The following is a 72,089-nucleotide window of genomic DNA, read 5'->3' as shown; positions in this document are numbered from 1 at the left end:
AAACTTCAAAAATAAATATGTGTCTTATTGTCTCAAATGTTTCACATACCAAAAAGCCATTCTGTCTAAACCTTGTTTTTCTTTTCATTGAACAATATTTTTTGGAGAGGTTTCCAAAGCAGCACATATAGAAATTCATTTTTTTGTAGCCCTATAGTATTTTATTTTTGCACAATTTATGTCAAAGCCTCTATTGAGGGACACGTAGACTGTTTACAATGCTTTACTATTATTAAAAAAAAAAAAAGAATGTTGCAGTGAATTACCTTACACATGTATCTTTTGCCTTGTATCTATAGAATAAATTCCTAGAAGTAGAATTGGGAGGGATATACATTTGTAATAAATATCACCAAATTGTCCTCTGTAGGCTTTGGCTTATCACTTTGTAACATAAAAAATTTCTATAATACATAACCTTACCTCATACCATATGAAAAATTAACTCAAAATGAAACAAAGGCATAAATGTAAGAGAATACAGAGGGATACATCCTTATGATCTTAGGTTTGGCAGTAGGTTCTTTGTTCTGAGAATGCCGACTCCCTCACGGTGTCAGAAGCTCAAGCAACAAGAGAAAAACGTAGATGAAATGAATTTCAACAAAATTTTAAACTTTTGTGCACTGAAGAACTCTATCAAAAAAGAGAAACGACAACCCACAGAATCAGGGAATATGTTTGCCAACCGTATGTATCTGTTCAGGGTCTGTCTAATGTCCTGTGGTTTCATGGATTCTTTTTTTATTTTTTATGTTTTTTTTGAGATGGAGTCTCGCTCTGTTGCCCAGGCTGGAGTGCAGTGGCGCGATCTCAGCTCACTGAAACCTCCGCCTCCCATATTCAAGTGATTCTCCTGCCTCAGCCTCCCAGTTAGCTGGGATTACAGGCACACGCCACCACACCTGGCCAATTTCTGTATTTTTAGTAGAGGTGGGGTTTCGCCATTTTGACCAGGCTAGTCTCAAACTCCTGACCTCGAGTGATCTGCCTGCCTTGGCCTCCCAAAGTGCTGGGATTACAGGTGTGAGCCACCACACCTGACCTGAGATTCTTTACGTCCATTTGGCATCTAGTAACTGCAAGGCCAGCAGACAAGTGTTTACCTCTCTCCTTCAAGAAGGGGCACTCCTCTCCAAGGATGGGGCATTCCCACGGCGAGGCAAGCCTGGGTGCGGGAGGCAAGTGAGGGAGAGTTATTCCCATCCACATTTGATTCACTGTTTCCAAAAACATGGAAATTCATTATGAAACAACTGGACAAATATACGTCAACTTGACTAGAATTCTCCTGTCATGTGCAGACAGGTTGATCCAAGTCTGTGCCTCCACCTGCCTTCTGTATAACTCTCACACACCAAACCAATATTTCCCTTATCCTAAATCATCCCAAGGCCAGGTTCCAGGCAACTAGAGACCACCCCTATAGCCCAGGCTCACCCGTGTTATTCAAAGTAGCCAGTCCTAAACTGATGGCCCGGCCCAGCCTCGCCTTTCCTGCAGAAACTCCAGCAAAGGCTCTGGCCCATGCCTTCTCACTGTCTTTTGCCTCTTAACCATCCTAATGCTTCCGCTGTGACCCTGTGTGTTGTGGCATGTCCCCTCCTCTCAGGAACTGTAAGTAAGAAAACTCTTCTTTCAGTAGCATTGGCCTCTCTGCGTCATCATTCAGTCACCTCCATAAACTAAAATCCTGCTGTTACAATTGAGACAAGTATCCAGAATATATAAAGAATAGTCACAACTCAACAATAAAAACACAACCCAAATCAAACAGGAGCAAAGATCTCAAACAGACAGTTCTCCAAGGAGGATACACAAATGGCCAGCAAGCCCAGGAAAAAGATGCCCAACATCATTAATCACCAGGGAAATGCAAACCAAAACCACTGTGATGTGAACAATGTGAATGTAATGAAGGCTGCTGAGCTGTACAATTAAAAATGCCTCAAACAGGCCAGGTGCAGTGGTTCACACCTATAATCACAGCTCTTTTGGAGGCCAAAGTGAAAGAAGCCCTTGAGCCCAGGAGTTCAAGACCAGCCTGGGCAACACAGGGAGAATCCAGCTCTACAAAAAATAAAAAATTAGCTGGGTGTAGTGGTGCATGCCAGTAGTCCCAGCTATTCAGAAGGCTGAGGTGGGAGGATCACTTGAGCCTGGGAGGTTGAGGCTGCAGTGAGCTGTAACTGCACCACTGCACTCCAGCCTGGGCAAGAGTGAGACTTTGTCTCACAACAACAACAGGCTAAAATTATAACTTTTATGTACTACATATTTTACCACAGTAAGTAAAAACAATTAAAGCATTGTATTAGTCAAGGTTCTCCAGAGAAATAGAACCAATAGAATTTGTTTGCTTGTTTATTTATAAGATATCGATTGGCTTATCTAGGACCAGAAATATCATTTGACCCAGCAATCCCATTACTGTGTATATACCCCAAAGGATTATAAATCATTCTACTATAAAGACATATGCACAGGTATGTTTACTGCGGCACTATTTACAATAATAAAGAGTTGGAACCAACCCAAACGCCCATCAATGACAGACTGGATAAAGGAAATGCGGAACATATACACCATGGAATACTATGCCACTATGAAAAAGAATGAGTCCTTTGCATGGGTCCTTTATCCATGTCCTTTGCAGGGTCATGGATAAAGCTGGAAACCATCATTCTTAGTAAACTAACACAGGAACAGAAAACCAAACACCACATGTCTCACTCATGAGTGGGAGTTGAACAATAAGAACATATGGACACAGGGAGGGGAACAACACACACCAGAGCCTGTTGGGCAGTTGCGGGGAAAGGGTAGGGAGAGCATTAGGACAAATGCCTAATGCACGTGGGGCTTAAAACCTAGATGACGGGTTGATAGGTGCAGCAAACCACCATGGCACATGTGTACCTATGTAGCAAACCTGCATGTTCCGTGCATGTATCCCAGAACTTAAAGTAAAATAAAATAAAATAAATATTGATTGGATCACATGATTCTGGAGGCTAAGTCCCTCTGTGAACCACCTGTGAACTGAACACCTAGGAAAGCCTGTGGCGTCCGAAAGTCCCAGAGGTGGCGAATGAATGGTGTAGATTCTAATCCTGGTTCTCTTAAGGCCTGAGAACCAGGAGTGGTGAGGGCTGGAGAAGACTGATATCCCACCTCAGCAGTCAAGCAGAGTTAATTCAACCTTCCTCTGCCTTCTTGTTTTATTCAGGCCCTTGGTAGATCTGATAATGCCCACCCATGTTGACCATCTTCTTTACTCAGTCCAACCATTCCAATGCTAATCTCTTCTGGGAACACCTTCACAAACACACCAGAAATAAGGTTTAACCAACCAGCTTGGTATCCCATCACCCAGTCAAGTTGACACATGAGTAACCATCTCAAGCATAGACCAGAAAAACAAAACCAAAAAAATCATAGTGATATACCACTTCGACTTATGAGTATGGCTGTATGAAAACCAGAAAGGCCCTAGAAAACAGAACATAGCAAATGTCGGTGAGGATGTGGAGAAACTGAAATACTCATACATTACTGGTGGAAAGGGATAATGGCACAGCCACTGTAGAACAGTTGACCATTTCTTCAAAACATTAAATACTGAGTTACCATTCGATCCAGCAATTCTACTCCCAGATATATATCCAGGAGAAATAAAAACGTGTCCACACAAAAACTTGAACACAAACATTCACAGCAGCACTATTCATAATAGCTAAAAGGTGGAAACAATCCAGATACCTAATAACTAGTGAACAGGTCAACAAAATGTAGTTTGTCCACACAGTGGAATATTATTTGGTCATAAAAATAGGCTGGGCATGGTGGCTCATGCCTGTAATCCAGCACTTTGGGAGGCCAAGGCGGGTGGCTCACTTGAGTTCGGGAGTTCAAGACCAGTCTGGCCAACGTGGTGAAACTTCGTCTCTACCAAAAATACAAAAATTAGTCGGGCATGGTAGCGGGCACCTGTAATCCCAGCTACTCAGGAGGCTGAAGCAGTAGAATCGCTTGAACCCAGGAGGTGGAGGTTGCAGTGAGCTGAGATGGCACCACTGCACTCCAACCTGGGCAAGAGAGTGAGATTCTGTCTCAACAACAACAACAAAGTGAATGAAGTACAGAAACACTACAACATGGATAAACCATGAAAACATTATGCTAAGTGGAAGAAGCCAGTCACAAAAGATTACTTACTGTGTGATTCCATTATGAGAAATCTCCTGAATAGGCAAAATGTATAGAGACAGAAAGTAGATTTGTGATTGGCTTAGGACTGGGGACAAGGAGGGGATTGGGGAGCAATTTTAAAGAGGTACAAGATTTCTTTAGGAATAATGGAAAAGTTCTAAAATTGACTGCAGTCATGGTTGCATGGCTCCATGAAAACACTAAGAACTATTTAAGTGCACACTTTAAATGGGTGAACTATGTAGGCTGTGAATCTATCTAAAGGAAGCTGTTACAAAACAAATGTAATCTCACTACTAAGGAACGCGTGTCTGGGAGGGGTGGGAAATCAATGGCAGGGCTTTCGTGATTATCCTCACTCAAGAGCCTATTGAATCTTGATCCATATCATAGTCGAGCATGCCCAGTCCTCCTCTGAAAATGCCCAATTTTAAGCACTGGGAATGGGAGCCCACCACTTTGCCATTTGGTGATTTTAAACCAGTAAAAATATTCCAACCACTACATACACCTGATTCATCATCATTTAACTTCTGGCTTTTCTCCATAATGAAATAAAGGATAAAATCAAAGAAAACTGGCATTCTTGAGGCAAATGATTCTACACAGTAGACTACCCAAAGGTGATCTGAAACAGGAGTCTTAGACCCATGTCCACAAGATAGGTGATTCATGCATCGAATATGCAGGTATAGTAGACAACACCTGACAGCCATTCATCATTTAAACATCTACTGAAGAGCATAATTTATTTATCCTATTGTTCACTGAATCTTTGGATTGACCTCATTTAAAAGAAAAAAAAGATCCTACAAATCAATAAGTAAAAGACCCACTGGCAAAGAACATGCACATACCATTCACAGAGAGGAAAAAATGTGAAAATAGGATGTAAGTATGAAAAAGTGTCTACCTTCTTCGGCACCTTAAGAGATTCAAGTTAAAACCACCCCCAAAATCCATAATTCCTTGTCAGAGTGGCAAATATTAAAACGTTTTCAAAGGTGTTAAAAAAATAAGACTCATGCATTATTGGTGTAAAAGTAAATCGGCACAATGTCTCTGAAAAGCAACTGGACAGCATCTAACAAAACCTAAGATGCGGCTGGGCGCGGTGGCTCACGCCTGTAATCTCAGTACTTTAGGAGGCCAAGGCGGGCGGATCACTTGAGGTCAGGAGTTCAAGACCAGCCTGGCCAACATGGAGAAACCCCATCTCCACTAAAACACAAAAATTAACCGAGCGTAGTGGCGCGTACCTGTAATCTCGGCTACTCGGGAGGCTGAGGCAGAAGAATCGCTTGAACCTGGGAGGTGGAGGTTGCAGTGAGCTGAGATCACACCACCGCACTCCAGCCTGGGCGACAGAGCCAGACTCTTATTGTCTCAAAAAAAAAAACATGTAAGATTCTAACCCCTTGGGCTCAGCAGTTACACTTCCAGAAGTCATGCCTCAAATCCACTTTTCTCTCTTCTAGATCTTTTCTCCTCTCTGTCCTAATCTCCACTCCATGCCTCAAGTGAAGCCAATAAATGGGTAATAATTCCCTTAAACTCTGTGGAATTAATTTCTTCTTGACTATAGGATAGGCAGTTCAAAAAAAAAACCCTGGATTCCTTAATAATTAAATAGAAACCTAAAGTTCCTTCTAAAAAGGTTCACGGCTATAAAAGTAATAAATGAATTACCCAAAATATTGCACTGTGGGTCGGGTTAATAATCCTGTTGGACAGAAGCTGGCTATACTCAGTTTGGGCGGCCGAGCCCAGACATCAGCATATGTGCTACTGTAGCTCCCTCTTTTGGCCGAATGCAAAATCAAATTTATGCGGTCGCTTTTGGTCAACACTGTTTTCCATAGCTGCTTACAAGCATTGAGTTTCCTGCGACTTCCTGTTCACTGCCTCTGCTCTCCTCAAGTTCTCAGTTTTTTCTTGCATCAACTAGGCTTGCCTCCTCCTTCTCAGGGAAGATCAAGATCCCCTGATATTCCTAATCTTAGCTCCTAAGATTTGCCCCTTCCACTACCCTATTTCCTGGCTGTTTGCACCATAGCCTCCCTCCTTGAGTAATTCTAGTTCAATCTGTTCTCTCTGTATCTATCTGCCTCCGTACTGGCCATTTACCATGTGCCCACATTGCACCTGGGCCTTTGCACTCACTCACTGCCCCGTCTCACCTGCACTTGCCTGAGTGCTCTCCATTCATTCCTTGATCCAGGGTTTTTAAAAATGAGGTCTGTGGACAACCTACATGCTCTCCACCTGGCTGCTTGCTACAGGGCAGATTCCTGAGCTCCCTGAATCAGACTTTCTGGAACCCTGGAACCTGCATTTGTAATAAATACCCTAAATCATTTTTATGTACATGGACACACATACACACAAACACACACACACAATATAAAAACCACCCTGATGTTTTTGTTTGTCTGTTTGTTTTACTAAGCCATATGATCTTGTTCAGAAACTTGCCATGGCTCCAAACCATCTAAAGATTTAAATGCAAAAGACTCACACTGGCTTTCAAAGCTTTTGGTAAATTGTTTTATATATTAACTGTTGTTCTTTCCTGTAAGAGGATTATATTTCCCGTTTCCCAGGGATGGCAGGCATGGCCAAGTGACTTGCTTTGGCCAATGAAATGTAAACAGCAGTAACATAAGCCACAGTCAAGCGGACACTATGAAAACCATTGAACAGTTCTGCCATATTTCCTTTCCCTTGGCCAGAATTGATGATAACCAAGATCGAAGCTGCCTCTTTAGCCTGACCCCAGAACAAAGGAGCCACGGAGCAGAGCTACAGATACCCACAAGGGAAATGTAATGTAAGAGAGAACTAAGCTTGTAGTATTGCTGTGATTTGGAGAGTCCTTTGTTACTGCAGTTTAACTGCCTAAGCCGACTGATACACAGCATTTCACAATTTGCTTTTCTAACTCTATTTCCCATTATTCCCTAACACTTATTCCAACTCTTGCCAGACTGAACTACTTGCTTCTCCCCAAAGACCAACAAATTTCTCCAACTCTATGCAGTTATTTGCTTCCTATCTCTTGCCTGCCAACAACACCTCTTGAAGTTTAATCTCAACCTTCAAGTCCATCTTAAGTGCTACTTTCTCTGTGCAGTGGTGTCTGATCTTTTGGCTTCTCTGGGCCACACTGGAAGAAGAACTGTCTTGGGCCACATGTAAGATATACTAACACGAATGATAGCTGGTGAGCTAAACAACAACAAAAAAATCTCATAATGTTTAAAGAGAGTTTACGAATGTGTGTTGGGCCACATGCAGCCCGCGGTCCACAAGCTTGATTAAAAGCCTTTCCCCATTCCTTTGATGGCCTAGGAACATCCCCGACCCACCCTCCATAATGGCAACTACTGTAACCTATGTCTATTGTTTTTACATATTTTCTTATCACCTCCCCCAAGAAAAAAATCTTAAACTCCTTGCGATTAAAGACTATCTTACTGGCCAAGCGCAGTGTCTGACGCCTATAAGCCGAGCAAATTGTGACGGGCGGATCACTTGAACTCAGGAGTTTGAGACCAGCCTGGCCAACATGGTGAAACCCCATCACTACTAAAAATGCAAAAATTAGCCAAGCATGGTAATGTGCTTCTGTAATCTAAGCTACTTGCGAGGCTGAAGCAGGAGAACCGCTTGAAACCCAGGAAGCGGAGATGGCAATGAGCTGAGATCGCGCCACTGCACTCCAGCCTGGGAGACGGAGCAAGACTCTGTCTCAAAAAAAAAAAAAAAAGACTATCTTATTCATCAATGTATTCCCTGAAGCTTTGCAAATAGTAGGTATCCACTCAAATATTTATCAAATTAGCACATTCAATTAGAGAATTAATATGTTTATGATTTTTTATAGGAAGATTTTAAAGAACATATACTCATTGGGGAAGCAAAATTAAGATGCAAGAAGAATTACAAATAATAGCAAATAGCAAAGATTCCTACTGAATAAAATATAGGTCAGGCACAGTGGCTCACATCTGTAATCCTAACACTTTGGGAAGCCAAGGCAGGCAGAGTGTTGAGGTCAGGAGTTCGAAACCAGACTGGGCAACAGAGCAAGGCCTCATCTCTACTAAAAATAAAAAACTTAGCCAGGCTTGGTGGTGTGCACTTGTAGTTCCAGCAGCTTGAGAGGCTGAGGTGGGAGAATCACTTGAGCCCTAGTGGTGGAGGTTGCAATGAGCCAAGATCATGCCACTGCACTCTAGCCTGGGTGACAGAGCAAGACCTCATTTCAAAAAAAATAAATAAAAATAAAGTATAAATCAAAGTTTAATGAATCTCTTTCTCTCTCTTTCTCTCTCTCTCTCTCTCATCTGTAAAAATAAGCATGTCTTGACCTTCATCTCTTTCTCTCCCTGGATATACCCAACAGATCTTAAAGTAAAACTTCACCAAAGGGAAACAATGTGTCACACGGCTCATGAGTTATGACCGCTATTGTTACGGTCCATATGCTAAAGGAAATGATTTTTCTAATTGTGGAGCAAATTAGCTTCTGTATATTCTTAGGCATAGGAAAAATATATTTCCCTGCTTATGACTAAAAGCCAAGAAAATATAATCCCAATTTTAAAACAAATCCCCTTGCCAAACCCCAAGAGCAAAGTGCTGCCCCTACAAACCTCACAGCAAATAGAGTCCTCAGTGACTAGCAGCTGCCTCTTTTCCCACTCCTCTCCAGCTTCGATTAACCTAACGCCCTCTGAGACATTTTGGCAGTAATTGCAAAGCTTCTTCCAGTTTGGGAATCAAATTTAAAAAGGATAGGAGACATTATTTTTGAACTGCTTATCAATCTTCTGCTGTGTGATGTTTTACTACAAGCTGAAGGTAAAAGTACTACGCACATATTAGGGACACAAAGTTGCTTGCCAAAGCACTTCAAATCTGCCATCTGTGCCTAGGAAAACATATTATCTATTCACCCTCTTCATTATCTCAGAAACGGAAACATTTCTTCCCCCAAAAATGCAAAATGACACAAAAACACATAAAGATTCCCGACCTTTTGTGAGTCCTTTTGCCAGCATTTTCTGAACTGTATTCTGTGGAATGTGAGTGTCTCTGCATAGAGAATAGATGGTTAGCAACAAAGCAAGGACTTATGGGGTGGGGGAGTGTGAAGAATCAGTGATCAAATGAGCATGAGGAAAACTGAAAATTAGGCCACATCCTCTCTTAAACCCTCTCATCCTCTTTAACATCCCCTTTGTTTATATACATATCGAATCTTTCACACAATGCTGCAGTAAAGAGTCCTGTTTCACTGCTACTGTGACGTCTCTGAACATGTTTCCCAAGTTTTCCATCCTAGAATTAGCTTTTGTTTTTATGTTTTGTTTTGGAACACCCATTATCTTCTGGGCCACTAGTATTGGTTTTAATTGAGAAATAGTTTCACGTAGGTAAGCTTGTATCATCCATCTAAAATGAATGTCAAAACAAAAATTATCTGACTTAAAAATTCAGGTTATAGGACATACACGGATGTCCTATAGAAGACTGAGTGGTTGATTCGCAAACAGTATTCAAGAACACAGGGTTAACAGGTCTCCCAGATTAAATGTACCTGACAGAAAAAAAAGGTCCCATTAATATTCTCTCATTTTGATTATTGAAGGGCTCCAATGCACTCTTAAACTTCTGGATTCTTTCAGATCGAGAATAGTGCAGCCCAGACTGATGCTGTTGGTCAAGTCTTTTTCTTTCTATCATATGTACAGAACTTTATTAATTAATGGTTTGTAAAGCCCTGGCCACACTCTCCACAGCATACATTCTTGTAAGGCTCTTTGCCAGTGTTCATGTATCATTCCCTCCTTAGGCCTAACTATTTGCGTGTTTTTGGAGTATGCACCAGAGTTTCCAGGGCACTTTAGCAGCTAGCAATAACTGCTCCCTCATTCAAGCAAATCTAAAATGCACTCATCAGAGGCACTATATATTTTTTTTTAGGACTCATCTTAATTCAGAATGATTTAGAGATGATGTAGTAGTCACTTGTTTTAACAAAAGCATAATAACCTGCTATTTTCTTTGTGTGAAGGTACAGCAACTTACCTGTTAAGGCTTTTCCATCATCTTTATGAAAACAGCACCCATTGTATATTTCAGATCCCCTTAGCTTTGGGGGTGATTTGGGTTTATGTGGCAAGATTTAATTCTAGATGCTTCTCCTTAATACCAATTTAAAACTAAATGCTTGCTTGTTCGCTTTTGTTTCCTGGTAATAACTGGCTTATGGCCCTGAGAAGAAAAATTGGGGCCAATAAAACAAGCTGGATTAGCCTGGTTCTTCACTGGCTCCACAAATCACCCTACCATTTGTGCAAAGACCACTCCAGGAGGAAAATGCTTTGAAGGTAGGACTCTAACATCCTAATCCAAAGACCCAAGATTAATTGTTGGCCAATATTGCTTCCTTTGTGGACCATATCAGTCTAGTATAAAGAACACTAGACTGACAGTCAGAAAATGTGAGTTTTGTCAGCAGCCTAGGTGTTAAGAAACATGGGGCATATAAGGGTGGTCAGGTAATTTATTGTCTAAACTATGACACTTTTGAAACTGAAAGGGGCACTATTCATGATTGTACCAGGACAGCAGGTAGAAACTGGGACTGTCCTTGGCAAACCGGGGCACCTGGTCACCCTAGAGACACTTGAAAAATGATGCTGTGGGCCAGGTGCAGTGGCTCATGCCTGTAATCCCAGCACTTTGGGAGGCAAAGGAGGGCGGATCACGAGGTCAAGAGATCGAGACCATCCTGGCCAACATGGTGAAACCCTGTGTCTACTAAAAACACCAAAATTACCTGGGCGTGGTGGTGTGCACCTGTAGTCCCAGTTACGCAGGAGGCTGAGGCAGGAGAATCACTTGAGCCCAGGAGGCAGAGGTTGCAGAAACCCAAGATGTTGCCACTGCACTCCAGTCTGGCAACAGAGCAAGGCTCCATCTCAGAAAAAAAAAAAAAAAGATGCTGTGATTAGTGAACTGATTTTAAATGTTTCTCTCTAAAGGTTACAACTGACAAATGACTAAGTGAGTTTTCAAAATAATTAGTGGATGAAGAAAGACGTTATAAGTAGTCAGAGCAAGGCTTTAAGAACACTGTCCCCTTAAGATTCTATTTTCAGTCTTCCAAGAAAAAAATTTAAGAAATTATTTTCTTTCCTCTTTCCCAAAGCGTCTATGAATACACTATCCTGAATGCTTCCATTCTTATCTTTTGTCACTGAAAAATATTTTTCATGTTTTATATGTGTTTGGTTTTAAAGAGACAATAATGTTTTTCACATTTCCCTTTAGCCCAGCTTGAGAGAAGAAAAAGGGAAAAGGGAGTAAGTAGAGGAACAGGAGGGATGGGATTCGAAATACTAGTCCAGGGCAGGCACTTTCCCCTAATTCCACTTTCCGGAGTGAACTTGAGATGGATCAAAGTGATCTTAGTTCAAGAATATTTCTTGTACTGTGACATCTTCACAGCTGTGATTCTATTGTTGAAAGTAAGTGTTGTCCATACAATATGGTCCCCAGTGCAAGCCAGTTACTTAGCATCTGTGCCAATTCTGAGCCTGCTTGACCTGAGATCTGCTGCTCTGCTCTAAGTCAGGGGATACACCAGAGGGATACGTCTCCCAAGATCCCATGCCAGCTGGCTTCCAGCCAGGTCCTGCCAATGTGAGTCAATGGCAAAAAAAAAAAAAAAAAAAGAAAAGCAAGATTATTTCTTTCCCTCCTTCTTTGCCTCCAGCTGCAGCACCCTGAAGGCCCCCATGCTCTGCTGCGGGGGTTCTGCTTCCTCTGTGTGACCCTGGCCTTGAGCTTTATGATGGCTTCCTCCCTCCACCCCACCATCCTAGGGATAGCATTGGCTTTCTGCTGTTGCTAATTTCTATTCCAATTTTGGAGGAAAAGTTCAATGACCTACATTCCATCTCATGATGGATGTAGGTCTCTTATTCAGGACCTTCCCAAGGGCAATTTGATTATTCAAAAATTTCACCTTTTCTGTTGACTTTAGACCTTAACATGCATAAGATGCAACTCAGTGTGTTTAATGTTTGGTCTCCAAAGCTGAGTGATGTGCTCCACAAGAAGACCTACCTTATCAAATACCCAAGACACATCTTAGAGATTAAGGTATGAAAGAATGAATGAGTGAAAATGTTTTAATAAAAGGAAACTAGAAATCAAATATTTGTATAAGGATAGATTTGAAGTTTTTATGTACTTTTAATGAGCTAGAAAATGCATACTATAAATAGAATATACAAATGATTTTATACAAATAAAGCATTAAAAAAATCACAAACTCTATATTTGGTTATCCACAGTCTATAAAATAATGTTCCCAAATTATATAGTTTAAAATACACAATGTTTCAAATTGCAGACAAACCCAGGATAGTTTTGGCCCTAAATTACAGCTACTAACATAAGTAGGAATTATAATTAATTTTATAATTGTGTTTAAATTTTAAATACTCTAGAATCTGAAAATATTAAATATTAAATAGATGGAGGGATAAAACTATCACGTTTTCTAACAAAATTGAGGTAAAAATCTGCATTAAATTACACCAAGAAAAACATTTCTAAAACATTGTTTCCATAACTCATTATAAATATTTCATCTTCCTAAAGTACTCTTTGATTAGCTCTGGCCTTCTGGGTCTGGTAATTAAGTTGACTTAATATTTGCACATAGGTACTGATTACTCGGTACAGACCTATCATATAAAATTAAAATGCTGCAACTTGATCAGAATGATACAATCTTGTCTTATATAAGTATACAAATCACAATATGCTGACACTAGATAACTTCACCTTTATTTGCCAAAGGGGATTTAGAATATACTACAAAATTGTATATAAAACAACCCTTTACAAGGATTTACTAGGATGACTACAAAGAAAGGCAAATTAAATATACCTGGTCCCACATAAGAATGGTTGTCTAACCTCATATACTAATTTGAATATGAAGACTCACCTTTTTTTTTTTGAAAGAGGGTCTCGCTCTGTCACCCAGGCTGGAGTGCAGTGGTGCTATCTCAGCTCACTGCAACCTCTGCTTCCTGGGTTCAAGTGATTCTCCTGCCTCAGCTTCCCAAGTAGCTGGGACTACAGGCACGCACCACCATGCCTGGCTAATTTTTTGCATTTTTAGTAGAGATGAGGTTTCTCCATGTTGGCCAGACTGGTTTTGAACTCCTGATCTCAGGTGATCCACCCGCCTGGGACTCCCAAAGTGCTGGGATTAAAGGGCATGAGCCACCGTGCCTGGCCTGAATATAAAGACTCATTTTAAATTATACTAGTTGAACATTTACACTACAATGAATCCTGGCACTTATTTTTTTAAAACCATTATCAGATATTTCATGTTCTACTAGTAAAGGGAATTAGCATTTTGAATGTCCTGTCTGCATTCCTCCTAGCCTCCCTCTGCTCAGGTTTTGGAAAATAGATCTTTCAAATGCAATTGCAGTACCCAAGGAAATTCCTCCCACCCACGCCACCAGTGCTCATCCTGTGGGCACCCCCCAGTCAGTAGTTTAAGACCATCCTGGATGAATGCAAATGCTTGATTCAATTTTTCCAAATCCCAATCAACTAGTTACACTTTTCATTGTATGCAATCTTACCGACATTACAGTAAAGCAGTCTGGATGGCTGGGGAAGGGCAAAAGAACCCTGGTTGTGATTATTTGTTTCTAACAAAATGGAATTAAAAGAGGAGAAAACCTAATAGTATTTTAGCATCTATTAGGTACTTTTAGCATCCCCAACTTTTAAGATTATAAATTCACAATAGTGAACACCCTAGTGACAACTTTTAAATAAAATACTAGATAGCTGGGCACAGTGGCTCACACCTGTAATCCTGGCACTTTGGGAGACCAAGGCAGGTAGATCACTTGAGGTCAAGAGTTCAAGACCAACCTGGCCAACATGGTAAAACCCCTTTTCTATATAAATACAAAAAATTAGCTGGGCGTGGTGGTGCATGCCTGTAATCCCAGCTATTCGGGAGGCTGAGGCAGGAGAATCACTTGAACCCAGGAGGCAGAGGTTACAGTGAGCTGAGATCGTGCTACTGTACTTCAGCCTGGGCAAGGAAGTGAGACTCCATCTCAAAAACTAAATAAATAAAATACTACATAATTACATGCTACATTAAATTAATCATATGCTCACAATTTTAGCTTGGATTTGTTTTGCAGCTGATTTGATGCTGTCTGAAAATCAAGATCAAGCAGGTGATGAAAACTATACATTTTGAATATGCATTAGGTAACCAGGGGGCAACATGGTAGGGACTAATAAGGTCAGCAACTCAGGGAAATTAGCCTATTCATCTGATATACTCGGCCTCCATAAAACTGCCATGGATTCAAACTGTACTCAAATATAATACAACTTCTTCAATGCTGCTTTATAAATCTGACTGAAAACTTTTAAGGAATCAAGATGCTAAACACCTTAACGAAAGTAAAAACAAAACTATGGCCTATGTGATATCACTGTTATTACCACTCTTTATAAAACACTAAGTACACATAGGTGTTTGGCATTGTCTCTGGAACTACAAAACTTTTAGAATCACAGCATTTTATACCTAAGAGGAATCTTAGAAGATACTGAATTTCGCTCCTCACTTTATAGCTGAGAAGAGTGAGGGGAGGACGGACCATGGGAGTCAGCATTTTTCAAGCACCCAGGCATGCTGGGCCGGGTATTTCAAATAGAGTTTCTCATTCTCACAGTCCCAGGCAGGTTGCATTAACCCTCACTTCACAGCTAAGTAAATGCGGATCTACCAGATTGAATAATCTCCCCCAAATAAATTCACTAATGAGGAACAGAAGGAATCCAATGTCAAAGTTAGTGCTCTTCTCTCAGAGTAATAATTTGAAAAGTGTGGTCCTGGGACCAGCAGCTGGGGCATTCCCTGGATTGTTAGAAAGGCAAATTGTCAGGCCCACCACCCCCACCTCCAGGCCTACTGAATCAGAAACTCTAGGGTGGCACCCAGCAATCAAGTTTTTGCTTTTGTTTTCTTAATAGACAAGGTCTCACTTTGTCGCCCAGGCTGGACTGCACTGGTCCAATAACAACTCACTGCACCCTCGAACTCGTGGGTTCCAGTGATCCTCCTGCCTCAGATTCCCAAGCAGCTCAGACTACAGGCATACACTACTATGCCTGTTTTTTTGTTTTGGTAGAGACAGGGGTCTTGCTCTATTGCCCAGCCTGATCTTGAACTTCTGGGCTCAAGTGATCCTCCTGCCTCAGTCTCCCAAAGCACTGGAATTACAGGCATGAGTCACTGTGTTCTCCCCTCTCTGCCAATAATGTGTATTTAATAAGGCCTTCAGGTAATACTGATGCTGTCTGAGAGCCACTGCTCTCCAGCATGTTGTCTCCGAAATTTTACTTGGGAGTATGCATATATATATATAACTTAACACTATGCTACTACAAAGGTCAAAATAATTTAGTGTATTGTACTTTATTTTAGCACAATTAAGACAAGGATAGCCTTCAATGAAATTTTGCTTTGATGTTACACAATCTGATTGACACTGGAGTTCTTCATAGGAAAAATAAATATGAAAGCTATTCCAAGTAAGCAAATGGTGGCAAAAACAATCTAAAGAACTGGTTTGAGTCAGGCATGGTGGCTCATACCTGTAATCCCAGCACTTTGGGAGGCCAGGGCGGGTGGATTACTTGAGCTCAGGAGTTCAAGAGCAGCCTGGCCAACATGGTGAAACCCCATCTCTACTGAAAACACAAAAATTAGACAATATAGCAAGACCCCATCTCTACCAAAAATACAAAACCTAGCCAGGAATGGTGGCACATGCCAGCAGCCCTAGCTACTCAGGAGACTCAGGTGGGAGGATGGCTTGAGCTTGGGAGGTTGCAGAAAGATCCTGCCACTGCACTCCAGCCTGAGTGACAGAGTGAGAACCCATCAAAAAAAAAAAAAAAAACAGAACAAAAAAAAAAAAAGAAAAGATTTTTCATGTCAAAAATAAGACTCTTGGAAAGAAATCTTCTGCCTGCCTTGCAAGGACCCACTGAAATTAATGGATACTCTCACATGACTGACTTTATTATTAAATACTTGCTGTAATCAAAACTAGGTACAGGAAAATCAAGTAGAGAAATACTGAATGCCTAGCACACAAGGATCTAAGTGAAAGTTAATAAAAGTAGCTCTTCCGAAAGACATCTCATGTAAAATTAAATTTAAAACTAAAAATTTCATGAAGTGACCTGATAAGAGTTTCAAATTAGAAGTTTTACTTTTCTAATTTTAAAATATCATGAATGAAATGGTGTCTTCATCTAGGTGCTTCTCGATCAAAATCCCTAGCTCAAAAATAAAAATCATGTTTGTGTCACCCCAGACTCAAAATTCTCTTATTGGAGATGCTGGCATTTCACATGAACATTCCAGTAAATATGCATATAGAAGGTACTCATGACTTTTGGTTGGTAATTTTTCCTTAAATATATTTCAATGATTTCACTGTTTGACATTCTCATAGTTAACGTATACTGAATACAGAAATTTTTGTAGGAAAACACTATTTTTTAAATGTAGTAACATTAAAATACTTAAATATCCCCAGTTTATTAAAGGCTCTTAAGATTTAAAGAAAAAATTCCTGTGCACATACAATGTACCTATGAAATACTGTATTATTACTTATTGTACAGGCAAATGAGGCTCTTACTATAAAAAAGGAAATGTGGTGTCTAAAAATTGCAAGTCTATGTGAAAAATGAACCTCAGTTTATCTAAATGGGATTTTGGGGACACAGCAGACTATTAAAATAGAACTCAAACTTCAAATTCTGTAAACTGAACATCTCATTAATGCCACTTCACCATTAAAAAAAATCAGCACACAATGTTAGCTATGTAAGTTTATCTGCAGATGTTACAGGTAATTATTTCTGTTAATTCCTCCTAAAATATTACTTAGTAATAAAGAATATTTCAAAGGGAGAGGAGGGAGAAATGAAGTAAGATCATAACTATAGTTAATATGAAAATAACATTTAATTTATTTGCTAATATGTGGGAAAAAACATTTTCTAATTAATTTCTCCTTTATCCTTCTTTAAAGACATTTTATTTCTTCAACCAGCACACTGAGGATTAGTGCTATGGGTATTACCACAGTGCTTTATGAAAAAACTTGGCTTCCAGAGGAGTCATACCTTGCAACCCCAAATTGGCTCTGCATGATTGATTTTAAAGTGGGCATTAAAATTCTTCTGAAACAGGGCTGTGTACCTTTGAGAACATTCACATTTAACCTTGTGAGCTCACTTCTACAAGAACAATGAACTTATTTGTCAGCTGCCAGGGGGAAAATCAGTTTAATGTAAAGAATTAATTAAATCAGGCTGACAGAAGCCAATATCTCAATGTTTTTAAATTAAAATTTATTTAAAGGAATAAGTATGGGTGCATTACATAAACCTAATGGCTCTTCTAAGCTCCAAAAAGCATTCATTTCAAAAGCATTCACTTTTAAGGCTGCCTCATTTTTCAGCTTTGTTGTAGTTGAGATTCTGATGTTCACCTGACAAAGTCTGACAAAACAGACTTCCTTCAATCCAGGTCATAATTTGAAACATTATACAATAATGAGATTTAAGTGATGAATAGAAAGAAAAAAGTAGGAGACTTAAAAGATACCAGAAATTTCTATTTGTTTTTAGATTCAGAAAAATATAATTACAGGCCAACATGGTTCTGATAGAGAGGAAGGATGTCAGCAGTTACTTGAATGTAACCCCTTCCCAGCATTTCCAAAGACCTGCAATGTGGTCGTTGTGATCTAAGGGCCTTGTTACCTAGTTTCTAGGCAATCCACAGAATTGAAGCAACCCGGCACAACTTTATTTCGTGAGAAGATGAACTCTTAACTATGAAGGTGCACAAAGGAAGTCTTCAACTGCTCACTCACCATGGCTACAGTATTCAAATGCAACAATCATTCCGAGAAAGAAAACCTGTGAGAAAAAGAGAACAGGTGGGCAAGTGAAGCAGCAGTGATTCATACTTTCAGTTAACCAACTGAATGCTGGTGCTTCCTTCTAAAGAAGTTGTTCTTTGACTTTTTTTTTTTAAGAAACAGAAAAGCAGCAGTATACTGGAAGAAGATTGCCTGAAGATCTATCCAGCCTGTTAACTACGGCTTAGTACTTCCAGAATCCTGAGTGACAACACATGACCTGTGTGATGAGAGGAGCACAGAGCACATGAACAACCAAAAGATTCTAAGCTCAGCTTCTTTCCCTATCACATTTACAGAACAATTTTAAATTTCAGTTTCACCTCCACTACTACAACTATTTTACCCTGTAAATTGCTGAAGGTCTTTGTGAACTATCGAACAGCATAAACAAAAAGTAGAGGTATCTAGATAATAAACTTCAACCAAAAGTAGTCCTTTAGTAATTAAAATGTTACTTCATTAAGTTCTTTTTAAAAGAAAATTCCTCAGAAGTCCACATTCTTTACATGCCTTCACCCTGTTGAGCTAAAGAGGTCAAAAGTATAATAAACTCAACATTATTTTTAACTTGCGTTATTGGTGGTGCCACATGAGAAAAGAGCTGTTTTTGCCATTTTGGGCTGGATGATTAAAAAAAGAGAGAGAGAGAGCTGTTTGTATTTTAAATTTAATATCATAAACAATTTTTAAAGGTAATAAAGAAGTTCTCAGAATGAAGCAGAAGGAAGGCTAACCTTCATTTTCGACTTATGGTAACACCAAAGCAATTTTAAGAATGTGAATAGGAAGCTAAACACTGCAAAGTGAATTCTTAAAAATCAGATTAGTTAAGAAATTTTGAAGAGAACTAAACTATTCACAGAAAACTTGAAAAGAATATTGATTAATCAAAAGCCTGTGAATCCCGGGACACATGTTTACTGATATCTATGGTGAATAGAGTCCAGGAGCAGTTGCACAGTGAGTACATGTGCCTAAGTTTAAGAATTGCAATTAGGAGTATTTTACATTTAATTTAATCTTAGTAGAGGAACAGTTCAGATGTGATTTTAAAAAACAGAATCCCTTCTCGCCTTCCTTCCTTGGTACTTTAACCATTACAAATTTATTCAGGAAAACTAAAATTATTTAAAGAAGAGGCATCTAGTTCTAGAGTAATCTGGCATATTCATATGAGAAAAAATTAGAAATCACTTGATACATCTATAATACACAAATACACATATAAACATTGTGTTTTAATAATACTCTTTGTCACTTCAACTTAAATCGTTCCATTATGAAAATTTCTTAATTGAAGGGAGACTATTTCTTCAAAACTCTAAATTAAACAGAGCTTTATCAATTAAGTTTACAGCAATATAGCCTTTAGAAATACATATTTCTTCATTTTATAATAATACTTCCCCTTTAAAAATTTGCCATGGTTTCTCACAGATTTAAAATACAAGGCACCTAATGCTATAAAAGAATAATACAGTAAATGTAGTGTAAGTGAACCAGATACTTTCTCAAATATTTATTCTTTTTAAAGTCCCACAAAATTTGCACAAACATGCTTGTTGCATAAATTAAACATTTTTTGTGTGGTTAATTTGCAATATTCAACAAAACCCAAAAATATCATCCATACTTACTACAGGTAGCTTATTTTAGCATTTTACCTGTCAGAAACACTGGTCTATGAACACTTAAGTGATTTCTTGAAAACATTTTCATAATATATTCCAGCATTTAACAAGTATGTGAAAATAAAGTCCCGGAACATTAGGATTTATTCCTTGATTAGTTCAAATGATTTCAACAGCTGAATTCCTTGAGATGTGTAAGGCAGGTTGGTCCTTTGGATGGACTGTAGACTGGAACTTCCTAGAACTGTAGTGATATGTACACAGCTACATAGCAAAGTGCTTCATTATGAAAATGAAGAAAACAGGTATGAGAAAAATATATTTTAGAGTTTCAAAGAACTGAAACTGTTAATTTTCAGACTAGGCACTGAAACATTTTTTTCTACAAAAACTTGCCAGAGATTGTCTCTTCGCTGTATAGTTCCATTATCGTGCTAAAAACAAAAACCACAGAAATGTGATTAGATTATAATTTCATAGTTTTAGTTTTCTACAGTTTACATTTTAAAAAGCAAATTATCTTAAAATGAAATACCTATTTTCACGGTATACATACTTAATAACTGGATACTCAAATTTGGAGTACTAAGAACTTATGAATGTGACTTCTATAGCAATGTCAAAAGCTGACATCGACACTAGAGATTATGTATTAGCAGTTAGTTTTACTCCTGGTATATTCCACCATTACTCCTGCAAAGACAAAGACACTTGCCCAGTCTATTCTACTCTGTTGCAATCCATCTTCTTGAGTCTTCACTCTTTCTTCTTTACCCAGCTCTCACTTCTAAAAATACTGAAACCTTGCTGGATATGGGTGGGTTTAAGTGTGAGTATGAGAACAATGCACAGCATACCCAAGAAACATAATGCATAAATTACAGCATTAAAAAGCTTTCAAGAATACAAAGTCCTCACTTAATGTCACAGGTTCTAAGAAACTGACTTTAGGTTCCCGAATAACATTGTTTTGTTCAGTATTGTTACATTATAATGTTGATGCAAAAAAAAAAAAAAAAAAAATTGGTTTTGCTGTAATTTTGCTGAAAGTCACAGTTTATAAGAACCTATTGATGATGTTAAGTGAGGACTTACTATAATTGTGTTTATGGTTTTTTTTTAATTTAAAGATGGCACATAAACACATATTTAGTTCCACTTGTTCTCCAAAACCTCACTAAAAAGAAAATAAAGGGTTAAAAAATATATTTTTCAATAGAAGTAAGGTCTCACTATGTTGCCCAGGCTAGTCTCAAACTCCTGAGCTCAAGTGATCCTCCCTCCTCAGCCTTCCAAAATGCTAGGATTACAGGCATGAGTCACTGTGCCCAGCTTGGAATTTTTTTCTTAAAAGGAATAAACCACATGGACAAAAAGAAAAGTAGAGAGATGAGAAAATAACAGCCAACTCTTAGTTAGCAATGGAAAAATAGGACCAGATTTCCCTGTAAGGAGGGATGAAGAAACAACTAAAAACAGGAAGACTGGTATAATGTCTATAGCAAAAGCAGAGAGACACTCAGATGCTCTCTCCTACTTTTCACAGTTGGCCAAGTGCCTTTTCTCTAACCCAGAAGACTTTAAGGTTTATTCTCCAAAAAGGGTAGTAACAGAGGATCTCTGGATAAGAGAAATACCAGGACAAATCCTACGTGGTTCAGTTATAAGTAACAATTTTTTAGTGACAGCAATATAAACACTGACTACAGATCTATCCAAAATTATGCAGTAACTATACAGGGATGATGAGGAGGCAGAACTGATATGGAGACAGGAGGCATGTGAAGTGGGAGCAGAGGAGGAGTAAAGTTGAAAATAATCTGTCTTCATTGATCTCAGTGGAAAAGTCAGCTGAAGATGCCTAAAACTGAGAACTCATGGAACAGAAGTCATAAGCATGATACTTAGGGAGACAAGAAGAAAAATACCAAAGTAATCAGCTAAGAGTTTAATTTCCTCAGAGTGGGAAGAGAATGAAAGCAGGATGGGCGGGGCAGGGAAGGGCAGGGGTAGCTGCCTTGTACAAAAAGTCTTGGAGAACTAGAGCTTAAACCATGTGCAGTATAAACTAGATTTAAAAACAGCCCACTCAAGAAAAATAGAAAACCAGGACCGTTAGCCGTAGGTTAGAAGCAAGTTTACCATGAGGATAATGAAACTTAAACTTCAAGCCCAACATAAGTGTTAACAATTGACAGGAGTTATACAATGTTCTAGATAGGGAGGGAAAACTCAGTAGCAATCAAGAAATATTTCAATATAAATTGCCTAAAGATGTCTCAGAAAAAGGGGCCTGGATCTTCAGAATTCTAGTAGTTTATTGTGATCTTTCATTCTAAATAATCACTTTTGTACCTGCAAATATGTATGTTGCATTTAATTCAAGCATCCATTCAGCAAAATGTCATGTACTCTACCATCAAAGACATATAAAAGACACTATTTCTTAAAATGTAAAAAATGGGAAAATATTCCAGAAGCATTGTTAAATGACAAAGCAATGTCAGAGAATGAGGATATACACTATGCCAGTTATGTAAAACACACACATAAAAGACTAGTATTTTCCAACCAGTATATTGTACACCAGAATATTGCATTTTTCTTACTTTTATGATCAGAGAAAAAATATTTTTCTAAAGCATATTATTAAATAAAATGACCCTTAGCATGAATAAAAATAAGTTAAAACTTTCTGATCATTTGAGTCAGGCACTATTGTACATACTTTATATTTACCAAGTATTTACTATTTTAACACCCTTATAAGGGAGGTTCTATTGTAATCCCATTTCACAAATAAGAAAACCAGAGCACCAAGGGATTAAGAATCTTGCATAGGGCCACACAGCTAGTATGTGCAGAAGATAGAATTGGAGCCCAGGCTTTAGCCCCTTTAGCCTTTAAGGCTGTATGACCTCTCAAACAACTAATTATAAAAATCAATCCTGGCCAGGCGCGGTGGCTCACGCCTGTAATCCCAGCACTCTGGGAGGCTGAGGCAGGCAGATACGAGGTCAGGAGATCAAGACCATCCTGGCTAACACGGTGAAACTCCATGTCTACTAAAAATACAAAAAATTAGCCGGGCATGGTGGCAGGCACCTGTAGTCCCAGCTACTCAGGAAGCTGAGGCAAGAGAATGGCATGAACCCGGGAGGCAGAGCTTGCAGTGAGCTGAGTTCACGCCACTGTACTCCAGCCTGGGCGACAGAGTGAGACTCCATCTCAAAAAAAAAAAAAAAAAAAAAATCAATCCTTTATTTGAATATTACACAAATAAGAACCATATTCAATACTAAACCCAGCTCACATACAAACCTGGGCTACAGACAACAGCTAACTAGCTCCATCCTCCTGAGAAACACTGTGCATAGAAATGAGACTCTCACACTGTTCGCTGTCTTCTGGAACTCTTGAGAAAAAAAAAAAAAGGCAATAATTAAGGAAAGCTTTAGAGCTGAAAAGGAACCTTAAACCTTATTTATTCCATTGGCTGAAGCTATGTGGGCAGGATGCAAGTCAGTGGCAGAACCAACACTAGGATAAAATTTCCCAAGAACTTGTACCAAGTTAGCGGTTTTTGTGTTTGTTTTTTAAATAAGAGACAGGGTATCACTCTGTCACCCAGGCTAAAGTGTAGTGGTGCTATCATAGTTCACTGCAGCTTTGAATTCCTGGGTTCAAGTGATCCTCCTACCTCAGCCTCCCAAGTAGCTTGGGACTACAGGTATATGCCATCATGTCTGGGTAATTTTTTTTTATTTTCTTAGAGACAGGGTCTTGATACATTGCCCAGGCTGGTCTAGAGCTCCTAACCTCAAGCAATCCTCCCAACTCAGCCTCCAGAGTCACTGGAATCAAGTTCTTTTCATAGCAAAATGTAAAAAGCTTTCATTCTTAAATAGAAAGAAACTGGAAATAAAAATTGAGGCAATACTATTCTATCATGAATTATGTTCAAACCAATAAAAGTTTTCTATATTTAAGTTCGTTATGGCAAAACAGTAAACCTTTTGGTATTACCTGTGAATCAAAACTTTTTTTAAAAAATGTAGTTACTAGGCAGGCAAATCACTTGTGGTCGGGAATTCAAGGCCAGCCTGGCCAACATGGTGAAACCCTGTCTCTACTAAAAATACAAAAATTAGTTGGGCATGGTGGTGCGTGCCTGTGATCCCAGCTACTCAGGAGGCTGAGGCAGAGAATCACTTGAACCCAGGAGGCAGAAGTTGCAGTGAGCTGAGGTCATGCCACTGCACTCCAGGCTGGGCTATAGAGCAAGACTCTGTCAAGAAAGAGAAAAGAAGCAAAAAGAAAGAGAGAAAGAAAAAGAAAGAGAGAGAGAGAGAAAGAAAAAGAATCTTATTACCCACAAGATCTAAACAAATTATTTTATTTTTGTCTGCCATAACATATAAGTTATCATCTTTCAATAATTCCTCACAAAATCTCTAAAAGCTAGGCCAGCATGATGCAATTCTCAGTTATCTAGCAAACACTATTTTTAAAAATGTGTATTGGGACTAAACTTACCTCTGAATTCGATGTTTTCTGCATATAAAAGCAAATATTCTTCTGATTCCCACCATCACAGGATCCCAATTATTATAATGGCATAGGAGAGTTACAATAAAAAATGAAAAAAATACAGGGATAGCTCCTGCAAAAAATAACCAAGAAAACTGCACCTAAAAATAAAAGATAGAGGAAAAAACACACCCACAATTATCATTAAGGCAATTTCCCCCTTCAATGTAAGTTTTCTATTTGTGAAAACTAGCAGGAATAAGAACAATGGGAAGACAAAATTAAACACTGACAGTGTATTAAGTGTATTATTATTAAGAAAGAATTCAAGATTTCAACTTACAATTCCATGTACCTAAATTACCAACAACAATAGTTCTTTCTTGGAAAACAGGCTAAAGGAAAGCCAAAAAAGCATACTTTCCATTTATAGGCATTGTACACTGAGAGTAGAGATATATAGTATGAAACTTTGGTCCTGCACACCATGTTGCTCATTCCTTCTTCACTGTTTGCTGCCTAGTCTCAAATAGTTCCCTCTTCCTCAGTTTCTGCAGTCATCTTCAAAAAATGTACATTTTTGTAAAAAGTTATAGTTGTGCTATCCTGTGTATGCTACAGTTCTTATGACAGTACTAAAAACAAAGTAAGTGCAAATTTATAACACTCAAAACTAGCAATAAATGAAAAAATCTCAAAATGAAATAATGACCAAGTAAAATAAAAAAAAAATATAGGAATATTTTTACTAAGGAATATTAGCCAGAGAAGACAAGCAACAAGACAAGCCTCATCAGTGAAGGGCCCTCTGATGTCAGCAAGTCTGATCCTCCAATCCATCATTTATCAGGGTTGTCAAGAAAATAAAAAATATCTGTAAGTAGGGTGGAGGTATTAAAATCAAAAAGAAAAAAAAATAAGAAAAAAATAAACAAGAAAACAAATATATAAATAAAAAGAAAATAAAAAATGAGATGCCATAAAGCTACCAAAACAAAACTAATTCTACCCTTTCACTAGTTCACTTTTACCATCTAGACTCAACTAAAGATCAGAAACAACTGTCAAAGAAGCCTACACCGATCAGCTACTGAGACTTAAGTGCAGGACACAGGAGGTTTGCTTTAAAAAAATGATGAAAATGGTAACTTCTATCTGTAAAATAGGAAAGGAAAACTGTGTTTGCCCTCTTTGAGAATTCAAAAAAAAAAAAAAAAAAAAAAAGTCTGGAATCACAGGCAAGACTCCCTCTGGTGGAAAACATACTACTATTCCAGTTCATAGCACCATTAGTCAGAGTAAAGGGGCTCTGTGAGCATAATGTCTTTTATGAGGGAACTCACAATGCATAACACAAGAATAATAACTGGCGATTTTTAACATGCATGCCCTATTTGTAGGGTATTTATCCACGGTGACTAAGTCAGCCTGAGAACACCCCAGAAAGAATAGTCATTAAACTAAAAAGTCTTCATTTAGCTATGAAATTACCAATATGTTTTAACATATTCATGGAATATTTGCCAGAATGACTAATAATCAGGAAAAACCATGCTGCATTTAAATTACCCAAGATCAGAAAAGGTATTAAGAAGTTATAAACAATGCAATTAAAAATGTAGTATAGTTGACAGAATGATTTCATGAATATTCAACTTAAAACCTTATTTCATAACTGAATCAAAGCAAACTTAATAAAGACAGACAAAGCCCTAGAAGACTTTAGAAGGCAAGTTCGCTTGCAACAATGTAGTTGTTTATATGTTGTCTCATAATAAAAAACTTCTCATTTGATTTCCAACAAGCTAAGACAAAAGAAATGAAGCCACTTATTACAACAAAGAAAATTACCTATGTAAACAAAAAATTGTTTTCTAATTCCTAAATATATCTGAATATAAAATAGAATATGATCAGGGATGCTTCCTATTATATAAAATAATTATAAATAGACTTAAATAACCAATTTGTTTCAAGCACAATAATGTTAATAAATGCTAACATTTCAGAAGCTATATATAAATACAGTTAGCTAAGTGAACCTAAAACCCTATAAAAGTAGATTTCTCTTACCATGTTTCTATCACAGTTCTGGACACACCCTGCTGCTTTTTCCAGATGGAATCTCCCTAACCTCAATACCAACACCAACGCACAGCCTATTCCTTTAACTGATTGCCCAGTTCTAGATATGAAGACAATCAAGAAAACCAAATATTTTTCTTGATTGTCTTCATATCTAGAACTCAGCAGTTAAAGTTTAGTTATGTTTTTATAATTAATTGCTTGTACATACATTATCCCGTTTTGCCTTTATCCTAAAATACTTTATTAAACAAATTATAACCATTATTATTTGTAGTGATAATTATTAAATGACTAATTATTAAATAAAATTAGGTCCCCTGTGACTATTCTCTTAAAAATTCCTGAACATTAACCTGCAATTTTTTTCAATCTACGAAAGCTTATGTTTTCACAATATCAGTACAATAAAGATGATTTACACAGTAGCCTACGAAAATCCTTTAACAAGTAGCACTTTCCCAGTTTCACAACCATTTTGGTTCATATTCAGTATTATGACCTGAAGATGAAGAAGGACCTAGATATTACTTAAATCTATAAAAGAATGATTTTTAATTATGTGTACTGTTAGTGTTATATAGAATATCCACATTCCATGAAAATGCAAGTTATGTAAGATAATTCTCAATTAAGGAGAGAATCTCAGTTCTTTAACCATGACAAATAAGTAAGAATTTACTGAACCATAAAACAAAGTTAAATATCAGTAAAGAATTGTTTTATAAATAGAGAGGATATATAGCACTAAGCATATTTCGCTTTTATCTTTTTTTTTTTTTTTTTTTTGAGACGGAATCTTGTTCTGTTGCCCAGGCTGGAGTGCAGTGGCATGATCTCAGCTCACTGCAACCTCCATCTCCCAGGTTCAAGTGATTCTCCTGCCTCAGCCTCCCAAGTAGCTGGAATTAAAGGTGCACACCACCACACCCAGCTAATTTCTGTATTTTTAGTAGAGTCGGAGTTTCACTACGTTGGCCAGGCTGGTCTTGAACTCCTGACCTCAAGTGATCCGCCTGCCTCGGCCTCCCACGTGCTGGAATTACAGACATGAGCCATGGTGCCTGGCCACTTTTATCTGAAAAACTGCACAAAGACCTAAAGAAAAATAGCTTTAAAAATTTGCCTATTGCTTGTACACATTATAAACCTTTGGGCCTTGAAATATTTCCCTCTTCAAATTATATTCGACTAAAACACACACACACACACACACACTTCTGTGACTCAGTAGTTGTAGTTAAATGCCTACATCTACTGAACTGTGTGATAAATGGCTATGCTCCATCTTTCAGTGTGGGCAACAGCATACCTCTGTTCTTCCTGCTACACCTGGGAGCACTGAATACACTCTTCCCTTCTAGGCTGTTGGGAGAAACATCCCAGATTCTCTTTTCTGGGTGTTAGCACTGCCAATATTATTACAAGAATCCCCACATCCATACTAGGCCTTCAGAGAAGAGGGATGGGACACCCACACTGTTGAGTCCAGAGAGAGATGGCTAACATTCACTGCAAACAACATTATTCATGTACTGCTCATATCTTCAGTAGTATCAGCATAGTGTTAAGGAACCTGTGACAGGGTTCATCGCAGAAACTAACATGCTTATATGATAAAATGTGACTTACCAAAGAACATCTGGAACAGAATCAGCTCTAAAACTGGAGAACTACATTTGAAGATGATGCCCTTAACTTAGAAATTTAGGGGAAAAAATGGAAAAGCTAAAAATGGAAATTATCTATTTCTTTGGTACTTTTTATATTTCTATGTAGTAAAGCACCTTGGGAGAGAAAGCATCAAGTATTTATGTTTGTATCCTTATAATTTAATCACATCTCAACTTTCATTAGGTTTGTTTTAATAACATACCTAAAATATCTATGAATAATAGTTTCCTTACCTTTTGCATACACATGTCAGCTATTATGGATAGAGGTATTGTAAGGCTTAGTGCAAGTGTGCCTATCAATGATGAGGTAAGAAAGCAGCCCCTAAAAAAAAGAAAATAGACATTTCTGTATTAAAAAAAATTAAACAACCAAAGAAAAACACTGAACAAAGACTTTCTTATAATATAGGCTTCTGAGATCAGGAGCAAAGATAAGAGGTTAGGATGGATTGAGACATAAAATATAATAAAGTCATTAAGATGATTCTCAAAGTTTTTCTTCAAATATTAAAAATACAAATATGTAAGTATAAAAAGCTCAAAATATTTTATGCTATTTTCAAGATTTGTTTGCAGATATTCAACTTTGGGTTTATAGCTTATATTTCATTAATTTTTTTAAAAAACTGTTGAAGTTATTACAGTTTTGTGATGATATGTAGATAACAAAGAAAACAGCATTATTAATGTTGCAGGACAATACTTCACACATAGACTTTAAGGAAGTGATAAGCCAACATGTGATTCTGTCACCAAGCAAAAATATCTCACCTTCATGAATACTAAAATAGTGTGTTATTCTTTTGATTTGGCTTGGCATAAAAAAGAGAGGCTTGAATATTCTTTAAAAATATCTTCTTGATTTCCATTTTTCTAACAATTGTCCTAACCAAAAGTTAAATTATTTAATTTCACCTTGAATTATCAATGTGGGTATGAAATTTTGAAATATCTATCTGCATATAATTTTGTTGAATTGAAAGAAAATATTATACCCAATGGAGACAGATGAGCCATTTATAAAGACTGATAATTTGGGTTTATAAGGAGAAAATGAATTATAAGCCAAGACAAAACCATAATGTATATCGTTAGGACTACAGATCCATGGAAGTTATAGGCAAGTAAAATCTAGCTCAGTATATGTCAGAATTAATAATGCTGTCCTGCAATAAAAGGGGCTATCTCTCAATAAAGTGTCACTAGAAGTACTGAACAGAGGCTGAACAATTAGTCCTTTTTGATGAGGTAAAGGGAATTTAAGTACTTGTGGTTCCCACTACTTAGCTGCTCTGTGAGAAGAGCGTTCGGGGTCAAATATAGCATATGTTCTTCGATATTTGTCACGCAGAGTACTAAAATAAAAAACCTGGAAGGTAGAATTATAAAGCCTGTTTGACTTTATCCAGCTTTTAAGGTGGATCCAATTTAGCTGATGGCTAAAGCCTTTTGTCATCTGTTAATAGTTCAGGTTAAAACAATAGAGTATCTAAAATGTACATAATTAAAGATGAAAAAATTAATGAGAAAATGGATTATGCTTTTAAAGAATTTTAGATCAGCAAAGGAGTTTAGATAAGAACATAAATTACTACAATACAAAGTAAATTTTTAAGTATTACACAAAAGAGAGTGAATATGGGGGATCAAGAAAACAGATATTCCTTAACTGGGCAGGGAGGCACAGCAGTATAGGCAGAGCATTAAGGAAGACTCCACAAAAAAGTCTATTTCTGTTGCAGTCTTTCTTTTTTTTTTTTTTTTTTTTTGAGACGGAGTCTCGCTCTGTCGCCTGGGCTGGAGTGCAGTGGCCGGATCTCAGCTCACTGCAAGCTCCGCCTCCCGGGTTTATGCCATTCTCCTGCCTCAGCCCCCCGAGTAGCTGGGACTACAGGCACCAGCCACCTTGCCCGGCTAGCTTTTTGTATTTTTTAGTAGAGACGGGGTTTCACCGTGTTAGCCAGGATGGTCTCGAACTCCTGACCTCGTGATCTGCCCGTCTCGGCCTCCCAAAGTGCTGGGATTACAGGCTTGAGCCACCACGCCCGGCCTCTGTTGCAGTCTTTCACAAGGGAAAACTAGTTAACCAGTTTCAATGGGTATGTAATAAAATTCATTGTATTCATTTATGCTTTATTCATTCTATTCATTTAAGTTTCTATTAAATAAAAATAGGACTAAGTATAAAGCTCTGTTATTTGAAAGGTTTCTCAAACTCCATACATGAGACTGTCTTCAAATTATTTTAAGTTTATTATTGCATATCAATATACTGGATATATAGCATATCAAAGGATGTTAACATCTCAAATCAATCAGAGTTTAAGGTTTACATATCTGGCTCACCCATATGAAAGGTCCTGAAAATAAATAAAACAAAAACACCTATGAACAAGCAAACAGATATTCCAAAGCCTCTTAAATAAGCACCATCTCCTGGATTCTCAATTAGAACTCATGCATTCACACTTGGCATACATAACTCATACATTCGGATATCCATTAGATAATGACCACTTTCATTTGCATAATACTTCACTTTCTAAAACATTTTTACAGATTTAGACCATTCATATTAATTCCTTCATTCAACAAGTATTTATTGAGCTCCTTCTGTGGACAAGGCACTACTCTGGAATGGGCACATAGAAGTTACAAAACAAAGTCCCTGTTCTAGTGGAGTTAAAGTATTCAGTTTTACGTGTGTTGCAGAATGGGGTGCACAGGAAGGGTCACCAGCAAACAGACAAAACATAAACGCTTAAAATATCCAAAAATTAATCAACTGATAATTAATAATTGGAGAATAAACAGTACATACCACAACCACAGGAACTCTGAGAGTACTGTTCCAATAAGGCCATTAATGATAATGCACATTAATACTACTTTATTGGGAAACTCGAAGTCCTCAAATCCAGTATAATGAAGTAAAAAGAAACCTGGCCATAAGAGCAGGAGATTAAATAAACCTACAAAACCTGAACATGTATAAAAGAAACAGAAGTTAAAATTGTCATTTATTTCTATTCTCCAAGCTTATTAATTCTAAAATCAAAATTAGATTTTGCACAAAAGCACTCTGGGAGATTTCATTAGCTAAACCTTCTGTTGGTTTGTTTTTAAGTCAGTCCTGTGAATAGCTCAAAACCATAAAAAGAAAACTGTCTGAAGCAACTGGTGATCGGTCAGTTCAACTATCCCACTGTATGGGAGCAACTACTGTGGAGTAAACCACTTAGGACAACTCAACAAGACGGGTTGTTAGCCTTAGCAACTGACAATACAGTGCCCTAGAACTTAAAAGAAATAACTGGTATGTATGTGTTTGTGTATTCAGTCTAAATTAATTTTAAGGAATTAGATGGTTTGCTCTCTGATTCAAGTATTTATGTCCAAAACACTTGTGCTATGCGAGCAGTAATGGAAGAAGTTCCAAAGGAGATAAAACTCTTGGTTCCTGCGTTCCCAGAGCTCTAGCTAATTAGTGAGAAAGTTTGTACACACAAAGAACTATTCAACATATGAGCAAAGTACAGATTGACCAGTTATTAAGGAAAGCCACCCCACAGAGTGGTTAAGTGTGTGCTCGGCAGTCTGACTGCCTGGGTCCAATCCCAGCTCTATCACTGAATAGTAGTGCAAACCTTATATACCTCTTTTAAAACTTTATACCAGTTTTCCAATCTATAAACATAAAATAATATTTAATAATATGTAATTAGGTTGCTGAGAAGATTAAACACATAAAATATAGCATAGTATCTGGCACACAGTAAGCATTTAATAAAAGTTAGCAAATATTACTATAGAAATTAAGTTTATATATGACTACACACATGTGAAAGTAAAGACTATAAAGAAAAAAGATTACAACTGTACAATAAATTTTGTTGTACTTTCTATGTAGTTTATGTCACAAATTTGCTATATAATTTATGTGGTAACTATATAGCTTTCTTAAAAGAAAATTAAATTACAGTAGATATATAATTGATACTTCCTATGTCACCTAAATAATAAACCGGTAATTAGGATGCCTAATTAAATCTTAACAGGGCAGGAGCACCCACTCTCTATCTGATGCTAAAGACTCACAGCCACCCCACTTCTGTGAAGGGAGGGGCAAATAAGTCTGCCTTTCCCAGCAAGTTCCCACCCTCCACGCCACCCCATCTTCTGCAGCTCATGACTAACTGATGGAGGCGTTATAAGGCCGGCCATCATGGCTCAAGGCCCAGACATAGTAGCTGCTCTCCCTCTGCTCCCCGCCCCAGCATCTGCAATGAATTGGGCCAAACCTCAGTTATACTTGTGTGCCACATGGTTCTTTCCCCTTCTCTATCTTGCTTCCTTCACTCCAAGTTTTTCCTTCAGTGAATTCCCCACAATAAATCACCTACACAAATTCCCCGTCTCATATCCTGTTTTAGGGAGCCCAACTATTATGGTTTGGCTCTGTGTCCCCACCCAAATCTCATCTCGAATTGTAATCCCCATGTGTCAGGGAGGGACCTGGTGGGAGGTGACTGGATCATGGGGGCGGTTCCCCCATGCTGTTCACATCATAGTGAGTTCTTACAAGATCTGATGGTTTTAATGTGTTTGGCAGTTCCCCCTTCACTAGTTCTCTCTCTCTTGCCAGTGTGTAAAACATGCCTTGCTTCCCCTTCACCTTACGCCATGATTGTAAGTTTCCTGAGGCTTCCCCAGCCATGCAGAACTGTGAGTCAATTAAACCTCTTTTGTTTATAAATTACCCAGTGTCAGGTAGTTCTTTATAGCAGTGGGAAAACAGACTTAATACACCACCTTCAGACATCTATTGATTAAAAAAACAACAACAAAAGAACACATATACAGGACACATGACCTAAAATGCTTAAATAACATTACGAAGTTGTTTTAATGAAACACCAAAATGTGGCATTACCAAGAACTAAATCTATTTTCTGGTCCCTGAAGTGCTGAGTCTATGAAATCCCACATAAATTAAACATCCTTTGACCTAAAGACAAAAGTCCCAATGACTCCACCTATTCCCTAGACTGCCCACAATCTGGCACCACACACAAAGTGAAGTTCCAGCACATTCATTCAGATCTACTCACTGCTCCCCGTTAAGCCTCTGCTCAAACTCCCTTGCCTGAAGAGCCCCCAATATCCCAATCCTGACTTCTCCGAATCCTGTCTATTCTAAAGCCCAGGGCAGATCCATATTGCTTTACATATCACATCACATATGAACAGGACCAACATAAGCTACAAGTCTATATGCACTCTCCCTAATATGAGTAAATTGAGCAATTTTTCTTGCAAGTTGTCAACGTTTAAATTTTTAAAAAGTACCACTGACCCAACCACCTACCTACAACACTAAAAAAAAACTAGCATTTTATTCCATTCCAAATAAAATTTTCTATGACTGCCAAATATATCATTAAAATTATCTTTTCTTTTTTAAGAGACAGTATCTTATTCTGTCACCCAGGCTAGGGTGCAGAGACACAATCATAGCTCACTGCAGACTTGAACTCCTGGACTCAAGTGATTCTCCTGCCTCAGCCTCTCAAGTAGCTGGGATTACAGACACATGCAACCAAACCTGGCTATTAAGCTATATTTCTTGGATTCTGTATTTAAAAAGAATTTAAGCAATCACTCAACCTCATGGCTTTTCAAACATTTTATTTTTGTTAGTCTTCAGATACAGGTATTTAAACTATTTTTAGTTTTAAAAAAGTCTTTTAAAAAAAAATTAAATAGAAATGCGGTCTCCCTATGTTGACCAGGCTGATCTTAAGTCCCTGGCTTCAAGCAATCCTCCTGCCTCAGCCTCTCAAAGTGCTGGGATCATAGGAGTGAGCCACCATGCCCAACCATAAGAAAAATCTTTACTACAAATTAAATTCTAATGCAAAATGCTTAACAAAGTAGAGCTGTTCCACAGGTGAAGCAGCAAAGGAGTCCAAGAACTAGACCCCTGCATGCAACTCTATTTCCTTCCAGCCATCCCAGGAGCCTATCTATTGCCTAAATCACAGTTTAGAGGCCATTCATCTAGTCCAATTTCCTCATATTCCAGATGTGTATGAGACAAAGTTACAACAGCTGGATTCCAGATCTCCTGACTTCTTGTAAGCTGCACTTTGAACTCTTATCACTGAGCTTCTTTATCTATTTATATTCAGATATCTTTTGAAAGATAGCTTGTCAATGTGTTCTTCTTCTGCAGTCCTACAGATATCGCAAGTTCTTTCCTGAACTGATGTTAGGCAAAGGAAAATTTATAAACCATATCCAGAAACTATAATTGGGTAATTTGAGAATGAATCTATGTTATAAAAGTGTCTGTGTCTTAAAGATAAAATGCAAATGAAAAGCCTTTAAATGGCCCACAATTTTAAATGTAAATAAGTACATAGACTGCGAGAGCGTTAAACATATAATTTGGGGGCAGTCTCCCCGATCCTTTGCTAACTATTCAAAACTGGCAAAATGTAAAATACAGCAGGTAAACTCTCACATGCTTATAAGAGCATAACTCTGTCATATCAATGAGATAAATATCTGACTTGCAGTCTGAAGACATCAATTTGAAAAAAAGTGTTAGGAATTTCTGTCACACGCCAAGGAGATGGGCATTCCCTCATAGGTACACAACCATGCAGAATAAAGTAAACATTGGGATTGGCCTTCATAATCTTTAAATGGTTTTAAAGAATCATATAGAAAAAAAAAAAAAAAGGGTTCCCTATTCTGTCCAAAAAAACAAAAGCAAAACCCTGTGTTAGACATTTACAGTAAATAACCTCACAAATTAAACATAGTCTTACCAAAGAACATTGGAATATCCAACTTGTCTTCTCTATCTACTTTTCTCTTAATCATAACAATATAGACAGCATAGAGCATGGCTCCAGCAAGAGACCAAATGGAACCTGTAAAAATCAACATGATTTAAAGCAACCACTCATTAATTCATTCAATATACACTTAAAATCCAATAATGTGTCAGATAATATTGCAAGAATATACAAAAGTGAAAAGATATATAATTAGATAAATCACCTTTATATTGATACAAAGATATATAATGAAAAGGTATAGCCTACCCCAGCCACGTCTTTTAGGAGTACAGGAAGGAGTTTAGTGTGTTAACAAACAAATGCAAAAGCATTCACCTCAATGATCTGACCAAAACCTATACATATTATAATAATACAACTAAAAAGTAACACTTTGTTTTTAATTTGGAAATGCGTGTTTCTTATTTTACCCTACATAAACAATCTTGACACCTGGCATTTTCCAACTTAACAAATGTTTCTTTCCATCACTAAGCTGTTGCTTGTATTGTCTTCCTTACCCCCATATATCATTCTTAATATGTATTGCACTACCACTCCCATCTTAAGGGCTCTGTTAAAGTTTCATTTCTTCCACAAAGCATCCTCTTTCTAATCTGCTGCATTTCCGTTCTGTCTTCTGTTTTAGACAATACTTACTATTGTCAAGTATGGTATTAGTTTAATCCCTAGTAGCTTCATTTTATAAATCTCTTATTGTTCCAAATCAAGAACTCCTTGAAAACTACAAACACATAATTTATACATTTTAATGTTCCAAAATAGCTAACATAATACAGCTCTCACCGTACATGAATAATAAATACTGATTCTCTTCATTAACTCTCTCTCAAAAACATTTAAACCTTTCGAAACAGCTAAATAATGTTCTGCCAAGTGGTCATATTTAATACTTTAATCAATTATTCAAAAGATGAATGTTTTATTACATCTTTTATTATTTTCAAACTTTTTTAAAGCTTTTGTCAACAAAATCTTGCATACACATGCGCATACCAAATACATATATTATTTTATGTATTTGTATACACAAAGCTGCTTGGGTGAGAAAGAGGTGAGGAGGTTCAAAGCACAGCTCACTGGGTAGTAGTTAGGAATAATTTAGAAAGCATTGTTCTATTCAATAAACCTCAAATATCTAAAGAAGTATCCAAAGAGAAATAATTAATATAGGTTTATTTTTTATTATGAGGTCTCACTATGCTGCCCAGGCTGGTCTTGAACTCCTGGCCTCAAGCAATCCTCCCACTTTGGCCTCCCAAAGCACTGGGATAACAGGCATGAGTCACCATGCTCAGCCCAGCTAGGTTCTGTTTATTTTTGTTTTTGTTAAGTCTAAGCTATGGATCAAAACCTAAGTGTTCACCATAGCAGTAACTGTTTCAGACAAGAATCAAGAGTGAATGACAATATTCCTGGGTGATACGACAGCAACAGGAAATTTGTATAGCCTCAAAGAATCCCCGACAAGATGCTTATTACTTACAATGGGAAAAATCAGTAACTTTACACTAGAATAAGGTGGTTGATTTTAACCACCTTAAAATTAACATTCCCAGCAACAGGACAAATCAATATCAATGCCTGTTGGTAGAATACACTGATCAGGAAACAATACCACTTCCATTATATTCTTACCAAAAATGCACAACCTCAATTTAATCAAAGAAAATGTCCGACAAATACAAATTGAGGAACATTCTGCAAACCAACTAGGTGGGACCCTAAAAAAGTGTCAAGGTCATAAAAGAAGACTGAGAAACGGTTCTGCATTTAAAGGAAACTAAGGAAACATGACAATTAAATGCAATAAATGATCCTAGATTGGAAAAAGAACATTAGTGTAAAAAATGGCAAAATTTGAAAAGGCTTTGTAGATAACAGTATTATAGTCAATGTTAATTCCTGATTTTTATAACTGTATAATAGTTATGTAAGTTGTTAACATTTGAAAAATCTGGGTGAAGGCTATAAGAATTCACTAAAATATTTATGCATTTTTTAACATTATTTCCAAAGGAAAAGTTTAAAAAAACACCCTGCTAGTGCCTATCCTTTGTACGTATGTGTGTGTGAGCATGCACATTTGACTTTCTTGTTTACTCTAACAAAAAACTTTCCTGTATACTCTTAACAGAGAGAATGCAGAGTCAAGTACTTACCTATTGTATCTCTTCCAGCAGATTTTTCAGATCCTGACAGGTTTACCAGTACAACACCTCCAATGCTATGAGAATAACAGTCATTAATGATGAGCTAAACAATTCTGAAAAGGCTAATCATAAAGATAAAAATTATTTATGAGTGATCAAGACTAATCTCAACTTTGGGTAACACTGTCAAATAATTTAGCAATTTCAGTAACAATATCTAACAATATCAATATAATATAGTGTTATATTCGTATTAACTCATTTAATCCTCACAAAATAAACAATATTATGCTTTATAAGGAAGTATTATTACTGCCATTCCCATTTTACATGTGAAAACTAATACACAAAGAGGTAAGGTAACTTGACCAAGATCACATAGCCAAGACTGAAATGCAGGCAGTTTTACTCCACAGCCCAGTGCTCGTAAGTGCTATGCTATCAACTGTCTTTCAATTAGGAATGAATTAACCAACTTGTCATCCCTTTCCAATCTTTCTTTTGGATTACACAAATATATCAAACCCATATAAATCCAGCAATGTAACAGTACTTACTCTTGCTTATTGGTAAAATCTAAATTAACAGTAAAACTATCCTTATGTGCTTAAACAATTTCACTAATCTCATGATTTTAGTGGATAAAAATAAGACTGAATTAAGGTTGTAGAGATATCAGAGGTCATTCATAAACTCAATTGTTATTTTCTGGGCATCTATTATGAGCAAAGCACTGGGTTACAGAAGTGACCAAGACAGATGTGGTTCCTGTCCTCAGGGAACTTATATTGTCTTTCTATTTCTGTGAATCTTATAAATTGTAACATGTTTTCAAGTAGATGAGATATTGCTAATTTAAAAAAAAAAAGCCTAATTCCCTCACCCTGATCAGAAAGACCAGGGTGGCAGTGGGAGAAGATGAAAGAAAACATGTATTCCCTTATGGAAAGATGTCATCAGAACTTAAATGTAGTCCTTACATTAAATATGCATACCCTTCAATTAAATCATCACAATTTTCTGTAATAATCATTGTTCATATTCAGATTCAGCTATTATTTATTGAGTATCCACAATATATTTAGAAACCAGGGGTTTTGTTTCCATTTAGATGATGATGATTATGATAATGGCTAAATATAGGGAGCACCTCCTGTTGTGTATCAGAAAATTGTTCCAAGCACTTTAGAAGTTCTACTCATTTAATCCTCATAATACTCCTATGAGAGAAATCCTATTATTATCCCCAATATACAGACGAGAAAATTGGCACAGAAATGTAAGGAACTTGCCCAAGATCTCAAAACTAGTAATGATGGAGATGGGATTGGATTCCAAGTTGTTTGGCTTGAGGCCACACTCTTGTCTCTCAATTGATGAAATGAGATTTCTTTGCTTAGATTTCCTTCAAGATTGTTGCTATGTAAAATTCTTTTTATATCCTCAGAAATTGAATCTCTTAGGAAAATGCCAATTCAAAGCAAAGTATTAAACAATGTTTAATACATAATTCTTAAGAACATACACTTACACAAAAAATTTCTAAGTAACACTTTTTTTTAAAGGTACAGATAGTAAATATTTTTGGCTTGTGGGCCACATTGTTGCAATTCAACTCTGCCTCTGTAGTGCTAAAATGGCCATAGACAATTTGCAAATAGATGAGAGTAGCTGTGTTTCAATAAAATGTGGATGTTACAGGGCTGAGTAGCATCATGTCCATTTAAAGCCTTCTTTTATCCACATCTTTCTTTGCTCTTACAATATAAACCACCCTGGTGCCACTATCAGAAATTGTGACATTGTATTTTTAAGCAGAGTAAACTAGCTATCACAGTATATTCTTACCTTAAAATTACAGCTAATAGTTTAGAAAGGGTAAATCTATCTCCACTGTTACTTGGAAATACTGCAGCAAGGATTAAGGTAAAAAGTCCTATCAGGAGAAAAGAATTTAAAAATGGTACATGAGTTTAAATACTGCCAACATTTTTACTAATAACTTCATTGTTTAAATAAGCAAATTATATACCTAACTTTCAAATTATTTTTGTCACTCTTAACTAAGAAAATGACGGCAGTTAAGTAATGATTAGACTGAAATGTTTAAAGTTCATGCATAAAATAGCCTCCAAACTAAACCATGTTTATTTCAACAGTACAGATCAAGTACAGTCATAAAATAGCCTTAAACTAAACCATGTTTATTTCAACAGTACAGATCAAGTACAGTCCTATTTATTTTAAACTAATAGGAAACTTAAATCTTATTCAGAGTAACATGTTGACTTCATCATAATCAAGCTTGTGTCCTAAAGTTATTTTTATAGCTTCAAAAATACTTTTGTCTTCCAGATTTGAAAAGTGATTCAATCTTAAAAATAAAACACCTATCATAGGGCAAATTATAGTTCTGAAATAAGCAATTACATTTTAGCCAAAGGGTCTAGAAAAAGATCTCGGGAAAGTATGTATGAAGGGAAAGGCAACTATAATACAAAAGGCCAGCCTATAAAACTGTAATATATTGTTATACAAAAAAATTGTAAAGTATTTGAAGGAACATAAACAGCACAGGCTAAGGCATGAAACTACAGTCATGCTTAACAACAGGGATAAATACAGAGAAAATGCGTGTCGTTCGGCAATGTCATCCTTGTGCCACTATCACAGAGCATACTTACACAAACCTAAATGGTATAGCCTACGACACAGCTAGGCTACATGCTATAGCCTATTGCTTGTAGGCTACCAAATTGTATAGCATGTTACTGTATTGAATACTCTAGGCAATTGTAACACAGCGGTAAGTATTTGTGTATCCAAACATATTTAAACATAGAAGAGGTAGAGTAAAAATACAGTATTATAATCTTATGGGACCACCATTGTATATACAGTCTGTTGTAGACTGAAACATCATATGTGGCACCTGACTATATACAGATTAGAAGGCAGTTATAATGGACTAATGTATATTAGAACTAATATAAGAAGCTATAACAAGATAAAAATGCTGTATATGTGCACACATATACACCAGAAATATATACACTGATTTATAATGTAGAGTTTTAAAGACAAATTTCTTACCAGAAGTTGAAGATAAAATATTAACTATAGCAACTTGTGTGTCTGAAAGTGCTTCTTGATATGACAAATTTGCCAAAAACCACTAAAGGAAAAGAAAACCAAAGTGAACCCTAATGAAAGACATGTTTACATCTGTCATTACAATTCAGAATTCCCTCTTTTGTTCTCCTCCTAAATACTGTTCTCACAAGATGTTTTAAAAGCTGCTTTGTATTGAAAAAATCACAGGCTCCCAAAAAAGACAAACATTTACAATCAGACCTAAGACCCTGCTACCCAGTTTCCCTTAAAATTTAACAATAGTTGGTTAACAATTAGCATTCAGGTTTTTCTTTCTTTTTTTTTTTTAATGAGAGTAAAATCAAGTATCAAATGAATTTAAAAATTTGCTTTATCTAGGCTGGGCGTAGTGGCTCATGCCTGTAATCCCAGCATTTTGGGAGGCTGAGGTGGGTGGATTGCTTGAGCCCAGAAAGACCAGCCTGGGCAACACAGTGAAACCCCATTTCTACAAAAACAGATACAAAAATAAGCCAGGCGTGGTAGTGCACACCTGTAATCCCAGCTACGCGGGAGGCTGAGGTGGGAGGATTACTTGAGCCTGGGAAGTTGAGGCTGCAGTGAGGCATGACTGCCTCACTGCACTTCAGCCTAGGTGACAGAGAGACCATGTCTCAAAAAAAAAAAAAAATTGCTTTATCTAAGTACTGCTGATACTCTGTGAAGTTTATCTAAATCTATTTAAATTTGGGAAAATTCTCCGACATTAGAATAGGTACAGATGAATACAGATAATGAGAAATCTATTAAACCAGATGATATGCGTGGATATGGATGGTCCTAGCTAGCTAGCTGGATTGAAAAATAAAAGGTTACATTCACTTTGGAAATTTAGACATGTCCTATGAAATATGTTAATTTACTAGTTAATTGTGATTGCTTTTCTGAATCTCAGTTTGCAGACACAACCCAAAGAGTTCTCATAACTTTGGATACAGTGAAGGAAGCTTTCCAGCTATCAGGACGTTTTTTAAAAAAATTCTTTCTTCTCTTCCACTTATCTAGGTCAGGATGGAGAATAAGAAATAATACTTTTGGCCAGGTGCAGTGGCTCACGCCTGTAATCCCAGCACTTTGGGAGGCCGAGACGGGCGGATCACGAGGTCAGGAGGTCGAGACCATCCTGGCTAACGATGGTGAAACCCCCCCTCTACTAAAAACACAAAAAATTAGCCGGGCGTGGTGGTGGGCGCCTGTAGTCCCAGCTACTCGGGAGGCTGAGGCAGGAGAATGTGTGAACCCAGGAGGCGGAGCTTGCAGTAAGCTGAGATCGTGCCACCACACTCCAGCCTGGGCAACAGAGCGAGACTCCGTCTCAAAAAAAAAAAAAAAAAAGGAAATAATACTTTTTTTGATGAAGGCTGGCAGGATGTGTGTGTGTCCAAAGTTCAGTAATTTTCACTGATAATTCATCCATTTTTTGTAGATAACCCTTTTTTACTATCTGAAACAATGCGACTATGAATATCTTAATTCTAGTACATGCCTGCCACCTGGTACATAAGTACATGAGTGTCACCAAAGCATATACTAAGAGGTGGATTGCTGGGTCAAGCAAAGTAAACTAACGGCTAGACTAATAGTTTTTGGTGTCTCTGCTACTTACACTGGTTGACTCGAAGAGTTATCCCACTAAATGACTTATCTCTATTAAGACAGGAACATCTCTCTAGCTCTCTCAGAGCTTGTGGCTGAGTAGTATTACACTAGTATTCACACTGCAAAGAAGCAGTAGAGACACATGATTGTAGAGCACTATCAGAAGGCAGGAGATGACTGAGAGCCTAGTAGTCTCCAGTCAGTCTATACTGTAGTCAAGGCTAAAGCCAGAATGAAATTATGGCAATGTGGTTCTGATTCCATCTGCAATCCTTTCATTTCCTAGATAATTTCACACGCCTATCTCGATAAAACGAGGTAACAATTGATGGGCAATATCAAACACATATGGCAAGAGAAGCCACAATCTGCATGCAGATGAAGTGCTAGAAAAGAAGACTCAACCCTTAATCTTATCTGTCAAAGATTTTCTCCATGAACAGATAAGGTTCAGAGTGATTATTAGCTTTCTTGACCCACTTCTCTTACTATTTTTATACTTAAATATTGTCCTCATTTTCCAAACAACCTCACTGGTCCATGCTAATGCAAGGTAAATAAATAAAAACAGATCACTTAGATAAGAAGCATTCAATGGTCATAAGAATCCTTCATTAGCTGTGAACTCTTTCCAGAATAACCTTTCCATTCTCTACCTCTCACCAAACACCATTCTCTGGCTATTGTTTCCACGGCACCCTCATCACAAAAGAAGACCCATCTCAACCATCCTCCAATAAAAATTGTCCATACAACGTCTACCTTCATTATTTCAGAGTTGAGGACAACGATTTATGAATAATTATAGCAAATAATTAATACATTTCATAATTTCATTAGTAGTAATTCATTTATAAAGTATCATAAAACATTAATATTTGACAAAAATTGTGTATGTTCGAGGTATATAACATGATTTAATGTATACATAACACTGTCTACTGATTACCATAGTCAAATTAGCACATCCATCATCACCCATAGTTACCATTTTTCTGTGTGTATATGTGATGAACACACTTAAGAATCTGCTCTTATCAAATTACAAGAATATAGTACTGTTATCTGAAGTCTCCATACACATTAGTTCCCAAAACTTATTTATCTTATAATTGAAATTATGTACTCTTTGACCAACACGTCCCCATTTCCCTACCATTCTACTCTCTGGCAACCACCATTCTACTCTTTGCTTCTATTTTAGATTCTACATACATAAGTGAGATCATATTTGTGAGTATTTGACATTCTATGCCTAGCTTATTTCATTTAGCATAATGTCTTCCAGGTTTGTCCATGTTGTTGCAAATGGCAGGATTTCCTTCTTTTTATAGCTGAATATTACATTATGTTCAGCCATGAAAATGTACTATATATATTCATCCACTGATAGACACTCAGGTTGTTCCCATATCTTGTCTATGATGAATACTGTAAAATAAACATGGAGGTGCAGACATCTCTTTGAGATACTGATTTCATTTACTTTGGATATGCAGTAAGAGATATTCTTGATAAAGCCAGTATCACCTAAATTATATTTTACAGAAAAAAAAAAACCTAGTAAGACAAAAGATATTCAAAGAAGACTGGCAAATACAGTAATCATTAACTCCTTTTAATCTACACTGTCCAGTACATTAGACACTAGCCACTCATGGCTGCTGAGCAATTGAAATTGGCTGGTCTGAACTGAAAAGTGCTTTAGGTATAATGCATACTGGGTTTAGAAGATTTTAGTACAAAAAAAGAATGTAAACTATCTCATCAATAATTTTTACATCAATAACATGTTGAAATAATATTTTTACATATAGTGGGTTAGATACAAATATAATATTGAAATTGATAACATCTGTTTCCTTTTCCTTTTTTAAATGCATCTACTAGATAATTTAAAACTATGTTTGTGGCCTGCATTCGAGGCTCATGTTATATTTCTATTGAACAGCACTGCTCTTAACCTTATCTAAAGCTTATCATTCTATTAAGCTAGATTTCTAAAAAGGTAAGTTTTCTCCCAGTATCTGCAGGGGATTGGTTCCAGGACCCCAACCCCAAAGGTATCAAAATCCAAAGATGCTCAAGTCCCTTACATAAAATGGCATGGCTTTTGGATACAACCTACACACATCCTCCCATATACTTTTAATCATCTCTAGATTACTTGTACCTAAGACAAAGTAAATAGTTGTTGTGCTATTGTTTTTTAATCTCTATTATTTTTATTGTTGTATTGCTGTTCTTCTATTTTTTCACCTTCACTATTTTTGATCTGAAGTTAGTTGGATCCAAGGAGGCAGAACTCAAGGATTTGGAGGACAAACTGTATGTCTGGACTATATTCCTCTGACTTCCCAAAGGAATGCCTTTATTTTAGTGATAACTTGATTAATAATATTCTGCTAGGTAAATCAAAAGAAAATCTTTGGAATTTGCAGTATGATAATTACATATGTAATAAAAATAGTTTAAAGTCTCATAGATTCATGTTATTTTATTAGTTGAGGTCTCTGCTTGTTTTAAATGAGTGTAAGGCAGGACTAAAATGTATTAATTATATGCTACCCAGTTTTCAAAGGAGATGTGTAATAAAAGCATCTATACTTGACCCTTGAACAACATGGGGATTGGGAGACCAACCCTCAGGCAATAAAAAAAATCTGCTATAACTTTTGACTCCCCTAAAATGTAGCTACTGATAGACTACGGGTGACTGGAAACCCTACCAATAACATAAGTAATGATTAACAGATATTTTGTATGTTATATGTAGTGTATACTATATGCTTATAATAAAGAAAGCTAGAGAAAAGAAATGCTATTAAGAAAATCATAAGAAATAATATATTTACTACTCATTAAGTGGAAATGAATCATCATATAAAGGTCTTCATCCTTGTCATCTTCATGTTGCGAAAGAAGCCTGGGAAAGAGAAGGGACTGGTCTTGCTGTTTTAGGTGTGGCAGAGATAGATGAAAATCTGTGTGTAAGCATACCTGCGCAACACAGACCCATGTTGTTCAAGGACCAATTGTATATGGTGAAAATTAAAACAAGAGTAAAAAGATCAGAGCCAGATTAAATGGGTAATGGAGTGGGAGCTGGCTGTGGAACATGATGATTATATCAGAAACTTCAGTTTAAAGGAAGAAAGCTACTTCAGGCGAGCATACAACTCATCTGTAGGCAAAAAGGCAGAGAGGCAATAGGAAAACCTGAGTTACACAGCTTATTGTCTGTTAAAAGGAACTATCTCCCTTCCTTGGAAAAAGCAAACTTTTTCCTAACTTAAAACTCGCAATGTATTATGTAAATTGTTATGTAACAACACTAGTCTTTATAGCAGATTTAAAGGTATGTGCAGATAATAGCATTTTTAGAAATTATTTTTTGAAATTATAATATACATAAAATATGCCATTTGGATCATTTTAAAGTGTACAGTTAGTGGCATAAAGTGCATTCACATTGTTGTGCAACCATCACCCCATCCATCCACAGGATTTTTTTATCTTTTTTTTGAGACAGAGTCTCGCTCAGTCACCGAGGCTGGAGTGTAGTGGTGCAATCTCGGCTCACTACAACCTCTGCCTCCTGGGTTCAAGTGATTCTCTTGCCTCAGCCTCCTGAGTAGCTGAGACTACAGACACGCACCACCACTTTTCAAAGACAATTTATGGTCAAAGTGACCCAAGCATCTATTGACAGAATAATGAATAAACAAAAGATGGTATATCTGTACAATGAAATACTATTCTGCCTTCAAAAGAAAGGAAATTCTGACACAAGTTACAACCTGGATGAACCCAGAGGACATTATGCTAAGTGAAATAAACCAGTCTCAAAAAGACAAATGCTGTATGATTCCACTCAACATGAGGTACTTATGAGTAGTCAAATCCATAGAAACAGAAACAGAATAGTGGTTGCCAGGGGCTGGGGGTGGTGGGAAAGAAGAGTTATTGTTTAATGGATAGTTTCAGTTTTATAAGATGAAAAAATTCTGTGGATGGATGGGGTGATGGTTGCATAACAATGTGAATGTACTTTATGCCACTAACTGTACACTTAAAAATGATCAGGGCCGGCAGTGGTGGCTTATGCCTGTAATCCCAACACTTCGGGAGGCTGAGGCAGGGGGGGATCACCTGAGGTCGGGAGTTCGAGACCAGCCTGACCAACATGGAGAAACCCCGTCTCTACTAAAAACACAAAATTAGCTGGTTGTAGTGGCGCATGCCTGTAATCCCAGCTACTCGGGGGGCTGAGGCAGGAGAATTGCTTGAATCCAGGAGGCAGAGGTTGTGGTGAGCCGAGATCACGCCATTGCACCCCAGCCTGGGCAACAAGAGCAAAACTCCGTTTAAAAAAAAAAAGAATGATCAAAATGGTATATTTTATGTATACTTTATTATCATTTCAAAAATTAATTCTTAAAAAGGCTATTATTTGTACATATCTTTAAATCTGCTATAAAGAATAGTGTTATTAGTAGAGCCAGGGAATGGAGAAAAATGGGCTATTTAATGAATATGAAAGGCAAAATCATGACGTTAAAAAAATTTTATAATCAGGCTAATAACACTGACATCAGCATTTCATTATTTAGGGTTTTAAGATGCTCGGTATAAATTTGAATCCTAAAGGTTCATATTTAAAAACCTTGGATTAGGCTACTTCCAATGATGTACACATAAAATAGCACAGAAATTCACTTTTTAAATTCTACATGTTAGAGTTCTCACTAACTCAGACAAGTCTCTAATCCCAGCTTAGCCCAAAAGAACATACTTTATTTACTCCATAATTATTCTATGTGAAATCTTAAGCACATTTTTCAGTTTCTATCTTAAAAAAGTAAAAAACTATAAATAATACAACCAGAAATTCTGTAGAAATATACTGAGTACTTGACAAAATAATACTTAACCTCACTTATATGAATATAAAACTGCAAAACACTTACTTGAAAAAAATCAATGCATACAGTAAACTCTTATCTGGATATTTACTAACCTTTGTGTATATATATATATATATCACAGTGGAAAATAACTCTATTCATAATTTTGACCATGAGGCAATGCTAAATTCTGAAGAACTTCCCAAACTGTGCATATTCATAATTTTGTGCATATATATAAATAGCTGAAGTGTTATAGGACTTATTGAATGCTAACTCTTTGAGGTATATCAAGCATTTACTAATTTTGATACCCTAACTTCCTATAGGTCTCAAACAGCAGAGTTTAAAGTCATGATTAAACAACCTAATTGTCTCACACTTCCATCCTATATTGTTGGCATATACACTGTCTTAAAATTCAAGTTTCAAGTACCATATGCAAACATATCATAAAAAGACCTACCACAAAGCAAAAAAAAAAGCTAATTTTCGCTACTTGAGTTGCAGTAAGTTTCCCCACAGTTTTCAGTATGGATTCTTGTTCTTTCACAGGATATGACATTCGAGACAACTTTGCTTCCAATGCATGGCTTGACGGAAGCTGCCGAATCTCCATGATATTACTGAACCTCACACGAGACTTTTTGGGGGCTTAAAAGGAAAAGCATAATACAAAATAATTAAATAATTCCTCTCCAACAAAAGTCACAAGTTTTAATTTACTGATAAACGTATAAGTTCATCTATGATCAGAGTAAGACAGTCAAAGTAAACCAGAGGTATATCATTACCTGAAATAACTTTGTTCACTTAAAAGAGTTAAAAGGAAAAATGTTTTCATCTACAAAAATGTTGTAAAAGGTTCAAAATGAGACCAATATTCGAACAAGGTTTCTGCAATTGTGTACTGTATATACACAACTGCCTATTTCAGGATTTTAGTTGATTACTATTTTAGTATTTCTAGCAAAACTTTATTTAGATTTTTCCTCATGCATATCCAATTTATGAGAATTCGTTTCCTGGGCAAGCACGCAGAACAATTCTCTATAGGTCCATTCCTTGCAAGGGAAATTAAGGATAAATACTGCACCTTATGTTAAAGGTGGCATTCTTTACTAAATTTACAGAAGCAGCAAAATTCTTGTAATTTGCTACTAGGCTCTTTGAGGGCATATTTAAGAGGATATTATTTGTTTAAAAAAGTATATATATATATATGCATGTGGTGCGTGTGTGTATATGTGTGTATACATATATATGATGAAACCATAGAGATCTCTGGTATTTAGAAATTATTTCCAGTTGAAATAATATAAAAATGATTATACTATATTAGATTCACAATCCAGTCAAACTTCTAGAAGACTTTAGGCTGAGACAACACCACATGGAGCAGAATTGCTAGGTGTTTCAGTCAACCCACATCATCACTAAGTTCTGAAGTGGCTTGAATAAAGCTAAACTTTCTATCCATTTCTAAGTTTTGCTTACTTTTTTCAGTATCAATGTTTGTGCTCTCAGGTTTTTCACTTGGAAGATCATGGAATTTCACAGGAACATACAGAGGTTCACTCTGGAATATAACAGAAAAAAATATAAACAACAAATATAAAAGCTAATATACTGGTTACAATTTAAACGGATGGTACGTAGACACAAATACCATCTAAAACATGGTTGTTCACCACCAAGTTTAAACAGCAATTTTCAAGACTTAAAAAAGGAAACTCAACAGATCCATACAGGTACAATGACAGAAAAGAATCCAGTGTACAGTTTAGAAATGTAATATAACAGCATTGGCATATTATGATATCTAATATTTAAATGTCATAAAAACATATCGCTTTCTTAGCTAACAGATTCTATCTCAGCTAACAGATTATCTCTCATTCCTTTTCATTCATTTAACAAATGCTTATTGAGCTCCTACTAGGTCAGATGCTCTTCTACACCCTGGGGATATAAGGGTGAATAAAAGCAGTCTCTTCCTCAGTGATCACGCAGTCTAACGGGGAAGGCAGATAACAAACTGATAGCCAGGTATATAGTATGTATTTATATTTACTAAATTGTCTCCTCTTATATTAACTAAAATTCTTAAAGACCTTTACACAAAATAGCTGCTACTTACCAGTTCTTACTATGTATTGAGTACCAACTCTAGAGCAGTTAAACATGTATTTCTCATTAGTCCTCACAATAATTTTATAGAATATGGCCGGTGCAGTGGTTCACGCCTGTAATCCCAGAACTTTGGGAGGCTGAGGCGGGCAGATCACTTGAGGTCAGGAGTTCGAGAGCAGCCTGACCAACATGGTGAAACCCCATCTCTACCAAAATACAAAAATTAGCTGAGCGTGGTGGTGTGTGCCTGTAATTCCAGCTACTCATGAGGTGGAGGCAGGAGAATCGCTTGAAACCAGGAGGCGGAGATTGCAGTGAGCTGAGATTCTGCCACTGCACTCCAGCCTGGGTGACAGAGTGAGACTCCATCTCAAAATAATAATAATATTAATAATTTTAGAGAATAAAGCTGAGATACAAAGTAATCAAGTAGTAGACAAAAGAATTAAAGCCAGGTTTGTCTAACCATGCTCCAAAGGTCCATATTTTCAGGTAGTTATAAATTCCTCAACTGTTTTTGCAAATGTTCTTCAGATGATCTATATTTAAGGTACAAATCTCCAACTAGGCTAATTCTTCAAAATTAACAGAACTTTTTTTACTTCTTTGATGTCTCTTTTAATTCCTGGTATAGAGCTCTACCAATTAAAAAATGTATATATTCAGTAAATGAAGAGACAGTAGGTTTGAAAATAGACATAATCTCTTTATTATATTGAAGTTTTCACTATAGCATCTGGCCTAGAGCAATTTGACATTCCATCTTACAGATAATAGCAAGAATTAGTACAAGAGTAGTCAGAAGAGCAGGCTGTCATCTCAACTCTGTCTTCTGTGCTGATAGAGACAAATGATATTAAATTATGTTATTGATGCTTAAAATCCCAGGAAAAAATAATTCTTCATAGTACCTATTAACCTACTCTGCATGCCACTGTAGCTCTAACAAGCAGAGAGGCAAACAAGAAAACTGTTCTGGGAGTAAGGTCACCAAGCCAGTACTTCACAAATTGGTATTAAATTTTAGAGTAATTACAATTTTTCTCAGATAAAATGCCATGTTTGGAAAGAAAACAAGTATCATTAAAAATACATTTTACAGAGATGCCACCCTGAGCAACACAGCAAGACCATGTTTCTAAAAAATAAAAATCAAAAGCTAGTGGTGGAGTATGCTTCTATTTAGGAGGCTGAGACAAGGGGATCGTTTAAGCCCAGCAATTCAAAGTTACAATGAGCCGTAACACTGCCACTGTACTCCATCCCAGGCAAGAGAGCAAGACCCTGTCTCTAAAAAGAAATCTAAAAATAAAAAATAAAAGAAGAGGTGCCTGAGTGATCATCTTTAAAAAAACAGATTTTTATATACTACCTCTCCAACTAGATTACAAATGCTTAAAATAAGTGACCACGTCAATTACTTTACTTGCTTATTACCTGTCCCCTCGCAAATACGCACACACTCACACACTAGAACAAAGCTGTATCTTCAGAGCCTAGAACAAGTGTTTAACACATATTTGTCACTGTAAAAAATTTGTGGAATACATAAACAAATATTTTGCCTATATAGTCTCAGTGTCAAAAATAATTGTTTCTAAATGATAATAATAACGTGCATGAAGTAAAAAAGTTGGTTAGTAACAAACGATTGTCCTTTATTATTTTCACTCCTGAACCAGTTTCCCCTTCCCCTCTCTCTTCAGAGGTAGCTAAATTGCTTACCTCTAGGCCCCAGGTATCCCTAAGGAGAAAAAAGTACCAAATTACAATCCTCATGATAGGCACCCAATATTGAGCCATATCTATGTTGTAACATAGCTTTGCTAACATCAAAACTGTTTCAGTTTTTCCTACCATGGCTCAACCCCACCTCTCCATTCCTGACAAAAAAAGAAGCACTTACCAAAGAACTGTTCATAGTTGTATCTGTTGTGCAAGCAGCAAAGTAACCTTCAGCATCTGCAAACTAAATACAGATAACAAGGTATAAAATCCAATTCAATTTATATTACACTGTAGGACTAGTCAGACATGACTCAAATAAATAGAAGTAAAAATCCAGAATCAACTTATAAGAGTATAACTGTTACTAACAATAATAGCAGCTAATGCCACATATTCACCATTGCGAGGTAGGTATTATCTTCATTTTATGGATGAAAAATTTGAGGCAGAGAGTTTTAATCCTGACAGGATTAAAACCCAAGTTAGCCTAAAACCAAAGCTTATGCCCTTTGGCATATTATAATACTATTATATAGTATATATATATAACACTATTATAATATTTCAGATAAGTAGGGAAAGGAGGGATGGGTTAGTTAAAAAGAAAAGTAACAGGCCAAGGCTGGTGGAACATCTGAGGTCAGGAGTTCAAGACTAGCCTGACCAAAACAGTGAAATCCTGTCTCTACTAAAAATACAAAAAAATTAGCTAAGGGTGTTGGCATGTGCCTGTAATCTCAGCAACTCAGGAGGCTGAGACAGGAGAATCACTTCAACTCTGAAGGTGGGGGTTGCAGTGAGCCAAGATCGTGCCACTGCACTCCAGCCTGGGCGGCAACACTACATCTCGAACTAAAAAAAAAAAAGGGAAGAAACATCTCAGTATCTCAGTATTATGATGAAATTGGTTTTGACCTCAAAAACCTCCGAATGAGGCCAAGCGTGGTGGCTCACACCTGTAATCCCAGCTCTATGGGAGGCTGAGGTGGGTGGATCACTTGAGGTCAGGAGTTTGAGACCAGCTTGGCCAACAAGGTGAAACCCCATCTCTACTAAAAAATGCAAAAATTAGCTGGGCACAGTGGCGTGTGCCTGTAATCCCAACTACTCAAGAGGCTGAGGCAGGGGAATTGCTTGAACCAGGACACGGAGGTTGCAGTGAGCTGAGATCATGCCACTGCACTCCAATCTGGGCCACAGAGCAAGATTCCGTCTCAAAAAGGAAAAAAAAAAAAAAACCCTGAATGAATTTCAAGGTTTGGACCACACTTTGAGAATCACTGTGCTAATGCTATATAAGTATGATTTCATTTCATATCCATAGCTAGTCTATCATTATCTCTGCTGAAAGTCTGAAGAGGTTAAAAAACTTGCCCAAGGTCAAAAGTTGGCAAGTGATAGAACAAGATTCAAACACTAGAGCCCCATGCTGTAAAAGAACCCTAAAAAATCAATAACAAAAAGGGAGTCATTGTAGAAAAATAAGACGCAGACAACAAACACAAGAGTTCTACTTTCCAAAAAATATATGAGAAAGTAACCAAAAACATGCACATTGAACAAGCTATCATCATTGTTCACCTGTCAAGTTGCCAAATGTTGGGATGTTGGTAAGGGTTCAATCATGAGATTTAATGAGTGTTTAACAAGGGTTTAATTATATACTGCTAACAGATAAGAATTAACGCAACCATTACAGATGGTAATTCAGCAATAAGAATTAAAAGCTTTAAAAATGACATTACTTGGCCGGATGCAGTGGCTCACGCCTGTAGTCCCAGCACTCTGGGAGGCCGAGGTGGGTGGATTGCTTGAGGTCAGGAGTTCAAAACCAGCCTGACCAACATGGTGAAACCCCGTCTCTACTACAAATACAAAAATTAGCCAGGCATGGTGGTGGGCGCGTGTAATCTCAGCTACACAGGAGGCTGAGGCATGAGAATCACTTGAACCCAGAAGGCAGAGGTTGCAGTGAGCCGAGATCACGCCACTGCACTCCAGCCTGGGCAAGAGTATAAGACTCTGTCTCAACAACAACAACAAAAAAATGAATGAAGTACAGAAACGCTACAACATGGATAAACCTTAAAAAGAAACAATTCCATTTTCGTTTTTATTTTATTTTTTTTTGAGACAGTCTCACTCTGTCACCCAGACAGGAGTGCAGTGGCTCAATCTCTGCTCGCTGTAACCTTCACCTCCCAACTTCAAGCAATTCTCGTGCCTCAGCCTCCCAACTAGCTGGGATTATAGGAATGCACTGCCATTACTGGCTAATTTTTTGTATTTTTAGTAGAGAGAAAGTTTCAACATGTTAGCCAGGCTGGTCTCAAACTCCTGGCCTCAAGTGATCCACCCACCTCAGCTTCCTCAAGTGCTGGAATAATAGGCATGAGCCACCGCACCAGACCCAATTCCATTTTTGTAAAAAATGAAAAATACACACATGAAAAGAATGGTAGGATATATGTCAAAATATTATAAGTGGTTATTCCTTGAATGGTAGAATTTATTTTCTTCTTTTTGTTTCTCTGTATTTTCTAAATTTTCAACAACATACCTACGCTAATACACATACAATTTATCCCTACATGTGATATTATGATGTATATATAATTTCTACAATGTATATGTATTACTTTTGCAAAGTAAAGAAATACATACTTATATTTTTGGTAAGTTAAATTTGTGTGTGCACATGAGTATACATTTGCAGGCTTCACCTAAATTTAAAAAAAAATTTTAATGTTATTTATTTATTTATTTATTTATTTATTTATTTAGAGATGGAGTTTCACTCTTAGTTATTTATTTATTTATTTATTTAGAGATGGAGTTTCACTCTGTCACCAGGCTGGAGTGCAGTGGCGTGATCTCAGCTCACTGCAACCTCTGACTCCCGAGTCTAAGTAATTCTCCTGCCTCAGCCTCCTGAGTAGCTGGGACTACAGGAGCACGCCACCATGCCCAGTTAATTTTTGTATTTTTAGTAGAGATGGGGTTTCACCATGCTGGCCAGGATGGTCTCGATCTCCTGACCTCATGATTCGCCCACCTCAGCCTCCAAAAGTGCTGGGATAAGAGGCATGAGCTACTGTGGCCCAGGCAGGTCTTGAACTCCTGAGGCTCAAGAGATCTGCCTGCCTTGGCCTTCCAATGTGCCGGGATTACAGGCATGACCTACCAAGCCCAGCTTTCAAATACAATTATTGAAAGCCCCTGATTGTAGGGTGTAGTGGCTCAGGCCTGTAACCCCAGCACTTTGGGAGGCCAAGACAGTAGACTACCTGAGGCCAGACTTTGAGACCAACCTGAGCAACATAGTGAGACACTGTATCTACAAAAAATACAAAAATTAGTGGGGTCTGGTATTGTGTGGCTATGTACTCAGCTACTTGAGAGACTGAGGCAAGTGGATTGCTTGAGCTCAGGAGTTCAAGGTTATAACAAACTATGATTAAACCACTGCACTCCAGCCTGGGCAACAAAGTGAGACCGTGTCTCTAAAAATAAATCAGTAATTTTAAAAACAATGTGCTTATTAGATAAGACAAGAAACAAACAATACAATTTTAACCCACAAAAAATAATATACATGAAAGAAAAAGATTAATAGAGACAGAAAATAATATAGTGGTTACTAGGGTTTGGAGGGAAGAATGAATAGGAGTTATTTTTAAGTCTGTGTACAGACTTTCTGTCTAGGATGATAAAAAATTCTGGAGCTAATGGTTGTACAGCAAAGAAAATGCACTTAATGCCACTAGTATACATTTAAAAACAGTTAAAATGGTATATTTCACATTATATATACTTTAACATAATAAAGAATTTTTTAAAAGGATTAATATAAGAAACAGTTTTATAATTCTTCATTCTCAATAATTCAAAATTTCTACTTCTATAAAGAAGACATATCATTATATAAACTCATATTTCTTTCAACACTATGAATGACCATGTTACATTACATCAATCAAAGAATATAGTTTGATTAGCCAAACATCTAAAATACATCTGGAAATATGAGATTCTCATTTTAATACATAAAACTTTGAATTTTTTTGTTTCCAGAATCCACCTAACAATTAGAGGATACTCATCCAATCTGCAAAGACTCTTGACATTCTTCTTATTCTTTACTTTCATCTTCATTGCCACATTAATTGATTTGGACTAATTCAACAATTTTTAACAACTCAGAAAACGTCATGGAGTAAGAGATCTCACAAAATGTCATGGAGTAAGAGTTCTCACAAAATATTCTAATACTACTTGATTAGAAGAATAAATTTAAAATTCTGGACAAGAGCAGGTTTCCTTATATAATCTTCACTCACTTAACTGAACAACTTAAAATATGACTCTCCTTAAAGAAACTAATACATCTTTAAACTCTGAAAAAATACATGTATACCCCCAACTTAAAATATGACTCTCCTTAAAGAAACTAATACATCTTTAAACTCTGAAAAAATACATGTATACCCCCTTCCCAACAGACACTTAAAATTAAAAACTTACAAAAGCAGCATGCTTTCCGCGAAGTCCTCTTGTACACTGTTGTCTCCATGGCTTCCAAATAATAAAGCCCAAAAGGTACAAAACAAACATAGATGTTTTTGCAAAGGTGCTGAAGAACGGTTTGTTGTACTGGGTAAAAACATACTGCAGAGGAAAAAGTTACACAGACAACTTTGAGATGATCTTAAACTTTATTACTCGTCTCCAAAATAAAGTCACTATATGATTTTTAACTCTTTAGAAGTTCACTTGGAAAGAAAAAGTCAAAGGGATTACAAAAATATTTTAGATTCATTTCTGAATACTGTATTTACCTTACATACAAAAGGATATCACCAAACAAAACAGCAACAACCTGCTAAAATAAGTTTGGTTTAACATTCATTGAAACCTACTATGAAACAGTGCCTATACTAAGAGCTAAAGAAAAATAAGACAGGGCCAGGCGTGGTGGCTCACGCCAATAATCCCAGCACTTGGAGAGACCAAGACAGGCGGATTGCTTGAGCCCAGAATTTCAAGACCAGCCTGGGCAACATGGCAAAACTCTGTCTCTGCAACAAAATAGAAAAATTAGCCAAGCGTGGTGGCATGCGCCTGCAGTCTACTTGGGAGGCTGAAGCAGGAGTATCCCTTGAGTTCACAAAGGTTGAGGCTGCAGTGAGCCATGACCAAGGCACTGTACTCCAGCCTGGGCAACAGAGCAAGACCCTATTTCATAAAGAAAAAAAAGAGAGAAATAAGGGAAGTTATCCTGCCCTTGGGGAGCTTAACATCTAATAGAGGAGACATATATATATGAAGACAATAAGCACAATGTGCCAAGTAACAAGAGAGGGGTTCAGGATACCATGGGAGCACCAAAAGGAAACTGACAAATTTCAACGTTACGGACGTTTCCCAAGGGAGACTGGTGTTTTCTGTTTGTTTGTTTTTAGTGTATCATGAATATAAACTCACAATTTTTTATATCCTGAGAAAATTCCTAGTTATAGCCACAAAAAGGCATAGAAAAAAATGACAATCCAGGAGGAAAATGCAACTCTAGGATGTAAACGGTGGTCCACGCCATTTTACACTAAAAGAAACAATGGCTCTGGCCAGGCACAGTGGCTCACATCTATAATCCCAGCACTTTGGGAAGCCAAGGTAGGTGGATCACTTGAAGTCAGGAGCTCAAGACCAGCCTGGCCAACATGGTGAAACCCAGTCTCTACTAAAAATACAAAAATTAGCTGGGTATGGTGGCAGGTGCCTATAATCCCAGCTACTCGGAAGGCTGAGGCAGGAGAATTGCTTGAACCTGGGAGGCAGGGTTGCAGTGAGCCGAGATCGCACCATTGCACTCCAGACTAGGTGACAAGAGCAAAAATCCATCTCAAAAAAAAAAAAAAAAAAAGATTAATATGGCCATATTAAGAAGACTTAAAGAATTCCAGCTAATAAATACAGAGAGAATAACTCAAAAAAAAAATCACAATTTTGCAACCCCTAATGAAATGCTTTATCTAGACAACTTAAATGTGGATATTCAACTATTACCTAAAAGTTGATGAGGAACTTTATAGTACTTAAATTGGCATCATCTAAAGTGAGACTTGCAGTCATTAATCTCATGCTGGAATGTTACAGGAAGTACTCAGTACCCCAAAGTATTCTTTCCTGAAAACTAAACCTAAATCAAGACTTTACACCTAACTACCACTTTACAAGAAGTAAGAGAAAAATAACAAGTTAAATGATACCCCAAGGAAACAATCAGCTAAATCCAGAATGTGTGATACATCCAATAGGAAAAATGACCCAGTTTCTCCAACAAATTAATGATATGATTAAAAAAAAAAAAAAAAAGGAGGCAAGATACAGTTAAGGAAAAAAAGTGACTTAAAAGATATCACGAATGCAATGCGTGATCTTTGTCTAGATCCTAACAAACTTAATGGGGAAAAAAAGTCCTTGACATCACTTCAGAAAACTGGACTGGAGAAAACTGAACATGAACTGGATATCAGATGATCTTAAGGAATTACAGTTAATTTTGTTAACTATGTTAATGGCATAGTGATTAAGTTTAAGAAAATTAAAAGTCCTTTTCAGTTTCAAGTAAATAGGAAAGAAATTGTGGGTGAAATGACATGTGACATATGCTTTAAAATATGCTTTAAAATGCTCCAGGAAAAAAAGTTTTGAGGAGAGGTTGATACGGTTGGCAAATTTGGTTAACTGCTAAAGGTAAGTAATGAACACAAGGAGATTCATTATAATATTCTACTTTGTATATGTTGGAAAATATCCATAATAAAAAGACTGATTTTCTTTTTGAAATACACACTTTATCTCCAAAGTTTGCTTTTTCTTTTTCTTTTTTGAGAAGGAGTTTCACTTTTGTTGCCCAAGCTGGAATGCAATGGCATGATCTCGGCTCACTGCAACCTCTGCCTCCCAGGTTCAAGCGATTCTCCTGCCTCAGTCTCCTGAGAAACGGGGATTACAGGCACAGGCCACCATGCCCAGCTAATTTTTGTATTTTTAGTAGAGACTGGATTTCACCATGTTGGCCAGGCTGGTCTCGAACTCCTGACCTCAGGTGATCCGCCCACCTCATCCTCCCTAAGTGTTGGGATTACAGGCATGAGCCACCGCGCCCGGCCCTATCTCCAAAGTTTAATGAGCATATCTGGTTGAAGAAGTACAGACATTGCATATACTCTTGAATAACGAGATTATAAAACATCCTCTTCCTAAAATATTTTACTTTAAAACAATAAAGATAAGTTGAGTTTTTTTCCTCCAGTTTCATTAAAGTACAACTGACAAATACCAAATATATGTACTTTTTACAACATGGTGTTTTGATACATGTACACATTGTGAAATGATTACCACAAACAACAAATTTTTTCTTTTCTACTTTGCTTAGATATGGTTAAATTATAATTTAACCAGGTGTTATTTTGTCCTAAATTTTATTAACTGATAAATAAAAACAAACTATTTCTTTTAAATGAAAATAAAATTTAAAAGATAGATTTAGTTCCCTGTCAATATCAAAGACATTTCTTTGAGGTAAAAGTACAAAATGTTCATCTAAAAGAAGGTTATAGAAGAGTTTTAAAGTGAAAAATATATGGCCTATTAGATTCCAGAGACTAACTCTGAAAAGTATAAAAACTTATATACTTGGCCGGGCACGGTGGCTCACACCTGCAATCCCAGCACTTTGGGAGGCCAAGGCGGGAGGATCACGAGGTCAGGAGTTCGAGACCAGTCTGACCAACATGGTGAAACCCCGTCTCTACTAAAAATACAAAAATTAGCCTGGCGTGGTGGGGCACTCCTGTAATCCCAGCTATTCAGGGGGTTGGGGCAAGAGAATTGCTTGACCCTGGGAGGCGGAGGTTGCAGTGAGCTGAGATCACGCCATTGCACTCCAGCCTGGGCAACAGAGCAAGATTCCATCTCAAAAACAAAAAACAAAAAACTTATATACTCATAGAATACAATGCCAATGTCAATATTTACTTAGCTACAATATGAGAAGACCTGAGTATTAAACTGCTTCTTTTGAAAGTTAGATTCATTTTATAAATGCCAGTTTCCTGCTGTATATTCGCCTTAAAATTGCAACACAGAAGTTGAAATGCAGACTTCTGAAAATAAAAGTTGCTTTTTATAGGGATCATTAACCAAGCAGAATAAAGTATACAAGTAGAAAGAAAAACTAGCTTGCAAATTCAAAATGCCACATTACTACCAATAGGTCGTCAATAAAGATACAATTTAACTGAAGGAAACTGTAAAGATACAACTTAACTGAAGGCAAATTATGAGGTATACCAAGCACCTCATAATAAGGTTTGAGTCAGCAAGCATAAATGTGGATGCAAACCACTCACGGGCATAACAGTGACCTACACATGAAAACTCATTATTTTTACTCATTTGTCCAAAAGCATGCTGAACTTTCTACTAAATGGTGACATTGTTTTGCATCCTGATAGTTATTTCACTAGAAAATAATATTCACAGAAAGAATTTGAATTTAGAAAAAAAGCCAAGAGTAACACTTTCAAATATAAGAAAATATGCATAGTCTCTCTAAGTAACCCTCCCTAAAAGATACAAGAAAACTGTATGAAATAATAAAAAAGATCATCCTTTCAGTTTTAACTTCAAGTGGCAATCATTCAATATTTTTAAAAAATTCGATAGTATTTAAGATACTGCTTTGAGAAAGCAGGAGATTGTAATGGCTAGAGTTACTGCAGGTTAACAGTAACATCGTGGCTGTAATGTAACATCATTCCTGGACCAAAGGTACGTACCGAAGTAAGTTCGGAGGAAGCAACCCATATCACATCAACAAGCAGCAGAATAACAATCCCAAGAGCCATTCGCCTGCGCTGAGTGAAACCACTGTTCTGGGAATTCATTCGGTTCATGATAAACACACACACCATTTGCAGTCTGTTTTTTAGAAAATACAGATCACATTAGAGATGATTTTAGAAAAATAACCATTAAAATCAGAAAATTAGTATAACAGAAACATCTGACATTTGTTAGCTAATGTTCAGTGTGAAAGTTACATAGTGGATAAGCATGTGGAATCTACCTGGTCTTAAGAGCCTTTCTGAGATCCTCAAGAGCGATGCCGGAAAACTTGGCAGATCTCAGTCTAAAAGGAGGTGAAGAACTCAGCACCCCTAAAAACAACCATGAAATTATGCTATGAAAACGTCAGTAACTCAAGGTAAGATTCATCACATCGTTTTTTACTCTTCCCCTTCAAACTGAAAACAAATCAAAGAAAAGGACCAAAATGTGTTAAACATACTTGCCACCTTTCTCAGTACTTTCATGGTATCCACTGTGCGCTTCAGATTATACTTAGATACGCGATACCGGGCGGGCGGGGAGGGGGGTAAATATACAACATACGGCACATTTAAGAATAGTTAACTACTAGAAAATAGCTTCTCTGAGTTTCACAAACACAGAACTCCATTCACCTCTCCACCCAGAGGAATCCATCCCCGGGGACAGCGTCTAGACCCTGTTTCTAAAAGTGTCTTTTCTGTCCCTGATCTCCTGGAGTGGAATTTGGTTATCCGAGAGTAAGTGATTTGTTGTGGATCTTGAAGGCAGCTTTCCAAAATCCTCAAGTGGTAAAAGAAAAGGATTCTCCAGGCTCCTCCACCCACCTCTGTCAAAACATCCAGTCATTTTAAAAGAAACAGCTGGGAAAAGGAATCCTCCTTCTGTTTTGGAGCGGGGAAGACAGCTAAGGCAGTGACGCCTCCCCGAGGAGCCGAGGCGAGGGCGCACGCACGGCTCCCTCAATTGCCAGGGGTGGGCGCAGGACTCGGTGCGCCCCTGTCAGCTCCCGCTCCCTCCACCTCTGGAGACCTTCACGGTTTCGGACAAGGCGCTCCGGCTGCAACCAAGGGCAGGAGGTGGTGCTGTTGGTGGGCACTCCGTCCCGGTTTGGGCTTCGGTGATGTCGGGGCCCTTCCCCGCCTGCCTACCTGGCCTTCCTGCCCCGCGATGGCGTCGTGGCGGCACCATGAGCGGACCGGCCAGGCCCCGCAGCCGCCCAGCGCCACGGCCGCGGCCTCGGACTCACAGAGCTGTCACGGCGCCTGACATCGCGCCGCACTGGAGGCCCAGCTCCTGAAGCCGCGGTGCCCCTCAGGGAGAGGCTGCTGACACCACCCAACTCCACTCGGCCCAGGAGGGCGTGGAGCGGGTGAGGGGAAGGGACAGCGCAGTCAGCGATGGCCGCGGAGACCCGGGGTTCTGCTCTGGCCCCGGCCCCGCCCCCGGCTTGCCCTCCGCGCAGCCCCGCCCCCCCAGCAGAAAGCGATGGCACGTCATAGAGGCGCGACGGTGGACTGCGCGTGGGCGCCTATCCAGCGTGGCGTGGCAGAGGCTAGGGAAGTAATGCGAGGCGCTCGGCACCGAGCGAGGATACACGGCGGGGAGGCGAAAGAAGAGCGAAGATAGGAAGAAGGGAAGTAGGGCGAGGTGGAGGAAGAAGAGGAAAGCGAGCGTGGGTGTCTGGGGCAGAGCGTTGGACAAGGGAGTGCCAAACCTCCGCCCGCCTTAGAACGAAAGCTGGCAGCTCCGTTTCACAAACTGCGAACCTGAAACTTTGAATATCCCTTTCTCCACAGCCGAAACGCAAAGTGGCTTAGAGTACTTTTGATTCTTGAAACCTTTTGTATATAAACAAGATCTCAGCTCTAGGAGTTACAAACTACATCTTAGGGCAAGCTACTTCAACTTCTCTGGCCCTCGGTTTCTTTATCTACAAAATGGACATGATGATAGTACCTGCCACATTCGTTTTTTGTGTATATACCAGGATTGCATGAGTTTACATTTGTGAAGGGCTTAGATCCATTCATGGCACATAATAAGAACCTCACAAATGTTAGCAATTTTTTGTTTGTTTGTTTGTTTTGAGACAGAGTCTCACTCTGCCACCCAGGCTGGAGTGCAGTGGCACAATCACAGCTCACTGCAACCTCTGCTTCCCGGGGTCAAGCGATCCTCCAGCCTCAGCTTCCAATGTATCCGGGACTAGAGGCGCAAGCCACCAATGCCAGGCTAATTTTTATACTTTTTAGTAGAGACGGGGTTTCGCCATGTTGGCCAGGCTGGTCTCCTACTCCTGGTCTTAAGTGATCCGCCCGCCTCGAGCTCGCGAAGTGCTGGGATTATAGGCATGAGCCACCACGCCCTGCCAAATGTTGGCGATTATTAAACTGTATATAGACTTGTTCCTTAAATATTTTGACTATTCCATGGGAAAGGTTTGCCCAGCATCCTGATTTATATCTAGAAGACAAAAACAAGACTAAAGGGTTCTGTAATTTAACATCTTGGTCAGATCGTGTGAAGAAATTAAGTTTTCTTACTCTTACAGTCACGATGTAGTGTACCTCTTACCTTTTAAGTCTTGTTTCAGTGAAGTTGAATGCATATTCTAGCGACTAATAAAACAATGCCAATGAACATTTTAATTGATCGAATCAGTTTCAAATAAACTATAAGCATCAAACACCTCTAATAAATCATTCAGAAGCCTATTGTGCAGAGCAAAAAAAAAAAAAAAACCTTAACCAACTACTTGGTATGACTACTTAGGGGAAATTTCGTCGCAGATATTAATCATATTATTCCAGCACCAGTTTCTTTTTGTATTTCGTTAGCATTCTTTAGGGTATCAGCCCGTAAGACGCCTAAGAATTCTTTATGCTAATATTTGATGTATAGTCTGAAAAAATAATAGCATTATAAATATCTCTCAGAATCTTAAGAGTCAGGAAAGCTAGATACCAATTCTTAATCTGACTACAATTTGTTATGTAATCTTGAGGATTATTCTACTCTCTACTGTGCCTCAGTTTCTTCTATAAATATGAGTTTCTGAATTAAAATATTGTAAATGATAGTACTGTGTAAGTTACCATTATTACCACCTGTTTCCAGACCATCTGTTAAAGGACAAGCTGTCGATATTCTTGTAACGGATAAAGTAATTCTGGCAGACTGTCTTCAGCTAGTCTCAAAACCTAGTTTAACTTCCATTAATATCTTTTCCCTGGGTTATTTAAGGGAAATTCCACGGGACTGCTGTAACATAGGCCCTAGTGTGTTTCTGTGCTGTGGCACCATCCTGAGCATCTCAGGCATTCCTTTTTTTGTCCTTATGTCTATGTCTTACCCAAGGCTAAATCTTCAACTGTGTAATTTCAAATGTAAGTTCCGCAAGAGCAAGGATTTTGGTCTGTTTTGTTTTTCACTATTATCCTCAGCATCTAGAATAGTGCCTCCTATTCTCTAGCTGCCAGTCAATGTTTGTTCAATGAACTTGAACATCCTGCTGTCTCTTGATCTTTTCCTTATACTTAATTCCTTTCCAAAGTCTCCATTTCTGTCATTTAGAGTGAGAAAAGAAAATTATTTTTATCTGAGGAATGTAGTTATTTTAAACTGTCAGGCCCAGAGGGACATTAAAAGGAGACAACAATCACATCCTACTTCTCCCTTGAGCTATGTATTCATCTCTTGAAACTGCTTGCTTATGCCACAAGTAGCTATAAATTAACCTAATGTCGCATCAGACACTATAACCCACATCCTATAGCCTAACAATGTTACCAATCACTAATAAATGTTATTTCCATAAGCCAATAAGAATTTCTGTACACAACGTAGTATCAGTTCACTCCTTGTTCCCTTTTTTGCCTTTAAAGATTCAACTGTGGGCCGGGCACAGTGGCTTGCGCCTGTAATCCCAGCACTTTGGGAGGCTGAGGCAGGCAGATCACGAGATCAGGAGTTCAAGACCAGCCTGACCAACGTGGTGAAACCCAATCTCTACAAAAATTAGCCTGGCATGGTGGCACGCACCTATAATCCCAGCTACTCAGGAGGCTGAGGCAGGAGAATCGCTTGAACCTGGGGGCAGAGGTGGCAGTGAGCCAAGATGATGCCATTGACTCCAGCCTGGGCAACAGAGCGAGACTCCGTCTCAAAATAAATAAGATTCACTTGTGATGGCTGCTAATCGGTGTGTATATTCAAGGTAACTTGAATCTATGCTTCTAGGTTGCAATCTTCAAGCTTGGCCCAAATTAATTCTACTTATATTAATTTTGCTTCAGCTTCTTCCTTTTAGGTTAAGAGAGTAGCACTATTTTTTCTAAGTCCCACAGGCTTGATCTTTTAATTTTTTTAATTTCCTTTTTACTCTTCAAAGTCGATCACTCTTTTGAAATTTCTCAATAGTAGACCCTTAAGATACATCAGGTGTTAAGTCTGACACCTTCAAAAATAATCCCCCCGGCCAGGCACCGTGGCTTACGCCTGTAATCCCAGCACTTTGGGAGGCCAAGACAGGCGGATCACGAGGTCAGGAGTTCGAGACCATCCTGGCTAACCCAGTGAAACCCTGTCTCTACTGAAAATACAAAAAAATTAGCCAGGCGTAGTGGTGGGCGCCTGTAGTCCCAGCTACTTGGGAGGCCGAGGCAGGAGAATGGCGTGAACCCAGGAGGCGGAGCTTGCAGTGAGCCGTGATCGCACCACTGCACTCCAGCCTGGGCGACTGAGCAAGACTCCATCTCAAAAAATAAAAATAACAACAACAACAACAAAAAAATCCCCCAAAATATACTCTAGAGAATATAATTTCCCCAGTAAGGTACATGTGTCACAGTATGAATATAAAAGCAAAGTTGTATGTGTGTACAGGGCAGTCACTAACTGCCATATATCAGTCTCAAATAGTACAATTCAAATTCCAGCCCTAGTAAAATTATAAATGACTATGTCTTGAGTCTTTGGGGGTATAAATAATTGAAACCACCTATAATAATTCTGTAATTCCAAGAGCAGAAATAAATGGAGAATACTCAAATGAGTACAAGCAAAGGATATTTATTCAAAGCTTGCTGTGGCAAAGCAGTCAGCCACCATCACTTGTGTTTGTCAGAGATTGGAAGGCAGGCAGGAGAGTGTGAAAGTTTTATAATGAGAAAAAAGGAAAGACTTCAGGTATGCCCTGATTTGATGTAGTTGGCTGGAGGCAGGTTAAGTGGAAGCACGGCATCCTATGTGGTCAGTTGGGGATACATATTTGACTTTCTCTGGTTGGTCCTAAGTTGGAAACAGGACAAAAACTAAGGAAACTGGCAGTTGATCAAGTCCTGGGTTGATTAATGCAGAAATAGCTTTTGTCTTTCTGGACTAGTTCCTGGAGAGGTTGTAGGTCAGAGTTCTATTTTTATATATGCTCTGGTCATTGTCCATTTCTATATTCTGTCTGTCACAAGAGTACTCTATATCATCTTATTTTCTGCAGTACCTACCAGAATCCTGGGTACATGATCAGCTAGACAAATATTTGTTGATTTGATTTCCTTCTAAGATGTAGTTAAATGGATTGAGGTTAACAATTTTTAAAAATTATTGTATATAAAAGACTTATTTTGAATTTGAACTGTACTTCTTTTTTTTTTTTTTTGAGACAGGGACTCACTCTGTCACCCAGATTGGAGTACAGTGGCTCAATCTCGGCTCACTGCAACCTCCACCTCCCAGGATCAAGTGATTCTCCTGCCTCAGCCTCACGAGTAGCTGGGATTACAGGTGTGCACCACTATCATCCAGCTAACTTTTGTATTTTTAGTAGAAACGGGGTTTCACCACGTTGGCCAGGCTGGTCTCAAGCTCCTGACCTCAAATGATCTGCCCACCTTGGCCTCCCAAAGTGTTGGGATTATAGGCATGAGCCCACCCACTCCTGGCCCCCTTACTACATTTTATGGAGTAAATCATGCTGCAGTGAGCGTCATAAACTTGGGCGGTTCTGAGATATCTAAGGTATTAAGGGTTATTGCATGCAATCAAGTCGTAAGTTTCAAGGGGTTTACTGGCAAGTTGGAGGAGTAATATATTCACAGATATTTGAATAAAAGTTCCAAACTTCCGTAGAATAAGCATCCCTAGGCAGTGTTTGCTTGAAGATGGCTGCTAATCAGTGCATATATTCAAGGCAACTTGAATCTATGCTTCTTGGTTGCAATCTTCAAGCTTGGCCCAAATTAACTCTACTTATATTAATTTTGCCTCAGCAAACTATGTACCCCACTTATTGCCATGCCCATGAGGGGATGGACCAGAGACCTGGAATGACCTATTCAGGTAGATATTGATAGAGAAGACTTTTAAAAAGTGGTGAAATCTGAACTTGATTTCAGTGATGGGCATGATTTTAATACGGGGGAAAAAGGATTTTTTTTCCAAGTGGGTAAAACCATGATGAACAAGAAAACAAAGGTGTGTTCACAGGCAAGAGTAAAACTGGTTTGGCATATATGTAGAGAAGCACTGGGAAATAAGACAGGTCAGGTGAGTTCTGGGGAGACTGAAGCGTGCTTTGGAAACTAGGCAAGAGAGTATTTAATTTGTATGTAATGAAAACCTAAGGGCATTTAAGTAAGGGAGAAAAGCTTTCAGTGGATTAGAAAGTATTGGCTGGACATGGTGGCTCACTCCTGTAATCCCCAACACTTTGGGAGGCCAAGGCAGGTGGATCACCTGAGGTTGGGATCAGCCTGACCAACATGGAGAATCCCTGTCTCTACTAAAAATACAAAATTAGCCAGGCATGGTGGTGCAGGCCTGTAATCCCAGCTGCTCAGGAGGCTGAGGTAGGAGAGTCGCTTGAACCCAGGAGGCACAAGTGTGGTGAGCCAAGATTGTGCCATTGCACTCCAGCCTGGGCAACAAGAGCGAAACTCTGTCTCAAAATAAAAGTATGGAATGTCCACTTGATGTCTACCAGTGTGGTGGTATTGTGGAAGTACTACAAAAGACATGGGGCCTGCCCTTAGGGAAATCATGTTATAGACAAAACTGATTATCAAATTAAGCAGGTATTTGCTAAGTTAAAAGATACCAAACCTAAATGCACTTCTCTAGTATCCTCCGTCAAAATAATATATTTTGGGGTAAAATACTTTGAATTCTTTCAAGGCCCACTATCTGTCACGCGATGCTATACTAGAGTCAGGCTGAAATTTGGTGTCTTATTGCTACAAAAGTGTTTCATCAGTCTTAAGATCTCTATTTTAATGTTAATGCTGGTAATATATTTTGGGTAAAATACTTTGAGTTCTTTCAAGGCCCACTATCTGTCATGTGATGCCATACTAGAGTTAGGCTGAAATTTGGTGCCTTATTGCTACAAAAAGTGTGTTTCATCACTCTTAAGATCTCTATTTTAGTGTTAATGCTGGTCAGCTGTGCCTGAATTCCAAGGGGAGGAGGGTATAATGAATCATGTCTGACCCTCACTTCCCATGATGGCCTGAAATAGTTTTTCTGGTTAACTTTGGAATGTCCTTGGCCAAGAGAAGGGGTTGATTCAGTTGATCAGGGAATTTTATTTTTGGTTTACATCACTTGGTACTGTGTACCATGCTGCAAACCAAATCAATGGTGATTTTGAAAATAGTCTCACTTAGGTATCACTTCCTATTGTATCTTACTGTTGAAGGAATAATTGATAGGGAATTGGAAAAGAAAGTGAAAGGCCCATCTGATTGGCTGCTGAGCAATTTAAAATGGCACTGTCTATGCCCACCCTGTGCCTTCAAGCAGCTGACCAAGCCCCCTGCCAGCTGAGTGGCCCATGCCAGCCAACTAGGGCATGGTAATGAGGAGCTCATTGACAGCCACACCCACTTCCCAATATGGTCTTGACCTAAGCTTCTAACTTGTTCCCTCATCTCCCATCTTTGGTGTATTAGTTCATTTTCACATTGCTATAAAGAACTACCTGAGACCAGGTAACTTATAAAGAGAAGAGATTTAAGTGACTCAGTTTCACAGGCTGTACAGGTAACATGGCTGGGGAGGCCTCAGAAAACTTTCAATCTTGGTGGAAGCTGAAGGGGAAGCAGCCACATCTTATACGGCTGGAGTAGGAGAGAGAGAGCAATGGGGGAGGTGCTACCCACTTTTAAACAACCAGAGGCCAGGCGTGGTGGCTCACACCTATAATCCTAGCACTTGGGGAGGCCAAGGCAAGTGGATCACTTGAGCTCAGGAGTTTGGGAACAGCCTGGGCAACAGTGCAAAACCCTGTCTCTACAAAACATACAAAAATTACCCAGCCATGGTAGCACATGCTTGTAGTCCCAATGTATTAGTCTGTTTTCATGCTGCTGATAAAGACATACCTGAGACTGGGAAGAAAAAGAGATTTAACTGGACATACAGTTCCACATGGCTGGGGAGGCCTCAGAATCATGGCAGGAGGCGAAACGCACCTCCTGCCTGGTAGCAGCAAGAGAAAATGAGAAGGATGCAAAAGTGGAATTCTCTAATAAAACCATCAGATCCTGTGAGATTTATTCACTACCACGAGAGCAGTATGGGGGAAACCACTCCCATGATTCAAATTATCTCCCATCAGGTGCCCCCCACAACATGTGGGAATTATGGGAATAAAATTCAAGATGAGATTTGGGTGGGGACACAGAGCCAAACCATATTACCAGCTATTTGGGAGGCTGAGATGAGAGAATTGCTTGAGACTGTAAGGCAGAGGTTGCAGTAAGCCCAGATCATGCCACTCCAGCCTGGGTGAGAGAGCCAGACCCTGTCTCAAAAATAAATAAATAAATAAATAAATAAATAAATAAATAATAAACAACCAGATCTCATGAGAACTCACACACTATCACAAGAATAGCAAGGGGGCAGTCTCCCCCCATGATCTAATCACCTCCCACCCAGCCTCTCCTCCAACGCCGGGATTATAATTCCACCTGGGAAGGACCTGAGATTTGGGCAGGGTCACAAATCTAGACCATATCATTCACTCCTGGCCCCTCCCAAATCTCATGTCCTTCTCACATAGCAAAATACAATCACCCCTTCTCAACAGTTCCCCAAGTCTTAGCTCATTTCAGCATTAACTCAAAAGTCCACAGTCCAAAATCTTATCTGAAAAAAGGCAAGTCCTTTCTGCCTATGAACCTATAAAATAAAAAGCAAGTTAATTACTTCCAAGATACAATGAGGGTACAGGCATTGGGTAAATAAACTCATTCCAAAAGGGAAAAACCAGCTAAAATAAAGGGGCTATATGCACTATGCAAGTCTGAAAGCCAGCAGGGCAGTCCTTAAATATTAAAGCTCCAAATTAATCTCCTTTGAATTCATGTCCCACATTGAGGCCACACTGATGCAAGGGGTGAGCTCCCAAGGCCTTAGGCATCTCTGCCCCTGTGGCTCTGCAGGGTACAGCTCCCTCGGCTGCTTTCACTGGGCTAGCATTGAGTGCCTGCAGCTTTTCCATGTGCATGATGCAAGCTGTCAATGGATCCATTCTGGGTTCTGGAAGATGGCTCCACTTGGACTCTTCATGGGGACTCCCATGTTTCCCCTCTGCACTGCCATAGTAGAGGTTCTCCATGAGGTCTCTGCACCCATGGCAGACTTCCACCTGAACACCCAGGCATTTCCATGCATCCTCTGAAATCTAGGCAGAGGCTTCCAAGCCTCAACTCTTGCCCTCTGTGCACCTGCAGGCTTAACACTATATGGAAGCCACCAAGGCTTGTGACTTGCACTTTCTGGAACAGTGGCCTGAGATGTATCTGGGGCCCTTTCAGCCACGGTTGAAGCTGGAGCGGCTGGGATGCAGGGAGCAGTGTCCTGAGGTTGCTCAGGGCAGTGGGGCCCTGGACCCAGACTGTAAAACCATTTTTCCCTCCTGGGCCTCCAGGCCTGTAATGAGAGATGCTGCCATGAAGGTCTCTGAAATGCCTTCAAGGCATTTCCCCCATTGTCTTGGCTATTAACATTAGGCTCCTCTTTACTTATGCAAATTTCTGCAACCAGCTTGAATTCCTCTTCAGAAAATTGTTTTTTCTTTTCTAACACATGGCTGGGCTGCTAATTTTCCATACTTCAGGTCATTTCTTTGCTCATGAATATGAGCATAGGCTATGAGAGGCAGCCAGGTCATATCTTGAACATTTTGCTGCTTAGAAATTTGTTCAGCCAGTTACTCTAATATCACTCTCAAGTTCAAAGTTTCACAGATCTCTAGGGCAGGGGCACAATACTTCCAACCTCTTTGCTAGTGCATAACAAAGGTGATCTTTGCTCCAGTTCCTAGTAAGTTCCTCATCTCCATCTGAGACCACCTCAGCCTGGACTTCATCGTTCATATCACACTCAGCATTTTGGTCACAAGAATTTAACAAGTTTTAGGAAGTTCCAAACTTTTTCTCATCTTCCTATCTTCCTCTGTGCCCTCCAAACTGTTTCAACCTCTGCCCATTACCCAGTTCCAAACTCTGCCTATTACCCAGTTCCAAAGTCACTTCCACATTTTTATATATCGTTATAGCAATGCCTCACTCCTCAGTACCAATTTTCTGTATTAGTCCATTCTCACATTGCTATAAAGAACTACTGAGACTGGGTAACTTATAAAGAAAAAAATGTTGCATTGACTCACAGTTCCACAGGCTGTACAGGTAACATGGCTGGGGAGGCTTCAGGAAACTTTCAATTATGGTGGAAGGCAAAGGGAAAGCAGGCATGTCTTACATTGCTGGAGTTGGAGGGAGAACTTCTAGTAGGTACTACACACTTTTAAACAACCAGATCTCATGACAGCTCACTGACTATTATGAGAAGAACAAGGGAGAAATCCACCCCTATGATCCAGTCACCTCCTACCAGGCCACTGTCCAACTGAAGATCACAATTTGACATGAGATGTAGGTGGAGACACAAATCTGAACAATATCTTTTGGCTTGTACTCTGCTCCTGATACCTGATATCACTCACCCAGTACAATCTTGGCTCTTTCTTGTAATTTGCATTGAGTGAAACCAAAATATTTCACCCTGAAACAGAATTATTTAACATATTTCAAGATGGCTATTCAGAAGGGCTGGAAATACGAGAACAGCTGAAAAGCTGTCTTTTTCTTGGGGAGAGTTGCATCTGTAGAGAAAATCTGCATTAATATAGCCAGGCTTTCTCTGAGGTCCTCTCTTGTCCAGATCTAAGGAAGATTAACTGAGAATCTGATACCTCTAAAAATCTGCAAGAAACATTTACCATCTATTCTCTCTGAGGGCTGCTATCTGTGAGATTTCCTTTACATAACAAGACCATCTTTTCTAGCCAGTCCTCTTCTTCCCCATCTATAACCTATTTTGCCACCAAAACCTGTTTTGCCACAATCAAACCCTCCATTCTTTCTGTAACCTTAAAAGGTTTTATAAGCTTTTGTGTCCTATTTTCTGCTTGGGGTAATCACTCTGTGATTCTTTACATTACCATGCTGTAGTCTGCTGGCATAGGCCACTCAAATGGCAGGCAGGTTGCTGCATGTTAATATAGTTGTATGCCATTTCATCTATTAACCTGTCTTTCGTGAGTTGATTTTTCAGTGAACCTTCAGAGGGTAAAGGGGAAGTTTTGCACCAGCACTTAAATGCCTATCTGCTCCTTGTCACTAAGTGAACAACTCAGCCTGAGCCTCATAGTCCCTGGGACCCTTCCCCAACCCCTGTGACCAGTGAACATCCCAGATTGCCTTAAGCCCCAAGGAAAAAGATTTGGAAAAAACAAAGACTGAGGCCATGATATGTGTAACATGTTATTAGATATGACTTTTCTTTTCTTCTGCTTTGAACAGAGTCCCTCAAAGTATAGTGGCAGGACCAGCCCAAACTAGGTCTACTCTGTTGATAATAAAATGTTGAGTTACCTTATAGGTATAACAGAGCCAAAAACTAAAGGTCATGTTGCCTGGGAATGCACAGTAGAAAAAGCTTTGACCTCAACAATACCTGGAACCAACAATTTCTCTCCTCAGACCAACAAGACTGGGACATGACCTGAACCTGAATGCCACAATTTGGTAAATGGTCAAATTTGAAGCCTTCCAATCAGACCCTGCCAAGCCAACATTTCTAAATCCTTTCCCTTGCCCTCTGAGCCTGTAAACTTGCCCCAAACTCCAAATCAGGGAGATGAAATTGAATTTGACTCTTATCTCCTTACTGGCCAGTATGCAATAAAGCCTTTCTTTTCTCAAAAGCCGGTGCCATGGTTATTGGTTTCCATGTGCATCAGGCACCAAGCCTGTTTGCTTAATAATGAAAGCACACAACAAAAACAGTAAGCAAAGCTAGTCAAAGTGTAACGTGAGGTATTAGACTATCTATGTGGGACTTACAAAAAGTGT

At 38.2% G+C, this 72,089-nt stretch overlaps 1 protein-coding gene across 5 annotated transcripts; it reads right to left on the bottom strand.

Annotated features, from left to right (window-relative positions):
• Positions 1–17,980: 17,980 nt before the first annotated feature.
• SLC35F5 (solute carrier family 35 member F5) lies at positions 17,981–61,257 on the bottom strand. Of its 5 annotated transcripts, XR_002727240.2 has the most exons (17): positions 60,819–61,257; positions 59,906–59,996; positions 59,616–59,757; positions 55,291–55,434; positions 50,945–51,007; positions 48,403–48,484; positions 47,372–47,559; positions 40,340–40,421; positions 39,095–39,182; positions 37,256–37,320; positions 35,061–35,165; positions 31,046–31,205; positions 28,456–28,546; positions 24,470–24,624; positions 23,255–23,348; positions 19,967–20,367; positions 17,981–18,297 (listed from the first exon to the last, which is right to left on the bottom strand). XR_002727240.2 is itself a non-coding variant. In XM_023195904.1 (16 exons), the coding sequence occupies exons 1-15, from the start codon at positions 60,856–60,858 to the stop codon at positions 23,273–23,275; spliced, it is 1,572 nt and encodes a 523-aa protein (XP_023051672.1). In that variant the 5' UTR covers positions 60,859–61,257; the 3' UTR covers positions 18,954–20,367; positions 23,255–23,272. The 5 variants fall into 5 exon arrangements, 4 of the variants coding, with proteins under 4 accessions (XP_023051672.1, XP_023051675.1, XP_023051673.1 ...); XM_023195904.1 differs by lacking the exon at positions 17,981–18,297 and having other exon boundaries at positions 18,954–20,367; XM_023195907.2 differs by lacking the exon at positions 17,981–18,297 and having other exon boundaries at positions 18,954–20,367; positions 31,046–31,166.
• Positions 61,258–72,089: the final 10,832 nt, after the last annotated feature.

The sequence above is a fragment of the Piliocolobus tephrosceles genome, chromosome 11, assembly GCF_002776525.5.
Source record: "Piliocolobus tephrosceles isolate RC106 chromosome 11, ASM277652v3, whole genome shotgun sequence".
Taxonomy (NCBI): Eukaryota; Metazoa; Chordata; class Mammalia; order Primates; family Cercopithecidae; genus Piliocolobus; species Piliocolobus tephrosceles.
Note: the sequence above shows the minus strand (reverse complement) of the source record. Positions and strands in the feature narration are given on the sequence as shown.

Bases quoted from the DNA above. Each gene is read 5' to 3' on its own strand.
- SLC35F5 (XM_023195904.1), bottom strand. From the start codon at position 60,858: ATGGTGCCGCCACGACGCCATCGCGGGGCAGGAAGGCCAG. The intron at 55,435-59,615 runs GTACGTACCTTT...TTTCCTCTGCAG, and splicing joins CTTCCTCCGAACTTACTTCG to TATGTTTTTACCCAGTACAA. The intron at 40,422-47,371 runs GTAGGTCTTTTT...CTTTTCCTTTAG, and splicing joins GCTTTTTTTTTTGCTTTGTG to TGGTTTTTGGCAAATTTGTC.